Source organism: Eutrigla gurnardus, assembly GCF_963514095.1.
Source record: "Eutrigla gurnardus genome assembly, chromosome: 16".
In the NCBI taxonomy this organism is placed as follows: Eukaryota; Metazoa; Chordata; class Actinopteri; order Perciformes; family Triglidae; genus Eutrigla; species Eutrigla gurnardus.
The window spans coordinates 11149289-11206293 of NC_139927.1; the positions used below are offsets into that span (position 1 = coordinate 11149289).

A 57005-nucleotide genomic window follows, 5' to 3' on the forward strand; every position below is an offset into this window, starting at 1 on the left:
TGTAAGCACAAGAGACTGCTGACGAGGTGGTGACTGAATGCTGGCGTCCCAGATGATAGCAGTGAAACGAAGGCTCCTCCATCTGTTGTGGTCCCCGTTTAATTTAACAGCAGTAATCGACAGGAAGTTACAACATGTTTGAAGGTTAATTCTCGTTTAAATCTTAAACACTTAAACAAAAACTTTAATAACTATGAAGCCTGTGGCTCAGAGCTTAACATAATCAAAACACTCCAAACTCATTGTAGGCCATGGCAAAATAAATAACTTTCAACCATATATGCTTGATACATTTCTAGATAGATTTCTTTTTTTTTAATCATTAAAAAACGAAACTGGTTCATGAGATATAATTAAAAAAAAGTAAAGCTATTTTTGGCTAATAAAAAAGGACCTGAAAAATGCAGAATTGTTAATAGTAAACAAGTTTATTTACAAGTACATTTTCTTTTCACATACAGAATATTTGTTTTTGCCATGGAGAATAATATAAAAGTTATATGTACTACTCAACTCATATCAGCACACAGTAGTGTGTATAAACTGAGGACTTAAAATGTGGTGTACTTAAAAATCTTGAATGCATGATTTTAAAAAAAGGAGGGGTTGGAACCCACAGGTCAGCAGCACGTCCGTGGTGTTGACAGACACTCAAGTGAATCTGCAGGTTTGAGGTCTAGAAGAGGGGTGCACACTGTCTGGGGTCATCTGGTAACACGCTGATGGAGTCCTCTGCCTTTCCACACAGCATGCAGAGCATGGTGTACTCCTGGACAACACGGAACAGACTTTAAATACACATTCAAAACTACACAACTAACCATGAATACTGCTGAAAGAGAGCTGGAGATACTTTACCTGGTATTCATCAACAACGGAGAAAGTGTATTCATGCCTGGCGATGACATGGTCACAATTTTTGCAAACATCTGGAAAAGGAAATGAGACATTAGTGGATTATTTTTTTAAACATGCTGTAGATTAAATGTTGGGAGTATTACCACTGGCATGAGGAGTAAATATTATCTCAATTCTTTTAAAGGAGAAATTCAGACACCTTAATATGCTGCTACAAACAGCCCCGCCCTTCGTTGAAGGCTCAACACAAGATTTTAAAAATGGCCACAGGGATTTTGGACCTGTTCTAGCTAAAAGAGCATTAGTGAGATCAGGCACTGGCTGGTGAGGACTGGCTCACAGCTGATGATCCTAAATGTGTTGAAAGGGGAGATATCTGGGCTATGTGCAGGAGGCCAGACAAATTCTTCCACACCAAACTAGGGGAAAACATCTACATACCATGGCATGTTGAAACAGGACTTAGCATTTCCCCATTAACTGTTGCCACCAAGCACAGTATTATCTAAAATATCCCTGCATGCATCAGAAATAAGGTTACACCTTAGAAAGAACTGGTCAATTCTGGAAAACAGCATTGATCATTTATTGAACTATCTGAAGGTTGTTGTTGTTGTTGTTGTTGTTGTTGTTTTCTCCACTACAATGAAAAGTGGTTAGTCAAAATGCGTCAACAGCACAAGAAGGGTGACTTACGGTCGTACGTGACGATCTCCTCTCCATCTTCGTCCTCTGTGGTCTTGTTGGTGATCAGCACGAAGTCCCTCTGACTGCAGTTGGCGCAGCACCGGTAGTTCATCAGGTAGGAGCCGTTCTCCAGACAAGTGTTCCCCTAAGCAGGAAATATCACAAACCACATGTAAACGCTGGGCGTTTATAGCAGGGCATCGTCGTTTGAGGTGCCCGGTTAACCCAATTCCAATACATTATTAGTGTTACTCGCGGCTCGCCAACTATACATTTACTGGTTTACTGGTTATGTGCGTCAGGAATATTTAAGTTAACTTACCCGGTCCGGGTATTCTTTCTGCACACAGCCGTTACACATTTTAACTAGTATCTTTCAGTCAGTTGACGCAACTGTAAACCATATATGTATGTGCCGTTAACAGCTAACAACCCGCTTTCTTGTTGTCAAGAAAAATACATTCCTCTTCCGCACGGAACCCCACGGAAACGGCCCCCGCGGCTCATTAGAGCTGTAAAGCATGTTCGCGGGCGGACATCGTCGCAAACGCGCCGCGCTCGCGCTCATCCCCATCTTTTGTCGATCTACGGAGACCCGCGCGCCGCTCCAGCGTACGACGTACACTTTACGTGCCTTTTACGTAAGCAAACATGGCGCCCGAGCTGCATTCGCGTTGTGTTGCCATGTGAAATGTTTCCGGTAATTATGGTATATTTACAGTTTATACGTCATGTTTAACAATACAATCCGTTACCAGTTGTACTTAAATGCAGTAAACTTTGGCCCGCGGCGTGTGTGAGTTTAACCGGTTAACGTTAGTCTTGCTAACGCTGGCTACTTCTGAGTTAACCACGTTGTGGTGCTGTTAATGATTTCACACGCAGTGACTGCAGGTTCATGTTGTTTATAAATCGTACAGAATTCACCTTAATGCCGACATGACGTAATATCAACAGTGTGTATCCTGTCTGTGGTGATGTGATGCTGGTGAGACACTGCAGTTGGGGCTTTATATTTAAACGCTTGCATACGGTATGCTTGTTTCGCCTGTTCCTATTTTAGCCGTTCAGAAATGGCAAAGGCCCCGCGACATAAAAAGGGTAAAACCCCTGCGCCTACGAACAGCACGACTAAAACATCCACGCCGACGCAACACGTCTACTGTGTTGTGTGTCGCAGGTCTTGTACGAAACATGTAAGTGGTTCTAACTTTACTAAGACTGGCTAGTGTGGGGATTTTTTTCCCCACAATGAACAGCCCTTCCAGATGATCTATAACCTTTTAAAATGTGTCTCTCAACCACAGCAACTCCAAGAGCATGAGCATGGCATGCTGCATCACAAACAGCTGGAGTCAGTGTTGGGAGAGTGAGTGATGTTTCTCTTCTAATTGATCATTTTTCATGAGGATTGCAAAAAATGACACCAGTAAACAAACACATATAACACACTTGATCAGCCATTATGGTCGGAGGCTTTAGTATGATCTGGGAAAAGAGGGGTGACACCTACACGTTCTTCTGCAGTATTCCCTTCAGCTGGGTGTTGAATCTTAATACTTTCTGCTACCTGAAATAATATGTTCGTAGCACAGAGATCTTATTTTGTTTACACTAAGTTCTTGTCCAGATGCTTGCATTCAAGTCATATATTTCTTAAAGTAAGGTATAAAAACACATTATTTTGGTATTGTACTGGACCTCGGGTGTTGCACTACATTTAAGCAGCTACTCTGATGTGTACGCATATCTGACAAAAAAATGTGTTTGTTGTTATGTTAACAGGCAATCAATTCACGAATGTCAGGCGTGTAAGGCATCCTCCATGGGTTTAAAAGAGTATGCTCGGCACATCTCCACCCCTCAACACAAAGCCAAGTTCAAGATAATGATCGAAACAAAAATAAAGCCCATCCCTCTGTTAAAGACTTTGGGCGAAGAGGCCATGGGCCAAATCATGCAGAGACACAAGACCCTCAAAAGAGCGGAGTAATGATTTTACCAGTTTATCTGTTTGCATTTATTTATTTTTGCACAATGTACTATCTTTGAATAACTGCATTTTCCTCCATTACAGACAGAAAGCATGGAGAAAGGAAAAAAAGAAACAGATGGCAGCTGGTCAGACGTGTGTAGATAAGCTGCAGGAAAAAAAACTGAAAAAAGAAATGAAACTGGAAATATCCAAACAATGGGATATGAGGACACGGCAACGGGAAACCTACAAACAAGAAAGTACTGTTCGGGACCAGTTCACACAATCGGCTCAGCAGCTGGAGTATGATGACAACTTTTCTGTCAAAATTGAGAGCTCGCCAACAGCCAGACATGTTAGAAAACCATGCAACACCAAAGAAGGTATCACCAAAAAGCCAGGTCAACCATGCTATACCGCCAACCGCAATAACTACTATGACAAGCAGTACGATGCAGAATTCACCAGTGATCACCTTCCTCATAACGGAGCCATCATCTTTGGTCATGGCCAGAGTGAGAGTACGCCACCTCCCAAGCCAGGACCATCAACTTCAGCGCATCCTGCTCCAGCAATCGGATCCGCCAACGCGACTCCCGTACGGGATGTCGACGTCAGAACGATGCTGCGGCAAATCAGGAGAGCGCTTGGTGTGAGAGAGCCGTGTAGAGCTGACCGCGAGGCCCGCAAGCAGAACGGCGATGCGGGTCTCCGGGTGGCTGATCCTAGCACCACGCAACAAGCTGGAGCTGAGAAAGAGCAGCCGACGGGGGGCTCCTCTGAGAAGCGTGACAAGGAGGCTTCATTACGCGCCACCTCTGCTGCAGCTACTGTGCCATCCTCACAGGTCGACATCCCAGCTTCTACGCCCAATTCTGGCAGTTGTCCTTCCGATATTGCTCCTCATGGACCGAAGCAAAGAACACAAGGAACGACGAAGCAGTGGGAGAAGAGCTCAGTGCTTTTAAGTAACAGCGGGGAGCAAGAGTCTCAGGGGCCCCTCGACAGCCAATGTTTGAGCGCATCCTCGGAGCCCAACGTGAATATCGCCCGCAAGGTTCGAATTGCCCACAGATCAGCTAACGTTCAGGGTGGGAAAGAGGCCGAGTCTACAGCAACCATGAGTAAATTGTTCAGCTTATCAGGGGCCAAGAACAAGCCAAACTGGAGGGAGATGTATACTGAGATGAAAAGAAAGAAGCAGGAGACGGGCAAAGGCATGCCCAGGTAAACATTTTTCTTTATTTTAAACTACCAATTTTTTGGTCTTTGTCTGAATGTAAATGTTCCAGTTTTAAATCTGTTGTTTTAATTCTGTGTCGTAACAGGTTTGGAATTGAGTTGACAAACCCTCCATCTGGCAAAGAAAGCTCGACACAGGAGATTGACACGACTCTGTCGGAAGGATTCCACTGGGAGTCGATGGCAGACGGTCCTTCAGGTGCACGTCGGACCGAACTACGTCCTCCGCTCCAGAACACAACACGTGACGACTCCCGCGCAGAAACGCAGTCCGATCCTCGGACGCCGGAGCCTTTGGAGCAGCTTGATGCCGCGCAGGAACGCTACAGCAGACAGACGGCTGGAGCTGTCTTTGTGAAGGTGGAGGGGAACTTGGAGGATGTGTATGGAGACTCGGGAGCCAACAGTTCTGCCACCAAGAAGAAGCGTAAGACGGTGAGTAGTTAACGTTGGTGCTATGTGTAGTGCTAGCTGAAACATCCAGCTGATTCATTTTTATGTTGGTATTTCCTTATTGTGTGTTCTAACAGCATGGTGGCATTTCTGATAAGGAGCCAAGTGGAAAAAAGAAGAAAACAAAGCCAAACAAAGGTAATTGTGATTCAGTCGGTTGCTTTATTTTTAAGTTCCATAATATTTAATTTTAACATAGTCTTTTAGGCATTATCTTTTTATAGTAGATGTATAAATATATGCACATCACAAAAGAAAAGGGTAGGCCTCTGCACTGACCCGGGACCATGCATTTATTCAGACGTTATGATCCCAGTCAGGTCGTCACATCAACACAAAAAAGTTATGCAATAAAGATCATTGAGTTTTCCTGCCCAACAGACCAGGGCCCAATGGACCAGCTGTTGGCTGTGTCTCTGAGGGAGGATGAGCTGAGCCACTCATTGCAGGACTTGGACCAGACTCTAGTCCAGGCCCGCAGTACCTTGCAAGCTGCCTACACAGAAGTCCAGAGACTCATGCTAATGAGACAGCAGGTATGAAGACGCACGTTTGCTTGTTTTTTTCATATTCCTTGGGTGTCTTTTTATGAGTTTACATTAAATTGTTTTTCCTGCTTTAATAGATTACTGCTGAGGTCAACAGTCTGAGAACCCAGCGCATTGAAATCCTGCAAGGGATGCAAGGTACAGTACATTTACATTTTTACAAGAAATGACTTCATATGTAACAACAAAAAGTTTACCCTTTCCTTCCTTAACCTCTTTAAGGAGGATACACGGGAGCAGAGAAAGCCACCACCTCATCAGCAGGAGCTCTCGCTGCTGTGCAGCCAAGACACTCTCCCCTTCCTTTCCCCAGTGCCTTCCCCACTTCCTTCAGCCAGCAACCATCTCCTTCACACCGAACACCTTCCAATAGCCCCATTGCGTTGCCAACCATGTCAGTAAAGCAGGAAATCGTTCAACAATCAGTAGCTGGACAGGCCAGTCAATTGGCAAAAACAGTCTCCGGTAACTCTGATACACTTCAGCAACCCGTGCTTCCCTCCGATTTGCTCCCATCGCTCCTGCCCCCGTCACCATGCTTGGCTGCTCCTTCAACTGCTGTAACGGCTCTCAAACAACTTACACCAGAGTGCGCTACATCACCAAAAACAAATCTTTTAACTGAATCCTCCGCCAGGCCGGAGACGGTGACGTTAGCCGACAGTGATTCTGAGGAAGAGGTGAGAAGAAATCTCTGCATTGAAAAAATTAAAGAAAAATTGAAGGCCGCAACCAAGTCGGTCTCTACCGTCGACCCCAAAAGCGGTCAAAGTGCGTCTGCTGCACCACCAGACAAGGATGGAGGGAACGTCAGTGACGCCTCTGTCGAAATGATGGAGCCCTCCGACCTGGTTGTCATTGATATCGATGAGTCGGACAGTGAGGACGCTTCTAATGTTCCAGTCCACCAAGAGCCTCCTCAGCAGTCTGTCAATGTGGAGTTCACTGCTTCAAGCACACAGACGCGTCAGCAAAATGATGTTCAGAGGTGAGATTACATCTGGTGTTGAATCGTGAACATTATGAGCATTACTTGTGAGTGTGAATATGACCGACTTCTGTTTCTTGACCACTCAGAATAGTTCAGAAGACACCAGTGCCAGTGAAAGATGCCAGTGCTCCAGGTGAGGGTTGTTTCTCCTGCTTGCATTAAGCGTCACATGACCAGTTTGGATGCAATGATGGGACGCTAACACCGTGATTACTGTTTATTTCAGAGTGTGTTGACATTGTCGAGGATGAGGAGCCGTCCGTGGGAGCTTTTTTGAATCACAAAGGGCCCGTCCATGGCCTCCATATTCACGAGGGCCTGTTGTACACGTGTTCAGGGGACAACACGGCGCGGGCCTACAGTCTGAAGGTATGTTGATCACGCTCCAACATTTCAACCTTTTGATGTCATTTAAACCTGCTGACCTGTGGTGGCAACCTTAATATATAATCTATTACTACATTTTTATTTTATTTATTTATAAAACATAGCCTAGGCGTGTTTAAATCCAATAGACTTTTTGTCCAATTCGTTGAATATCTCCTCACAGTCTGCTAGCTTTCCATTCTGTGTGTTCACAGATATGCTCCAACCTTCAGATTGTTTTTCAAAAATTGTGAAAATCACATATATAAGGGTTAATACGACCTCTGCTGTTTCCTTCCTCGGACAATAAGTGAATATAATCAATTAAAACAATCCCTCTGTATCACACAGACTGATCGTTTTCTGCTTTTAACACATGAAATAATATATCATTATATATGAAAAATATATATGACTTTATATACCTCGTTTGCACACCAAGCAGTAAAGACAGCGGATCCATTCAATTATAATCTGTGAAATAATAACACCAATGATGTCTGTGTATCCAGAGCAGGGAGTGCCAAGCAGTGTTTGAGGGTCACACCAACAAAGTCAACTGTCTGCTGGTGTCCTCCTCCTCCAACGTGCCAGCACGCCTCTACACCGGATCAAGTGATCAGACTATCCGCTGTTTCAGCATAAAGGTACCAAACCGGCGCACACGCCATATTGTGATACTCATTTCCCCTTGTGATTTGTGTGTGGTGTGTCAACCCATACTAGACAGGCAATTGTTTATTTGGTTGATGTTAGCCATCTGTTTTTTCATCCAAGAAAGAGCAGCTTTACTGTTGTAGGTAGGCTTTTAGTGCAATACCCAGAAGTTGTAATTTACTTGTAGAATTGCTCATGGGTTTTTAACCATCTTACTTTAAATTACACACCCACTTCTGTAAGCATAGGATTGACTCCTGCCTTCTGTTTTGCATTTTTATGCCTCCGTTGTGTTTTCCCGTTGTCTGTCCATGATATCTCAGCAAGACCTGGAGGGAATTTGGCAGAAACGTCCATTTGAACTCAAGGTTGAACTGATTAGAATTAATCATTAATTAGTTTGAGGTTGGTTTTAATTTCTCTTTCTTTTCTCCTCTCACCTCTAGACCACCAAGTGTCTGGAGCAGGTCTCTCTATCGGACCGAGTGTTGTGTATGCACATTTCCTGGCATATCCTGTATGCTGGACTCGCCAATGGATCAGTGGCTAGCTGTGACTTAAAGGTAAGTGAAAGGATTATAATACAGGGGAAGTAGCTCACGATGTCAGTACCAGCGGTGTGTATTTATTATGCTTTCATGGTAAAACACGTGTGTTGTAACCTGAATAAGACGACCATCAAAACTAGGTTTATTTTAGTGAGTTTATGTAGTTTAAATGAAATCTCCCTCTCTCATATTTGTCTTCAACCTCATCCTGATCTCTCTTCGTTAGACGTTGAAGCACATGGATGTGTTCGAGTGCCATGGCCCGCGAGGTGTGAGCTGTCTGGGTACATCACAGGAGGGCGCCCGCCGAGTGCTGCTGGTCGGCTCCTACGACAGCAGCATCAGCGTACGAGACGCCAAGAGTGGCCTGCTGCTGCGCACGCTGGAGGGTCACACCAAGACTGTCCTCTGTATGAAGGTATGGAAGTTAATCCACTTCTGGAAACGTATAAATATTTTTTGTCCAGATGAGGAGAAATCCAGATGTTGACACTAGGAGATGCTTCTCAAACATCTAAAGCGACTAAACATGACATTTACATCTTGGAAATACTTTATTCCTTTTCAATAAATTGCTGTATTTGGACAGATTTTTGGTTTAAAAAGCTCAGTTCTTCTATTACATGAATTCTAAGAGATTATTACATCAGGTGCCAAACTTGCCGTTTGAATATATTTTCTAAAAACACATAGTAGTAGCACTAATGCTGCTTTTCCCCCCACAATCAAATATAGATTTTCAATTCCAAATGTTTTTTGTTTTGTTTCTGTACTATTAAAATATATATTAAACATTTAAATATCCATTGACAGCCCCTAAGCCCTGTACTGAATTATATTCCCTTTGGTTTCAGGTGGTGAATGACCTGGTCTTCACCGGCTCCAGTGACACATCTGTTCATGCCCACAATATCCACGTAAGTGTTGGGTGTGATTTATGATTGCTGCATCCGTGAGGGATGGGAATGTCAGTTACGTCGAGGCGTCCTTCCTTGCGGAAAGTATTACTGAGGCTTTAAAGAGTCCTAGGATTTTAAATAATATACGAGTATCGATGGGCAGGCACTTACAGTTTGCTTCGATGCCTTTTTAACGTCACAAATCTATTCATCTGAACTTTGCAGTACTTTTTTGCAGTAATTTATTTACCATTGTTATTTTTGTCGTCCATCTTTGATTTGCAGACGGGTGAGTTGGTTCGTATCTACAAGGGTCACGCACATGCCGTCACATCAATAGTCATTTTGGGGAAAGTGATGGTGACTGCCTGTCTGGATAAACTGGTCCGCGTATATGAGCTGCAGGTATTTATCATGCAATATTAGAATGAAGTGTGCTTCCAGAATGTATACATGTTGATTTATGTTGTGTATTTCAGCTTAATCTTGTGTCTCTCTTCTTGTGCATCAGGTGAATCATCTTAATATTACAGTTAATAGTTATATGAACTCTGTTTTTCTTTCCAGTCCCATGACCGCCTGCAGGTGTATGGGGGTCACAGTGACATGGTGATGTGCATGGCCGTACATAAGAGTGTGGTACGTGATCTGAAACCAGTCTTTTTTTTACATTTTGAATCAATTACACAACAGCGATTAATTCTGGAAAAGATGGATGGATATTGTTGAACTATGTATCTAACTATGTTTGTCCCACGCAGGTCTATACAGGCTGTTATGATGGCAGTGTTCAAGCTGTGAAGCTCAACTTGATGAAGAATTACCGCTGCTGGGTAACGACTCAATGTCACTATGAGAATGAAACTTTCAGAGTATAATAATATGATATACTGTCTATGATTTAGATGTAACCTGTGCCTTCAAGGTGATCCACCAACATGCTGCTTCTTGAAAATATGAAATGATGATATGATTTGTGATATCTTCTCCTTCTGTTCAGTGGCAGAATTGTTCTCTGATCTTCGGCCTCGTGGAGCATCTTCTGCAGCACCTCGTCAGAGATCACAGCAACCCCAACCAGGAGGCGGTCAAATGCCGCTGGAGAGGCTGCAAGGCATTTTTTGGCACACAGCAGTCTATTCGGCAGGTAATGAACCGACGCCATCTGATTTACAACAACATTCACATCGCTTCATTAGCGAAGTGTAAGAGTTTGGATGAGACGGGATGAGAACAGTTCCTCAGTCTCGCTTGTATCTTTCCTGCAGAAGCTGCCTGAACACATGCAGGGTCACGTGGACAACGACAGTAAAGTGCAGCCCTGACAACAGCTGTGGTGAGGTGAAGTAGCCGATGAGGCTCGAGTTGCATTCATTACAACTAATCGGCCTTTCAGGATTTTTGGTTTTATTCTCCATACATTTCCTATTATTGGTGTGTTTGTGACGCCGTCTGTTTGGATAATAATTGATGCAACAGAACCACAGATATTGTCTTTACTCCAAGCATTCTTCTTCCTTGTTAAAAACTTGTCACCTACAAGAACCACAATGTGACTCAACCACCAACAGTTTGGTCACATATCCGGGTGTGTTATGTTATTGCTGGCCAATGTAACCTTGGGCCGCTGGCGTCAAACAGCGATGAGGAGCTACAGAGGACTGACAAGCTCACTTTTTTCTATCTCTACACCAGTTTATCAGACTCCGTGACGCTCCACAAAACTGAAGGCTTTTTAAAATTGTTTCACATGTACTTTAGTGCTCCCTACCACCTATTAACAGATTATGATGTATACACGATGTGCATGTGTCAGAAATGTCTCCACAATCTCAGATATTAAGGATAGTTTTTGGCGTGTCAGAGCTCTGAGGATTAACAGGAGGGTGTTCAAATCCTTTCTCAAGGTGTTGAGAATTTTATTACTAAGATTGTCCTCAAGTCAGTGTGGAAGGGATATGCATATATGGCAAGGGCACAGTCAGAATAAATAGGCTTAACTTGCTGGTACACTGTATTATTCATACAGTGCAGTTTGGCAAGTAACTCCTAGGTTTTAAAACCACAGGCTAATATTTAGCAACCTGTACTTTCTGTATAAAGAATAAAATCTCTACCCGCCTGCTTTAAATCAGTTTTCTCTTTTTCGAGTCTGAAATGTTTTATTTTACACATTACAGTGATTTTGTATCCTGATTAACTTCCTTTTACACTTGAAAACGTATAAGTTAATTCCTTGTGTTGACTGAGGTTTGGTTATAAAAATAAGTAATGCACCATTGCAAAAAGTTAACCATCTTTTAATTTATAACTTAATTACTTACATTTACTTCTTCTGCAGAGCGTTATTCTCAGACATGTAGTTGTCCCTTGTATCGCTTTGAAAACTCTTGTTTTGTTCAATCAAAGTGATGAAAGTCCAGGAAGTAACGTCTTAGAATACTATTTTAAAATCACATTATGTTTTGTATGTTCATACTGTACAGTGTGTATTTGATTTGTGTTTAATACCTACTGTATGTGTACAGCAATAAAAAAAATACAAAATGTACTGTCTACACCCTATATTTTAAAGACAATATAGAGTACATTCAGTATTTATCTAAAGGATTTTAAAACCTGTGCACTGATACTCCTAGTTTGCACTATTAACCAAATATTCTTCACAACATGACTTCAGCAACAAAGGTCAGCGCTACTTCCCTGCTTTGTTCTCCACCCATTGGTGCTTCATGTCAAATACTGATGTATCATGATCATCGTCCTTGTGCAAATCTCTTCGAATTTGGATCAAATGTCCACTTGGGACTCAGTGATGAACTTAGTATGTTTTGGTGGCAGCATCGAGAGCATGCACACGCCAATGCTACCCAGAGAGACTAGAAATCCAAATAGCCTCGAGTTCTTCCCCGAGTTCAACAAGTCACTGGATGCAGGAAAAACAACCAATTCTGCAGCAAACTCAGTCAAACTAGCGTGCACTGAGGAATTTATTGCCTCAACATTAAATTTATATCAATACTGGTTGGACATCCACATAAAAGATGGTGCAACTTCCCTTTAAAAAAAATAAACAAATTCATTCCTCATCATAGTTTGAGTGATGGTAGAAATGTATAATTTCACATAAAAACTGGAGCAATCATTGAAAAAAAACCTTAATTTGTGACACGGAGACTTTGTTGTAATCACAAAATCTGTGCCGAAACAAGTCAGATGCTGCGGAGGATGAGTCATCAAACGTGAGCTCCGACTGTCTGCAGCTACATCAGTGGTCAAGAAGGTGCACTTAAGAATACATGGTCAGCTGAAGCCACTGGGGAGAGAGACAAAAGACACATGAGCATAAAGGGTTTCTGTTCGGAAGGATACTTACCAGAGTGGCCAGGAAACTACATGTTACATTGTAATGTAATCTAACAGCAGAACCTCACAGTGCAACCTCAAAAAATAATCATGTCAAGTTTGTGAGATATGGTTAAAAGCTAGCAAAGGGCACAGAATATCATGATGTACTAAAACGGTCTTACCTCCAGGACATTGAGTTTGATGATTCCATCTCCGTCTTTGTCAAAAGCATTAAAAGCTCCTGCAAAAGACACAACAATCAGCCGTCATCCATCTCTGAATAAAATCTTGGAACCGATGCCGGGCAAGGATGCATTTAGTGGAGTTACATGTGGCCCTGGAAGGATTTATCAATAAGTGTAAATTGTGTATTTGCATTGATTCAGTTAAAATCACTTCTTACGATTAATAGGTAAAAGAATGAGGTAAAGTAATGAGAAAGCTCAGCCGTGGCGTGTACTTACTGAACATGCCCTCTAGTCTCACAAAACAGCAGATGTAACTGTCAAAGTTGATGTTGAGGTGCTCGTCTGCGTAACGCATGGCTATGATGTCATAGAGCTGCTTGTTGAGGTGAAACCCTTCATGTGGAGAGGACACAGTTCATGGTCAACGGGTAATACCATGTTACAGAAGTTGGGACTAAGCTGGGAATTGCATGGTTTTATTATCATTTCCTTCTTGCTGCTCACCTGCGTCATTAACGGCGTTCCTCATCTCAAAACTGCTGATGGAGCCTGATTTGTCCTTATCGTATCGTTTGAAGATCAGCTGGAAACAGACGAGGAGATGGGCAATCAGACGTTTGTTAGACGAGCAGATGCTCTGCGGTTACGAGGTCCTACCTGCCACGCCTTAATCTTTTTCCACAAGTGTTTGAACTCCTGCAGGTTCAGCTTTCCCGTCCCATCAGTCTGAGGGAGTCACTTATAGAAAAACCAACGCAGCCAGTGAAGCCAGTTTAAATGTAGCATTTGATTTTTGTTGCAGTAGCGGTTCCTTACTTTGGTGTTTTTTTTATCAAAAAAAATATTATATATCAAGGAATTTTTCATTGTCCATTTTATTGTAATCAGTGATTTATTTTCGGCAACTCCACTGAGCAACTGAAGATGATTAATTGCCCGTTCATGCACCAACAGCCAACTGAAAGGATACATCCATCAAGGCGATCATACTCCGACATGTCTCAAGGCTGAACCCCTCTGTTTTGATTTCATTATCTGTGGAAAAAGAATCATTTTCAGCTCCACATGGTGGATCACATGACACCGACTGTGTAATGAGGATCGTAATCTTCCCAGTGTCCTCACGTTTGGCGAGTACGTTCCTCATGACCATCATGAGTTCGTTGGCACAGATCTGCATGTCCTGATGGAGGGAGGAACACGTTGTCGCATAGCGTTTTTAAACTCTGACATCCACACCTGCGCTGTGTAATCCTCGTCCTCTCGCCTCTCTGTACTCACCTCACCAGCAATCTGCTGGTAAATGGCTCTGAACTGTTTTTCCTCTTCGGTCTCCTCAGGTTCGGCTAATTTGTGCTGAAGGAACAAGATTAGTTTGGAACAACAAGGAAGAGAGATTAGTTTGAAGTGTGTGACAGCGTTAATTTTTAGGGGATTATCATATTCAGACAAGGCTCAGCTTGGCTTTAGCTTTTAGTAGGACTACTTTATCTTGTGTTTACTTTTTCTACAGTTTGATTACATTATTTTTTTGATAGATTAGTTAGCTTAAAGTGTAGACCCTGCCGTTTAGTTTAATGGTCACTGTTTTTGGTCTATTATTGTTTTTGTAAAATATTTTGATGTTGTTAAAATGGATGTCTTCGCCAAGTAGAATTATGAAATTTGGATTACCTCCATTGTTTCAAAGCAATGGAGTATTAAAGCACATTTGAGACTTTATAAGTGTTTATTTGGTGATAAGGAATATTAAAATATAAATATTCCCATCTTGTCAACTACATTTAGGAAGCATTTCCTTATAGCACCAGAGGAGAGGAGCTCATTAGAGAAAGACAAACACTGAGGCCTGACAGGAAAACAGGTGCCGTTGACCCACTTGTAGTCACTTGGCTTCAAAGCCAATTGTTTTATTCCCAGTGATGATATTTGACCTGGTCAAGAGATTACGTTTCACAGCCGTCAGTCTCCAGAAATGACAAAAGGTCAAAGGTCACTGCGAGCTAGTCGCTGCGTGCCTTTAACGTTTTGGCTCCTGCAACAGGAAGATTACCTTTGGTTTCTTCTTCTTTTCCCCCTGAATGCCACTGTGCTCAATTTCTTTGTTGGCTCGCGCTCTGTCTGACACAAATACAATAGGCTGGCATGTGGGTAACAGTTAGTAAGAGGAGAGACGGGTTATAAAAGACAAACAGAAACAGAAAAGAGAGAGTTAATTTGTAGTTACACCACCAGTTATAATAATAATAATTATAATATGATAACAGCGGACATGTGGTGGAGAGCAGCGGTGGGGAAAGCGGTTTAGAGTTTAAAAGCCATCTCACGATTGCAACAAGGAAGCATTACCTTTGCTTTCATTTTCGTGTCTTGCTGAGGGCCAATAAGACAAGGAAGGACAGAAGGATGAAATGAGATGAAAAGGAGGAAAATGCTTTTCGAGTCTGTTAGTTAGTCTTGGTGGAAAAAAACGATGAGTACAGTGTGAACTGGAAGAAGACAAAGAGATCTCAAGAACAAGGTTGATGAAATATGTATGTGACACAGTTGGAGTTTACAAAATGATGGGATTCAAACTGATATGGCAGTGTGAACGTATGTTGCAGTGGACATTTTGTTATAATACACAATAGGTATGTCGCAACAGAAAGCTAGTCCCTTTTAATCCTTTTAAATCAGCACTGAAATATCAGTCAGAATTATCAAAATATATTTTGATCCTGATACTTACCGAAATTTGATCAGACCCGATTGTGTTCTCCGCCTCCCTGTGAGGAAAACACACACATTAGGACACATTGGGACTGCAATTTTGCTGTTTACAATCCCTAAAATAACGTCAAGCTGCACCCAAAATAATGCGCGACCCTCGGTGATCCTTACTCAGACGTGCTCTGCTTCTCAGAGAAGACCCTGAGGATGAACTCTCCCTCTTGATGGGGCTCAAAGGTCGTGGGGATGATGACATACTCCCCTGGAGGCAGCTGGAAACGCTCCGTCACCTCCCGCAAATTAATGTAGGTCTTGCATTTAGCTTTGGAGGCGTTGTACAGGAAGAAGTCCTTCTGCAGGTGCTGATTCTGTCCACGCGTCTGTGGATGGACCAGGAATCAGTTAGTGGGGGGAAAAGGAAAGTAGGCGACACAGAAAACACTCAGCATTAAAGCAAAATGACATACTTCCACTCCTACATCCGACTACCATACCATTACTACCACACTTATAGGTCAACACTGTGAATATGCTGACTCCATCAAACTAACTTCCTTCTCCAACACGAGCATACCTCCTTCGGCACCTGCAGAGACAAAGAAGTCAAAGTTCAGCTTCGAGTGAATTGTACTTCATGAACTGTAGTTCATCCGGGGACTTTGGCTTCATGTGGTCTCTACCTCGTAGATAGAAAATCCAATTGTGAAGAATTTGGCCCCCTGATGGCGCTGCATCCTCCGGCCTTTCTGCATCAGAGCCACGACGACGGTACAGGCCGCCTTCCCGTCCTCCTGGTCGTCGTCCTCCTCGTACAGTTGCAGCCGATACTGAGGGTTCGTCCAGAATGTGTCTGTAAAACAACGAAACGTTAATCTGCAACAAAGGGACAGAGCCAGACTCTGATGAATATTGACATAAAAACTGATGGGCCTACTTGGGAAGTTCCTGCAGCCGCCAGCAGAGCTGCCTCTCACCCAGCGACCCTCGTTGACCGACACCGTCCAGCTCTGCCTTTCGTCACCATGAAGGGTGTCGGGGGTCAAGTTGCACATCTCCAGCTTTGTGAAGTTCCTTATGAAATCGTCGAAAGACATCCTGGAGGTGAAAAGAAGAAGTTCTTCACGGCTGAGGGTGATTTGTATTAGCCAGCCTCAGGTGAACTTGGACTCAGCTTGAGCTGAATGCTAATGTGCTAATGCTAGACACAATTAATATATACATAATGTTAACGTGCATTTTAATAACTAATAACTTGGCAGAAAAGTGTGTGCTACCATTAAAAGCAAAGAACCAGTCAGGACTATCGATTGAGTACACCATCTGAACAGAACTGTTGAGTCTTGGTGCAAATAAAAAATCTATATTTTATTTAATCAACGAGCCAAAATTAAAATTTTGACGAAGGAAATGTCACAGCGGTTTTACTCACCAGAACTCACTCTCCTCGACAGTCTGTTTTTTTAGGTTGTCCTTGTCGGCCGTGGAAATGCTCGACCATTCCTTTGAGCTGTGGAAAGAGCCAATTATATTACATCTCCACATAAAGAAAGAGTTAGCTGCACCCTGGTCATATGACAATACTTATTTTGCTCGAGTAATTACTTTTTAATAATATAAAAAGGCTACATGAAAGTTTTTTTACTTTGCACTCCACGGTCCCTTCCACAGCACCAAACCCCAGGGATTGCGCAAGCGAATCAAGCGAATTCTGGTGTCCTTGGCAACCTCGTCACACTGGAAACGACAAGCAATCTGTCAGCATCACTACAGACCATCTATCTGCATTCATAGTGAGTGGACGATTTACTGCACCTCCGAGAGGCCTATGATGGAGTAGGCATGACCTCTGACCAGCCCGTGTTCAGTCCGAGTCTCCAGTTCAGTGGCGGAAAAGATCTGACAGATATGGGAGAAGTCAGGAAGAAACACGGACTGGACTTTGAGGCAATACATGTTGCCAAAACAATATAATATACATACATACATACATACCTAAAGTTCATGGTTCAAATCTAGTTTTCTTGAAATGAAGTCAAAGATGTAAAAGTAGAGATCATAAAATCAATTGTACTTGAATTCAGCTTCTCATATTGAACCAGATTTATTTGCAGGAGGAAAAGAAATTTATCAATAATGCTGGTTATTGATAGGGTTATATTACAGTTACTCATATGACTCATATTTTCTTGCTTTGCGTCCTTAATGTTTTCATTTCTGCACGGTGTGTTTTCCCCTTTTTTGTGCACTTTCCCCTTCACTCACATCTATGGAGCAGCCCATCAGCGAGCCTCTCTCCAGGGCCTTCCTCATGATGTTATAGATCTCTTTGGGCGCCTCGGACAACTCGAAGAACTCTGTGACTCCTCCTGTGAAATCCTCCATGGCTTCCAAAGTGTTGCCCCCTTTAAGTGCCTCATACGATCCGTGCAACCTGAGAGAGAGGGGCCAATCATTCAGGTCAATCCGCTGACATGTCTGTTCTCTCCGAGGCCTGGATCTCGGTGTCTGAAGCCAATTATGGAAACATGAGGACGGAGGAGTGGTGTTGCTGTTAGTGTTGCTACTTTGCAAAACTATGCACGTTAGTAAGACGCTTAACTCAAAATTGGATCATAAAAACTGTTGTTTTTTTAAATAATCTGGGATTATCTTGATGCTTGTAGAGATGCCAGTGTGGGAAATATTTGGTAAATTTGCATTTAAAACACCTGAAACAATTAAATATACACAGGCGTTGTATTTTCTGCAATAACTCAAGACGAAATGACAAACTTTTGCAGCAGATGGACAGGAAATCTGATCTCAATCGACTTAATTAACATCACGGAGGTGACAATGTGTGCACTTTGCAGTGGACATTAACAGACTCTCACTTGGCATAAGCTTTTTCCAAAAGAGCGCTCCAGAACTCGTTCTTTCTGCAAGATTTGGTGAACACCAGTTGGTTCCTGCAGGTGGGGATGCGGTCGTCAACGACAACGTCAATCCATTCGCCATAACGCCAGAACTGAGTGGAAGAAGACAGATTGCATTGAAAATGTGTAGAAATATACATGAATTTGACATTATGCTATTTTGTGTTCATGATTGGTATAATTGTTACAACAATCTGTCACCTTTTACCTGGAAATGGAAGATGCCAGCGTAGTTGTCGGTGAAGCTCTGGTCTGGGGGAATCACTCTGTACAGCAGTTTCTCGTTCACGGTCAGACAGGCGATGGCAGCAAGCAGCCAGCAGTCACCTGTCAGCAGCAGATTCATGAGCTACGAAACCACTCCATCCAAACAAACAAGTCTGTGCAGTAGGCAGGTTGTCAAAGATTAAAGCCATGTTGCTACAGCGGTCAGTTGCCAACATCAGGAACTAATTTGGCTGATTCTCATTTCAACTGTCAGGAATATTTCTCCAATTAAAAAAATATGAATTTTGCGACCTTGTTAAAATGGCCAAAAAAAATTACTATCAGAGTCTAAAATAACTAACATATATTTTATTTTTAATTAATTTGCTTGGACTTGCTAGGCTATATACTGACTGTAGCCTCTGCCTCTCAGCTTTTATAGATAGAGAGAGATATAAAGTTGTGTGTCATCAGCATAACAGGGATATTGGACATTATGGGAACATTTAGAAGGAAAAAAAATTATTGGACCTAACTAGTGGAGCACTGCCATGCAGACTTTAACTGCAACTTTTTGCTGAAAGTCCTGTTGATATATTGTTTTCATGTATTATGTGTATCATAAAATGGTGATATAGAGGTGTAACGAATCAGTGAAAACCCCAAAGCATATTACCAGTAAGGCAGGCAGCATGTTGTTTTTAAGTGCTTCACTTATTTGAAAGCAGAAATGGTTTAAATGTTACCCAATTCTCCTTGACAGATGTCTGTCCTGTTGGCTCCATCTATGATGAACTGGGGGTTTTCACAAATTTCCTGTCAACAAAAAAAAGAAAAGATTTCTGAGCGTGTTGCACAATATCAAAGTTCAAATCTTATGAAATACCATGGAATCTGCATGTGATACTTTTTTTATATCAACCATAATCTTTCAAATATAGTTTGTATGTTGAGTCAGAGTACATTCTATATTTTTAAAGATATTATACTTTTGGCATTGGCAAACATTTGAACTCCACAACCATTTAAAATCCATATTTACAAATCTACGCCTGGCATGATTGACAATATGAGGATTTGACCCTGAAACTGAAAGCCAGCTGGAGAAATTTCTGGGCTGCGTTCGCTGCATATTTCTGAGGAAGCAGCTGCTGGAGGTCGGCTGGTCACGACCTACCCTCTGTAGTGATAATGCTGTGCTGAATGTAGAGAAGCCCTCAGCTCATAACTATGTATCCTAGCTATGTCATGGCAGTGATTGACTGTGTCTGTGTGGGAAATTACCAAGTTATCATCCATCTATATTATGTATTCAAGGGATATTATGGTTTATTGTTTTCAGCTGACTTCAGTAAGGTATGAATGTGTTCATGCTCGTACGGTAGAACACTGTTTTGGAGCTGGATTTCATGTTCAAAACATATTTAACAAATTATGCTTATTTCTTTCAGATTTATCTCTCTTTTTGTGCCTTTTTGTTGTGAAATATTGAATACTTTTACCTCTTTATGCCTGTAAAAAATATAAAAATGATGCAATCACAGAAGAAAAAAAAAAGCCACAATTTATGAAGAGGTGTCATAAGCCAAAAAGACTCGCAACCACTGCTGTTTTAAACCTTTTGAATCAGCCTAAAAATGCAAGATAATCAAGTAAAAAACAACTGAAATAAAACACTGAAATATTGAAAATAAAACACTTTCAAGCCGTAGAAAAAGAGGATAACGATATGCTAAACATGAGAAGTGTTCATTCGGGGGATTCACAGCGGTGTCTGTTCCCCTCATCACATGATTGACCATAATTAAAGGCTGAAAAAATGCAGCCTCATGTTCCGGATTTAGAGCGTGCACCGCCGCTGACCCCCCCGGATGGGATTCATGTATCACCAATCTCAGCTGAAAAAAAGAGACATTTATCAACAGCCATTAAAGCAATCAAGCTGCAGGTTCATGTTACACTGGATCGTGTTAACTGCAGAGCACAAATGTCAAAACAAAATAATTTCTATTTGTCATTGTGAGCAATTGAAAAAATATATAATTTAAAATATATAATTTAGGAGATGAATAGAAAAAATGTGTGTTAATATAATTATTATACATGTTCAAATCAATCATATACAACTTAGAGGGATTGCGTGTCATTTTTATACTGTTCACCACAGATTCATATTTTACAGAAAAGAATACAAATCACATTTTTAAAATATGATACATTGTTCACCTTAACAGATAGTATAAAGTAGAGTTAAAGAGCTCCACCTTAAATAAAGGAGTAGCTACGGCAATGCTACTCTTATAATACTATGATACATAATATTTCCTTGTGTATTTAATACTCAAATTCTGAAAGAACTCTTACTTGTGATATTAAAGTTAGCAAATTTAGCTGATAACAATTCTGTACTTGTGTGATTTTAGCGAGTACTTTTACATGGTAATATTGCTACTTAAGTGTTGATTTATTACTGTTTGGATCTGTCAGAGTGCAGAAGTGTACTGCGAGTCTGAGAGTTTACATGTAAAAGTAGCCCTAGTGGGACTTTTGGCAAAAAAAAATATAAAGCTGAATCACAACCATTTGGTTCCAAGGCCAGAGTGTTGTAAGGTTATTAAACGTGAAAGTGTATATCAGAAAAACACATAATTGTGAAGCCAACACTCAGTTGCCACTATGTTTCCCAGCACTGGCAGAGGGCGTCCTCCAGCGTGAGAGTCAGCTGCCTGTGATTGCAGAAGGTGATAACCCAGAGATATGCCTCCACAAACTTGCTGCCACTTGACACCACAGCCATGTGTTGTGAGGAAGCGATGAGATGCACAGGGATTTTAGGAAAGATGACCAAATAGACTGAAGTCTGGCACTCACCGAGGGACGTTTCCACTCAAACTTCATGGAGGGTTTGTGACTGTAGAAGAGTGACGAGTCATTTGCAGGGAACAGTGGGTCTTCAAACACCACCTTCTTCTTCACGTATTTGTCTCGCAGTTCCAAAAATCCCTTAAGACGCTTGGCATCCTTGACAGCCTCATTTCTGCTTAGAATCGCAGAGTAGATGGAGTTAGTCCCAGCAGAAGGGTAACTAGCTTGGTCATCGGGCCCGAATGACGTTTCCGTTTCGTAAAGCACTCTCACCTTTGTGTCTTCAACAAGAGGTGCTTTATATTTCTTGTCCCCCATCTTATCACAGTTCCTATTTCAAAGTCAGCCTATACAGTGCCACAAAAAAAGAACCTCATTTGCAGAAACAACATGAACTTGCAAAACAGCCCAAAGACACTTCCTGTGTGCTCCTTGATACGGATAATCACTTTTAGTTCCTTTATTTGCTGGAAATGCTGTTACCGCTCATGGACAGTCACAGTCAGCAGCCTCTTGCACCAGCGCACACACAGTGACTTTTGTGTCCCCCGCTGCAGCGTGGCTGCACCTAAATATAGGCCTCTTTTGCAGAGGGGAGGAGGCTCCTCAAAGCGAAAGTCTGAGAACAAATTGAACCCTGATACAAAATGTTCAGGTCACAGCGTACTGATCAAGGGGGGACTCTCCGAAATCTGTAATCAACCAAAGATATTAATACTTGAATAAGATATTTTTGAAGAAATGAAAATGTTAAAATGTAGGTCATGATGAGGCTGTTTAGTGGCGTGTGCATTGTGATGCCCCCTTTTAATTGTATGTGAATTCCTGTACTAAAAGACAATAATGCCTTTAGTGAGTGCTTACAGTTTACAACAAATCTGATATTTTCTCATTATATCAGCTCAGTTTATCTTATAATGATATAATAATAATAATAATAATAATAATAATAATAATAATAATAATAATAATAATATACTTGTAATGTGCATTTTAATATATAACTTTATATATAACTACTCCATACTACTCCAAACCATCTATAATATCAGCTATGTTGACACCTAGTGGTAAAACAACTACTTGCCCACTAAACCGACCATTCATCATCATGATTCAATATTCAGTTGGTCAGATTTTCTGTCAATCCATGACCATATCAAATAAGAGAAGTCAGGCTGTTGAGTGCAGGGTTGCCAGGTTTGAGATAAACCTGTACTTTTATTTCAGTATAGAGCAGAGTGAAAGGACCTCTCGACAAAAGTAGAATGTGTGATTTCTTCAAATCTAAAACATGAGGTGGATAAATCCCTGTATCACAATTCGAATTTGACTACCAGGAATATTTTTGTCATTCCACAAATTCAACTATTTCCCCCCATTAAATACAGTATGCACAACAGCTTTATTATATGCCCTTAGACACAAAAATAACAGGTACTAATAATACTACCTGTGTATCAAAGACCTGCTTTTTATATACCTTGCTATTTATAGACCATTGTGTACATAATGTAAACCATAATAATAAAGAGTGAAAGGTAATTTTTGACCTAGGATACAAGTACAACAACGTTTGCGTGAACATGGACCACGAGTACTTTAAGTACTCAGAAGAATTTGAGCATGTACTTCTCATTGGTGGTGGTTGGAAGCTCCAGATGAGGGACGTTGTGGGGAGTTTACTTTGTTAAATTAAATAATAAGCCTTTAAAATGTCATTTCTACATGGCCACGGCTGCTGTGTCCCAGTTGCACGACTGAGAGAACAAAAGTTGCTCCAGTGATTTGAGCAACGCTTCACCGCGGAAAGGGGGATGGGACAGACCGTATCTGGCAACCATACTCGGCTCACCGAGCTCGTCCTGCTGCATCTGGAAGTTGTCGCCATCATATTATTTGGCTAAATGTTAAGCTAGCTTTTGAGTCGGGCAGTCGTTGTTGGTCGAGGATATCAACGTAATGATATCATTAACCTCTGTTTGTTTCTTCTCTCATATGTGATGTAATTAATCGGTAAACGCGTCTGCGGCTGGCGCTGTTGTAAATATTGAGTAACGTTACTCACATTAGCAGCAGCTAATTTTTGGAGCACACTTTAGCTAAAATCTTGAGAAGCAGCAAGTCGCTAGCTAGCAGCGGACCGGCTAGCTAGTTCGCTGACTGCCAAGTGAAGCGTCGAGCGGCGTCCATTGCGTTAAAGTGAAGGAAGCAAAGGCTTTCGGACGTTATTACACGCTCCCCGGTTGCTGGCTCACGTTACGTTCGTTACGCACCGTAGCCAAGGAGCTAGCAGCGCAACCGAGCTAGCTACAACTCTGCTGTGAAACCGATGATTTTGAGCCAAAACAAGCTAACAAAATAAGAAGCTGGAATTGGTCTGCGACAGTTCGCTAAACTGAAGCTGGCATCGTCACATTTCCCGTCTTTAAAACGTTTGTGCTACTTCTACTCTACTATTTGTGATGAAGTTTGTTGTGGCCTTTCCTGTAGTGCTAATTAAGCTAACTTATTTTGCAGAGTCTCAAAGATTCGCCTGCTACAACTATGTTAGCCTGCCACGGCAACGAAAGTACATACCGTTGCTCAAGTTCATTTTGAAATGTGATATAGTTGGTCGGTTTTGTATTTTACTTCCTCGACGGGCAGTGTTTGGGACTCTGATGTTGATGTTGTATTTTGGCACTCCTGTGTGTCTCACAGCTGGCTGCTGGGCCTGACAACCGAGAAGATGTCTGAGGGAGATAACAAGCAGGCCTCAGACACTGCCCAGGAAGTGAAGGCAGAGTCCATTGCTGCTGCACCCACAGGTCAGACCGTGTCGTCTGTGTCACCCCCTGTATCCATGGTGACCCAGCCTCCAGCTACTGCTGCCACAGAGGATGAGGAAGAAGAGAGTGAGGATGAGTCTGAGATTTTGGAGGAAAGCCCATGTGGACGTTGGCAGAAACGCAGAGAAGAGGTAGCATGGGGCAAGAGGCCATATGTCTGCAGAGGGGTCAAGTTTACCTTCACTAAGGTATAAAAAAAAAAAGCCTGATGCATGGTTTTCTTTTCTTTCTTGAAGGTGAATCAGCGCAATGTCCCTGGGATCGACAATGCGTACTTGGCCATGGACACTGAGGAAGGAGTTGAGGTGGTGTGGAATGAGGTCATGTTCTCAGAAAGGAAGAATTTCAAACTGCAGGAGGTGGGTGCAGTTCTACGGTTGATAGTTATTGGTGTCTGAAGCATTTATATCCGCACAGAGTTAAATGTTTTGATATATAAGGGTCATGTTTTATTGCGTTAGGTTTCATTCGTTGCTGTGACCTCAATAACAATGTAATTTCCCTCTGTTGGCTCTAAGCTCCTTAAGTTGTCAGACTTGTTGCTGCCAGCAGCATAGCAAAGTACAAACTGTGGCTGGGTATTTGCAAAAACAATTTTTGGAAATTCTAAGCGGAGGGGGAAAGCAAACCGGTCGAAGTTAGATTTAAGCCTCTTGTTTGCTTAAACCTTTTGGAATTTTAGTTATTTAACTAGGTTGGTTTTGCATTATTCTGAATCGGTTTATATTTCACCAATCTTATCTTAATTGCAGAAATGGCTGTTGCTTTCTCAAATAAAAACATGAGAATGAGTATGTTTGTGTTAGAAAGCTATGGTGGTTTTACCTTATACTGACCACGACTCTGACCTGCTGACCAAGAGAAGCCCAGACCATTTAAAATGAATGTTTTTGAGACATAAAGAGCCCATTTGAGCTGTACTGTTAAAATGTTTAACATATGATAACATGAATGGAAAATATAACATCCATTTTTCTTGTTTTTTTCCTCCACAGGAAAAAGTCAAAGCAGTTTTTGACAATTTGATCCAACTGGAGCATTTGAACATCGTGAAGTTTCACAAGTACTGGGCGGATGTCAAAGAAAACAGAGCAAGGGTAGCTATTCATCTATAAATCGCCCTTTTATGAAATCATATAAAGATTCTTTAGTATAATGGCTTTTATTGTGATCAGATTAATTTTCTTCTTTTTTTTTTGGCTGCAGGTCATTTTCATCACTGAGTACATGTCCTCGGGAAGTCTCAAACAGTTTTTGAAAAAGACCAAGAAAAACCACAAGACCATGAATGAGAAGGTGTGACCATTTTCAAGCTTTAGAACAAATGATAAAAGAAACCTATTTAGATTGTTTTGGTTTTAAAAAAAAAACATATTTTGCATGAACTTTTATTTTCTGTAATCTTATTTTCTGACAGGCCTGGAAGCGCTGGTGCACACAAATACTCTCTGCTCTCAGGTCAGTAGAGCTACTTGGTGTTAAAGACTAAATTGTGGTATGGGTCATTTACACAAGTCACAGTCTAAAAGTAAAGATATTTTTTACTACAACTGCTATGTTAAAATGGGCCATCCAATTAAAAAACAATCCTATTTGTCTTGAAAGGAACATTTTGGAATTCACCAACTGCAAACAAAAAGCTATCTGTTCCCTGGTGTGATGGCATTTGTTTTATTGACGTTCCCATCGTTCGCTTGTTCCCAGCTACCTGCACTCATGTGAACCTCCCATCATTCATGGCAACTTGACCTGTGACACCATCTTCATCCAGCACAACGGCCTCATCAAGATTGGCTCAGGTAGAGATCATTTAATGCAAGAGAGTTCTTTCAGATCAGGTTTAATCCCAATGCCTTCAGTATTTTTTTTTTTACTAAGGTCTTAAATTGGTGGTGTTATTATTAAGGCTCTTCTCCACTATTTCAGTTGCCCCAGATACCATCAATAACCATGTGAAAACCTGTCGGGAAGAGCAGAAGAGCCTTCATTTCTTTGCACCAGAATATGGAGGTATGAGTTTGTTGTTAAAAGTCTTTCTTGCATTTCATATCCATTCTCCCATTCTCCAGTCACCTACATTCATCTGTCCAAAGATCCTGTAATTTGTTAATATCATTGTGTTGTGTGGTAGTTTCTGGATATTGATCAGCTTATTTCTGCTTTCAGCTGTTGCAAATGTTACCACAGCTGTGGATATCTATTCCTTTGGAATGTGTGCCTTAGAGGTGAGAGGATACCTTGTTCTACTCTGAGCTGGTAGTGCCTGTTGACGAGCGTAATCACTCTTTCTTTTGTTTATGGAAAATGTACTTGATTGGTAATGCACTGATGAAAAAAAAAAAAAGTGAATAGAAACATGAATCGCCTCCAATCAACACCCTTCTTTGTCCGGTCCCTTCCTCAGATGGCTGTGTTGGAAATCCAGAGTAATGGAGATTCGTCTTATGTGTCCCAAGAAGCCATAAACAGTGCCATTCAGTCCCTAGAGGACCCATTGCAACGGGTGAGGAAGGGAGAGGCAAGCAGTTAAAGCCTGTGTGTTGGTTAGGATAAATGCATAACCTTAACATTTTATCCCACAATGTTTTCTCAGGAATTTATCCAAAAGTGTCTGGAGGTCGACCCAAGTAAGCGACCCACAGCTAAGGAGCTGTTGTTTCACCAGGCTTTGTTTGAGGTGCCCTTACTCAAGCTGCTGGCTGCACACTGCATCGTCAGCCACCAACGTGAGTGGAAGCACCCACACACAAAGTTCTTCACTGATATTTACAGTACAGTAGAGAGGAAGGATCTCAGCCAGCCGTGATTGGTTGTTCGTCATCACATGACATGTCATGTGTGCTGTGGCTTCCCAACAGTTGAACTATATTTATCTCAGGGCGATGGTGGTGCCATCTCTTTTGAGCGTGCCTTCCATGCTTCTACAATAGATCAGTTTGTCGAGAGTTATGTAATTTCTTATAAAGATTACATTTGTCATATGCCAAAGACTGATGACTTATTTATTTTCTTTACTTGTGTAGGGCTCTGATATAAAGTCCCAAAACCCACCATGCGTTCACAACAATACAGAAAAATAACCATCATGGGTGAATGCTCTTATCTGATTGCTGTCTTGTTTATGTGTAGATATGATTCCAGAAAATGCTTTAGAAGAGATGACAAAGAACATGGACCCCAACTTGGTGATTGTTGAGGCCAAGGAGGGAGTTCAGATGAAGTAAGTCTTAAGTAAAACCACACAACACTGTCTCATCGAAGTAATGGGATGGAAAAGCATGTGGAGGGAGGGAAATCTTTGGTAGTGTTTCTGTCATATCATCACACTTTAACCAATATATTTATATATTGTATATATTTCTTATCACAAACCACTGTTTGTCTGAGCTTTTGGCTATAACATTATTCTGATCTAGATGTAATGTTGCCTGTAATGTTTTTCCTGTTCCTAAAGGATGCATTAGAGTTTTGTGATATAACACCTAAACTTACCGGTTCTAAATTAAAACTTGTCAATGTTGGCTGAGTATTAAGCATGAGTATTTTTTCTTTCTGCTTCAGGCTCTCTCAGTTTCCTGCCCTTGAGCTGGACAAGTTCCTGGAAGATGTACGGTAAGAAACAATTATACAACAGCAGTGAGAGTGCTTGCAGCACATTGATTTGATGACTCGGGCTTAGTCGCCTGGTTCCGCTATTAAAATTAGGTGGGAAAAGTCCAAATATGATCACTTATGACTACAAAATCATAGTCCACAAACCAGTTGACAATTATTACATCCACTTTTTTACAGTCCATGGTAAAACCATAGCTTTTTGTGTTCACAGCTGCACAGCACGAAATAATTTGCACTTGTCCTGAAAGTATGCCTTTTTTCCCCCCTTTGATGAATCAGGAATGGGATTTATCCTCTGACTGCGTTTGGGGTGCCATGTCCTCAACAACCTCAGCAGGAGACGGTGAAGTCGCCTATCGTGCCCCCCTCAGTAAAAACTCCAACTCCTGAACCTGCAGAGCTCGAGACCAGGAAGGCAAGAACTGATATGCAGATGCACACTGACGTTAGATCTCTGTCAAGTGATATGAACAGATCCTAATCATGATTTGTTTGATTTGTATTTATTGCTTAGTTTGTACCACCTCATCATTTTCCCATCATACTCGACATGTTGTCTCATATTAAGCTGTTTTCATTCACAGGTCCTTCACATGCAGTGCAATATTGAGCCTGTTGATGAGGGCACCAAGCATCATGTAAGTTTCAATGCTGCCCGTCTGATGAGTGATAATCTTTCTGCTTCTCTGTATTGTATTGTGCGTTTATATTTTGCTAAATCATTTTATTTTGCTTTCAGCTGACTTTGCTGTTGAAACTTGAAGATAAGTTGAACAGGCACTTAAGCTGTGATTTGTTACCAAGTGAGTATTTCATGACATTCATCGACATTAAGTCTTTATTTGTTTGTGTTAAAATTGAAGAAGAAATGAAGATTAACATGCACGACCTGGATATTTTGGTTCATGGTTGAGACCTCAACCCTTAGACCACCACAGCATCCTCGGTTTTAGTAACCAGGTGCACTTACTAGCGTGTAACACTTCATCACCTTCACCATGCGTGACTGTCTGATTGCCTTGTATTTCTGTTCAGATGAGAACGTGCATGAGCTGGCTGTGGAGCTCGTTCAGCTGGGATTCATCAGTGAGGTGAGTGGAGTTCATCACCGTGACCCCGCTGACCTGAAGGTTCATGCTATTAGTAGTATAACCACAACCTCTGAGATACATTTCTAACCTCGCTGTCTCTGCATTTCAGGGTGATCAGCCACGACTTGCATCTGTTCTTGAAGAGGCCTTTTCAAAGTTCTACAGCCGGAATGATTCTCTCAATCCAGTGACTGTTTCCTCGTAGCGGAGGACTCACTAGGCCTTCTTCCAGCCCTCCTCATCCTCTACAACAGGACTAGCTTTTTGCTCCATCTCTGAGTTGCAGGAAAGCTTTGCGAGGACAGAGGAGGAAGCCTTGGTCTGGTTGCAGATCCTGCAGCCTGTTGTCGTATCTTCTGGTGGGAAAAACTGCCACTAAGTGGTTGTCGCTTTCTATCTTCTTTTTTTCCCTCTCCCACCCAATACAGCCATCTGCTTCTCTTTTTAAAAGAGACAATTCTAGTCACAACTTAGAGGAAAATACAAATGTTTTCACTTTTTGGCTTATTTCTTTCATTTCTCAACTAGTGAAGAAAGAGTTAAGCAACATGAAACTTGATCAACAGTATTTTCCTCAAGTCAGTATTAAATCTGTATTTTAAATATTTTTACTGTTAAATAGTTGTCTGTATAAAAACAAAACTTTGCATACTGAAGTGTATGTATTATAGTGTCGTAAGGTTTAGTCTGGTCCTTTAAAATTTCTCTTGAGCAGCGAGTGAGGCATCTTCCTACCTTTATCGGTTTTCAACGATTCTTGAATGCATCAAGCTAGTCATGCAATGGATGCAATGTTTATTTCAATTCTGCAATTATATTGGAAATAGTCATGAAACATGCAGTTGCAACACAATTTGAAGAGCTGTAGCTAAAATATGAAAAGAAACCCAACTATTTATTTGTGTATTTTTCTTGAGTGTGTACAGTAATTCACTTCCAGAACTATGGCCGATGGTTGTTTGAATGTATGCTTTGATTTGCTCTCTTTCCTTAAATTGCTGTTATTTTCTATGAAAGAGGGTGTCGTCACTTGATTGTTGTGCAACTACACAACTAGCTTCTGTAATCCAAGTGGCTCATTGCTGCACATGTCAATTAGGTCCAGGCCAATAAAAAAGTTGTAATTGGTGACATTTTACCCAGGAGAGGTTGGTTAGATTCATGTGAAGATGCTTTTTCTTCGGGTTCCAGCAGGTTTGGTGACTGCATGTATGCTTTCTATGTCTAAATGGAAACCGATGCATGCAACAAGCTTCTGGAGTTGATTCTGTGGTAATTTAAACAGCTATGGTGATACAGTTAAGTCATTTATCATACAGAGGAAGTTGTGTCAGCGTAGGCCTGTCAACATTTAGACTGTGTGACTCTAAATCAGTTTCCTTCATGGTTGAGGTATTCTGCGTGACACCAGATATAAAACTTTGCCCGTGCCATGTCGATATTTACTTATTGGCTCAGACCACTCTTATACGTTAACTGTTTGGGGATCTCTCTGTTACTTTGCACTGCTGTACACTTTTCTATTCTGTTGGAAATGTCCTGTTCTTCGCAAAAAAAAGGAGGAATTTAGGTAAATTGGAAAGGTGTTGTTAAAAATGACAGTGGTCCAGTCTACTATGCTGCGACGCTACCTTCTGACAGGGTCTGTAGATACTTCGAGATACAAGTGTGGAACTGCCTTGCATGCTTGTAACCATCTTGTACACTGTGTGCTGGACACTGTGCTCTGTTTCCCCAATGCATTTATCCCCTTTTTCACTTCCTGAAATAAATATTTACACTTCAGCATTTTGTTTGGTGTCATAACCTTTCAAATTCAAAGGAAGTATATGTGTGTAGAAAGTGAATAAGAGAATAATAATGCTTTCTGTCATGAACTTCAATACGGTGGTTCCCAATGTTGACACCCTAGTGTCATAAATATGTCTATCCTATTATTAAAATGACTCAGTGGATGCGATAAGGCACGTCATAAAAATGTTTAAAGATGAGAAAATTATGGTTGCAAAAAGATTCTTACCTTTTATCTACACGTCTTAAAGGGTAAACAAAGTTTCTCAGTGTTGGTTCCAGCAGAAGGGTTGGAATGATTTCCTCAGTTTGTAACAAAAAAAATATATTTTATCTTCAGAATGTTCAGAAGATAAAGCTGTTGTGAACAATGGGTTCAATGTTTACTTTGGTGACTACCGAGTGAAAGATTAACCCATAATCTGTGTTAATGTTAACTTTTCTCACAGGACACAGGATACACTCAGTTCCTGCCACTCCAAAACAGATGGGGCAGTGGAGCATAATCATCTTTTCTCATGAACTTTAGAGAAAGGACACAGTATAGTATAAGTCCTAGTACAGAATGTCATAAAATGTTTAAAAAGTCATAGAATTGCATGTCGAAAAATGCCATTGATATTCATAGTATGGTATGTGTCGAAAAGACTAGTAGCATGTCAAAAAAAAATTAAAAAGTCAGATTAGTATGTCGAAAAAAGTCATAGTATGGCATGTCGCCAAAAAAAAAACCCATTAAAAAGTCATACTGTAGTGTGCCGAGAAAAGTCATAGTATAGCATGTCAAATGTTTTTTTTTTTTATATAAAAAAAAAAAGTAATAGTATGCAAAAAAAAAAAAAGTAATAGTATAACAAGTCGACAAAAGTCATAGAAAAGCATGTTGAAAAAAATATGAAAAAGTTGTAGGAAAAAAGTTTCATAATGTGCTTCCCCTTGTGGGGAAACAAAACATTTTGGTGTAATAATAATGTTCACACAGACACACAATTGAGACCAAATTTCATTGCTTAAATTATTTATACAAAAAAAAAAAAAAACTTCCTGCTGTATCAGGAGCGTGATCCCTACCCTCAGAGCATCACTGTTGGAATTCATTATTTGTTCAAAATGTTAAGAAACTGTAGCCCTTGTACAAGTATATTAATGTACATACTTAAAGTCACAATGTGTGCTCAAATAACAGTTGAAGAAAACACATTTCATGCTGACAAACACATTGCCGTACAAAATTACAGCAGTATAATAAAAGGTACAGCGAGACTAAAAAATATTTTCGATATAAAACACTCTATAAACGCACTCTAAATAAAAAGCTACCAAAATGGCGACATCCAGTTCATGAGTGTTTTTCAGCTGCATGGGTGTTTTCAATTCTGTACATTGTGAGTAAAAAAAAAAAAAAGAGGAAAACCCTACAAAAACAGTACATAGCACTTCAATTCAAACACATTACTCTTTCACGTTAAATTTGTGTTTTACTTCCCAGTTTGAAAGTAATGTATATAGGCACAGTAATTAAACTCATGAACCACGTTTGGTCAACGCCATCCCTTGTTATTCACAACTCCACTTTAACTCACGGACAAGGTGAAATCCTGGCAAACATTCGGTTCATTTTTCCTCTCTTTCCAGAGGTTTACCATGGTGGAGCAGAGCGCTACTAAATGTAGCCATTAGCTGTCAGCTGAACAAAGAGGGATAAATTGCATCTCGGACTGTTAAACATCACTGCACATCAAGTGACACCCGTTAAATTGAAACGTCCACAAACTCTGAAGGGGGTCTCATTCCAAAAACACATTTTATAATTAAAAGAGTGTTAATTCGATCTTAATTCCAGCACTATTCAAATCATCTTAATCCACTATTTACAGGCACACACTTCCCTTAAACATTTAGCATTTGTTGATGTTGTCAGTTAGTAATTCCATTGATGTTTAGAGAAAAATTGTAAATAGAATATTGTTTGAACCTGATATTTTAGGTTCAAAGCAAGTAAATCAATTTAACTAATTGGGGGGTTTGGATATATTTCAACACTTTTTCTCATCTCTCTATATTCATATTGAGACATTTGTTGAGTTGTATTGAACAGTGCATTTTGACACGTCACAGTACGAAAAGCACAGGTAATGAAATTAATGATGAAATTAGCTTCCGCAAGTAAATAAGTCATTATTTTGAGATACCAATTCATCATTTTGAGAATGTTTCTCATTACATTTTAGGATACTAAGTTATTATTTTGAGATAGTTTCTCATTATAATTACTTACAGGATATTTGGTGGAAACAGGCTCCCATACTCTTGTTTTTAATATATACTAAAAATATTTTGACACAAAGGGATAATCAAAATTGTAAACGCTACCGAAATATTTAGGATGCTTTAGTCAATATCCCCGCAGGTCAAGATCATTTCTCATATTAGTCCCTACCTTACAACTTTGTAAATATAATACTTTGATAATGACATAAATAATGCTGAGTGATAGTTTCACTGCTATGCCAGGAAAATATATTGTGCAGTTAATTGGTCTTTTAAAGCCACAGTAGTTAGTGGGTCTGTAGGGTCGCACTGATTAATCTCCTTGTGTTTTGAACTTAGATATCCCGAAATCATTAATTTAGACAAAGTTACAGGGTCTGAATGAAATAAATGTTGTGCTTTCCTCTGTTGCATCCCAACTAGATGGTTTATGCCGTATCTTTACATAAAACTTGTGCCTACACTAGCTCTGCATATCCGATTTCTTAATGTGGAGAGAAACTCTTCATCGCTGTAAAGTTAGCACCATCAGTGCAGCAAAAGGCATTCGACTTGTGGAGGTTCATTCGCGTTCCACTCGAGGCTGGAAGTAGGTGACTCCACGGTGTCATTTAGCTCTGCAGTATAAGTCCACTAGGCCTCTTTCCATCATGTTTTATGACGGAGGGCTCTGAGGATCAGAAAAAGGCGACGACATCCTTTATTTCTTCAGACACTGGTACATCAGTGCTCGTGGATTCAACATGTAGCGCTCAGAGTTGAGTAACTTGGTGAGATACTGCGGCACCGGAGGCCGAGGAGCCATGTAGGATACGCCGGGACTGACGGCCATCACCTCCGCAATCTTCTGCTTCATCTCCTTTATCTCCCGGTCCTGCCTCATCACTTTATCTGTCGGACAAACAAAGGGAGAATGTGATGATGATCTATCTGAACAAAACCTGTAAATATCGTAAAGGTGTGTTTGCCACAGAGCTTATTTACTGCAATAATTAAAAAAACAATGGAAAAATCCTATTAGCTTCGTGGTGAGGGAACTACAAAAATATGTCATCCCTGCAGCCAAGAGTAATATGGCTTTCAGTCCAAATAAAATGTGCAACAACGTTCTAATTATTACGTTTGTGTAACGCCACCTATAAGCAAATGGCTATAACATTTTGCAGGAGTTGCAAAAAACTCAATCGAATCACGTGTTCCTTCGTTTATAGTCCACTTTCCCTCAAAATAAATTTCTACGCTGTTGCCAACTTTTGAGACATCACGTTAACAGACACATTGTTAGTAGAGCAGTAAGTTGAAGAAGTCACACACCACAGGCACTAAGAATACATGTGAAATGCTAAGTTGCACAAGGAGCGAAGGGTAAGAGCTGCGAACCTTGAGCGATTTCCAGCTGACGGCGGGCGTCTCCCAGAGCCGAGAACAGGTCCAGCTTGATGCGAGTCTCGGCACTCAGGTTGTACTCCAGATGTTGGGCCTTCTCCTGCATGGCTGACAGAGTGGACAGCAGCATGTCTGTCTCTTGCTCCACACAGCGGTACTTTCCCAGAGCCTGAGTCCAAAAAACACAGTGACAGTGAGAACACATGTACTTCAAAACGTTCCAAAAAAATCCAAAACATCGATCAACCGTGTGCGAGGACCGCCTAAGGGATCCAGTGCTTTGGTTTCGTAAGTATTATTTGCCTTTTTTAAAATGTCATAGTCGTGACTATGTTGCCTTCAGGAACACGTGTGACTTAGGAAACCAATGCACCGCGGAGAGAAAACTATTTCCATGATGAATTGGCCAGCCATTCAAATCAATAAAAAGGAAACTGCACATTATATCAGTGATTCTTTCTGCGTTAACACTGACTTTAAACATTTTGAAGGAGGTGACCTGTACTCCGAAACTTTTTTACTCAAGCGATGCAATGTTTTTATGAGCTGGCTTTTTGTTTCAGCATGCGTCATGGAGAGTATGTCACTAAAATCAAATCAAATACCACACATTACAACAATGTACACACCTGATGTCAAGACAACAAAAACAACCATACACTATAACCGCATACTGTTATGATGACAGAGTGCAAAATGTTGACTGCAGGCCACAAATAATAGATTAGAAAAAAACAAAACATTAATGGCCCGATGAAGAATTGAGTTTTCTAATAGATTGTACGAACACAAAGAATTACAGACACAAATCAGAACTCAAACAGCAAAATGACTACATGACCAAACTGAAGACAACCAAGTATTTGGACCACAGACATTTAAACTCACAAGACCATTCCCAAGTAGAGTAAAAAGATACCTCAACATCATTCTCTAGATCTATCACACGACTCTCTTTCACTTGACACTCCAGCTGTAGTTGTTTGTACTCTGTCTCTAGATCTTTAACTCTTTTCCTTAACATTTGGGTTTCACAGTGTTCCTGCCTGGTGTAGGAGATGGAAGAAATAACAAGTTTTGAGTGGTAAAGAGAGGGGTTTCATTGGAAATGAAGACTGTTTTAAACAGAAAGAAACATGACATTTCATCAGCATTGGTCTTTTTTTAGAATATGCACATGTAATAAAGATGGTTACATGAAATGCAAAGAAATCTATTAACAATCTGTAAAAAAGTGTCATTCACAGAATGGTTTTGGGAAATACACTTATTTTCTTTCTTGTCAAGACTTAGATGAGACAATTGATACGCAGGCTTGGGGAGTGGCAGATTTCATGGAGCGGTGGTATGTAATTAGGATACAGGTAACTGTATTCTGTTACAGTAATAACAGCACATGTAGGTTAATTTAATTTAACTTATAAGGGTAGTGCTGCTGCTGCAGGTTGAAAAGCCAGCAACACAAATGCACCAAATGATTGGAGTCCTTGGATGATGACATCATTTCTACAGCTGGAAGGCAGAACTTGCACTCTACTGTGATGTTGTTCCACTTTTGTCTATTTTCATGTTTGGCATTGAGGTAATCCAAAAGTAACGGAATGAAAATGACTTTAGTATTGTAATACTTAGATTAGTTTACTGATTACACCTGAACGGGTAACTTGGGCGTGGTATCCTTATTGATATGAAATTAAATCATCAAGGGCTTGAGGGCATTTTGAGCCCGTTAAACCCACTTGCTGTAAGTTCCCATTTCTGCAGACTTCGCCTAAGGGAATTACCCACAAATCATAGCGTTGTGACATTAAACGTGGGGTGACTTTAAATAAAAAGGTAAACAAAGAGGACGGCAAATGTGCAGATACATTAACATAAAGGATTTCATTTGTATCATTAAACACCTAAAGTCAATAAATAATGTTGCTACCTGGTAGGACCAACAGTGAGTGAGCTTTAGAAGTACCTGTAGGCATATTTTCCTACTATTGGAGAGAGCCAGGCTGCCGTTTCACTGTTTACAGTCTGCTGTTGGCTCCAGCTCCATAGTGAACACACTATGGAACACACTAGCGAAATCCATCTCTTCATCTAACTCTCAGCAAGAAATAAAAATAAGTAATAATTCAAACTATTTCTCAAAATGTTTGATCGTAGACTCACAGCAGCAATTATTCATATTCAGCAGCATACAAATACAGATTCAGCTTTACGTTCCAGGCAAAAAAGCCTGGTGTGATTTACCTGTTTGTTAGACTCCGCGCTGTGCTGGCTGCTTCCTCCTGTTTCTGAGCCTGAAGCTCAGCCAACTGTTTCTCAACAGAGAGTCTGGCCTCTGTCTCTGCTCTGGTCTTCTTCTCCAGCATCGCACTGCTCTGTTTGTCCCTCTGCTTGGTTTTAGTCAGACACAGAATCCTGAAGGGGAAACCATTCATCCAGCTTGACATCGTATCAAAAATAAGATTAAACATGTGGGTTACAGAATCCTGGTTGTTTGCTTTAAAAACCGGAGCTTGTCTCATCAGAAGTGATTTTTTTTTTTGTTGGTATTTTCTATATTAAGCTGCTGTTGTGCGTTTCTGAATCATTTCTGCACTCCCTAAATGTTAAATAGAGCTGGAAGTGGCTGATATACTTTAAAATAAACCTATCTAAAGCCCATACATAGTGATGTCATATGATATTAATTCCATTTTATAAAGGTCCATCCATCCTTTTGAGGCTAAAAGGATTTCTGCAGACACTTATCCCTCTCTTACTTATGATTAAAAGATTGATGCAACGTGTACAACCGCCCACAGGTGGAGCCAAAGGCAAGCTCTCTGCAGTTAATCTGGTGGATGACTCACTTGCTCTGGAGAAGCATGTTGGACTGTCTGAGCAGGGAAACCTCTGGTCTCAGGCTCCTCTCGCTGTTTGTTAAGTTGCAGATGTGGCTTCGCAGCTCCTGCTCGCTCTGCCTGCTCACCTGCAGCTCGCCCTTCAGCCTTCTCAGCTCCTGCTCCAACCTGAGAGAACAAACGGTGGAGTTACAGATACTAGATGTGATTTCACGTTCACGCGCCTAACTGAAGTTAAAGGCGGCATACTTGGTCATCTGCTCGGCGTGGTGATTCTGAGCTGCTATGGCACTCTTCTCTGTTGCGTCCCGGTTGGGGCTGACTGTTTTAGAGTTGGATCTCTGCTTCTTCTCGGTCCTCCCTGCAGGTGGTGAAGGAGTGTTTGTGCTGCTTCTGCGGGCCTTTGGCGACGAGCTTTTAGCCGCCCGCGTGGCTTTGCTTCCTTGCTCGTCTTGAGGTAGAATTTCTGGGGTTGCGGAGGATTCTGGTCCTCCGGCTCCAAAGTGGAGCGGATCTCTGGACTCACTGGGTTTGGATGATAACGGCCGCCTGTTTGCTTCAGCTGACCTCACCTCCTGTGTTCCCTTCTCTGTCGCTCTTTCCTCACTGCGGATCTGAAGGCAATCCACAGTGTGCGCCTCATCGTGGGCCACCACGCCGCCATCCTGACACTGATACTGAGTCGATTCGGGCTTTATCTTCCATTTAGCGCCTGCAAGTACAGGCACAAACAAAGTCAACAAAAACTCTCTTATATAATCTCAATGTTGCAGCCAGGATATCACAGAGTTTGTTTTTATTTTGATATCATCAAGATATAAAAAGAAACGGTGGTTGTCTCTTTACTGCCACTTGAATTAATGAAGATGTCATCATTTTCACTTTTCATGAATAAAATGAACATTTTGTAAGAAATCCCTCATTTGCTGAAGGGATTTCCTCAGTTGTCACTGCCTGAAGAGTTTTGAATGATGTATGGTTGTTTTAATCGAATTGTAGAACATTTCGAGTATTTAACTGAATTAATAATAATAAAATTACATTTTTGCATTTATAATTGTTGCCCCAAAGACCCGGATTCTGGTTTGCCTTTCCCACTGTTCATTTGGAATAGACAGTATAGGACAAAAAGAGTGGCGAACCTCTGATCTCAAAAACTAGGAACATCCTGCAGATTGTAAGAATGGTAGATTCAAGTGCGTATGGGTGCAGAAGACTTACCACTGCTGCCATCTGTGCCGGTCTTGGGGTAAACATGCAGACCCGGTGGGAGCGAGTGCTGCAGGAGGTGCATGTGGAAGTCATTCTCACTCTGCACAGCTTTCTGTATGCGAAGCTTGAAGATGTTGGTGAAGTAGCAGGTGGCATCAAACCCCAGATACACTACAGGATATCCAATGCTGAATGTGAACACAAAAGGGGGAAAACACAATGAGAATATGTGTGCCACATTTAAAAGATCTAAACACGTCTTGGCTAAAACTATTCTATAATTAATGGTTAGTCTATTCATACATTCATACATTCATGCATTTTTTTTTACTTATTTCATTGTTTCTTTATCACAACTCAGTTTTACATACGAATTTGTGAAAATTCTTTGGGACAGAAGGGTGACTCAACATACCAGTGTGCAGCAAAGAGGTGAGACAGGTTGGCATGAGAGGTTTTAAGGTCTTTGAGTCTCAGTGAAGCCTCTGTGTACACAAGCAGAATCCACAGAGACACCGTCGATATACAGATGCCTTTCTCTGCAGAAAAATATGAAAGAATCCGATGTGAAGAAATTTGTTCAAATAAAATCACTGCTGATTCAATTCAATTGTGAGTTTTTCCCTAAAAAGCTGCATGTCACCTATAAACAAAGCTTCATTTTCAATGAGAGGAACAGAGCGTGGTATATTTCCACGTGTGGTTAAAAGAATAAAACTAACGATAGTCCAACTCACCTGTGTGCCATATGTAATTGAATAACACATAGGTGCTTGCCACAAAGAACAGCCAGTGCAAAGGCACAAAAATTAAACAAAAGATGTCCAGAGTGAAGGCAGCGCAAACAAAAACCACACAAATAACCTGCAAAGTAAAAAAATAAACAACAAATTATTCATTTGTGCACTGTGTTCATTGTGTGGGACTATCAGCGTCTTGGCAGAGTAGGGATTCTCACCAGGCCGTGGCAGTGGAAAGTGGTGTAAACACTCCCGAAGAAGAGCCAGCATGGCCACAAGTACTCCAGTCTGAACTCAAGGATGAAATCCGCCAGCAGCACCAGTGTCCACATCACCATAAACTTCAGGAAGGTATATGCACTGCAAACAGATGAAGTCCATCTCTATTAATACATAAAACATGAGGGGGCAGATTTCTAATAGTCTGTATTTCTAATATTCTTGGCTCTGATTCTTACAGCTAAAGACATTTCAGATACAGCGAGGCCTCTTAAGCCGAAGCAAAATAACACACACACACACACAGAAGCCAAAACAAGACAATACAAATTGTCTGCACGTTGCTAAACCTGTAATTGAGCAGCTGCGACTAGAAATTGCAGTCCGTCGTTTTAAGTAGAGACACTACAGAACAATGAGCGTTCCCTCTTTCAGTTCACGAGGCGACTACGAGCCAAACGGGAGCTGGGGCTTCCTCCTTTGTTCTGCCTGTCCGTAGACTGCTATCACATCACCCCTTCTTTGTTTGGTAACCATGGCAATATTTCATCTGGAGGAGAGAGGCAGCACCATAGAGTCTTCCCATTGCTCACGCAAGTTTTAAATCTCCCCTTCAATGTCGCTGATGTGAAATGTATTTGCGTTTATACTCAATAAAATATGAAATATGCAACAATTATAAAAAAAACAACAATGTTTTATCTGAGAGTGAGGAGGTACAAAATTGAACTAGCACACACTAGCGCTAAATCCATCACAAAAGTTAAAATTCGCCATAAAATTTTCCTGAAAGAGTGTATTTTAATTGATCTCACGTTTTGTTTTTTGTTTTAAATAACTGCCAAATAGGCATGTTAATCTTTAAGAGTGAAGAGGGTGATAAATGGAGGACTACAGCATCTTAAATTCCTCAAAGAAGTTCAAATATATATTGCCAATAGAGAGTATTTCCAATAGAGAGTATTTGAATATATCTTTATTAAATGTTTCTATCATAACTGCCAAATACATAAATCATTCCATTTATAGTGTCGCTTATATGAAACAATGCACAATTAAAAACAAGGGGTTTCTTCCTCCTCGGGCGGTATTTTCTCGTCTAGACGGTTTCAAATTATGCTCTTTTATAGGCAAAATCAGCTGCTTTCCATCAGTCAAAATACAGTTGGTAACCAACAAACACAACGCGTAGATTTTACGCATAATTTGGCCTGATCGCAGTAGACCGCGTTTAAAAAAAAAAAAAATAACAATCAAAAAGCAGATGTGGCGAGCCCGAGGAGGAGAGGGCCAGGCGTCAACTTGCTTGATTTCTGTCTTTCCGTAAACATTATGGAAGTAAGTCTGCACCGCATTGCCCCGTCTGCGTGGCGAAACCCGCAACAGAGCGCGTTCATCTCCCCCCCGGACTGCTTCCACGCGAAGCCGCGAGACGCGAGGCGATGCGGGACGTGCGGGCAGACAGGTGAGCGCGCGGACGACGGGCGAAATTTCACACAAAGACGAGGCGCCACAACAAAAGCGGCGTCTCGCGGCGCTAACGTTAGCTACCTTTCAGACAGCTTCTCCGTTATCTTCAGTTTTTTCATTTTCCGTAGCCTGCCCGCGTCCACGTAGCGTTTCTTCATCGTATGGCTTCTACTCCCTCCGTGCTGTTTGCTGTGGTTCTCACACCGCGGCGGCGGGAGACGGGGACGGGCAGAAATAAAAGGAGACCCTTCGTGGTGGAGGAAGATGCTCGGTTCAACCTGCGTTGATGATGATGGCTGGGAGAACTGGTACAGGCTCCCAACGGTTCTGCGCATGCTCAGTGCGTGTTGTACCTACAAGTGTTCATCGCAGGAGGGGAGCAGAACAACATGCTGCATCTAATATATGTATTAATACAAATAATATACTATTGGAGGCGTGATGATATTGCCAGGCCTGTAATTGATGCAGCAGTAAAACATCGTGCTACTAATTATATATATTTTATATGCTGCCAACTATAAATCCCAACATACTTTATATACTAGGGGTTGACCGATATGACCTTTTCAGAGCCCATACTGATTATTACTAATCTAGGAGACCGATATTTGTCTGCAGTAATAAAAAAAAATGATGTGTCATTTGATGTGTCTTTTTTTTTTACACATCTATAGTCAGAGAAAGAACAACACAAGATAAACGTGTTAGATAGATATTAGACCGTGACAAGAATGGGAGAAACACCGTGGAATAACAACAGTATGTTGTAGTAAACTTACACTGACAAACATGGTATGTGTTATAAGAATTTTGTATAACCACATGATTAAAGTGTCTTCTGTTTGTGTTAGAGCTTTAGGGGTCTCAGTATTTTTACGACTTTAGCATCCACGGTGACCTCTGAGGTCCCATGTCTTAGGAGGCCCCATGCCTTAAAGCATATATTGAACTGTCCATGACTTTGGTACATATGCGCTGAACTGTTAATGACTTTAGTATTTCCACTAATGACCTGCACAGGGCCTAAAGCTATCCTGCAGAACAGCTAGCCGTTATCAGGGGCCCTGTGCACATGATGTCTTGTATTACATGTTTGCAATGACGCGTTATCTCCTGTGCCTTTAAAAGACTCAAGTCAAAACATTGATTTGAGCACTTTCTCTGTAGCATCCTCATACGTTGTTGCACTGTAACTGCTCCTCTTGGCCAAGATTAAAAGTCAGACTTCGATTTTACTTTTGTCTCCGATCTCCTCCTTGGGTGAATTTATTCATTTACGGGAAAATTCTTTTAACAGTATGAGTGTTGAATCAGTAGATCAGTGGTGTGATGTGTGAATGGATGCATGTAAATTCAATCATTCCCTCACTTTATGTCACTTTATGTCTCCTGGACCCCCTTTTGAGAATCACATACACTGTACATATCACAGCAAGTTACGACAATTTTATTTATACAGCTCAATATCCCGAATCACAAATTTGCCTGAAGGGACTTTACAATCCGTACAGCATAGAACGCTGTCTGTTGGTCGATTCAGATAATGAAAAAATCCCCCAACAATAACACCCTCTCGTCTCGGGATGGACAAATACAACCTACTTAGTGTATAATGTAATCTATTACATTAATCATTCATTATTTATTCCAGCACTCTTTGCACTATTGTTGTTTGCAATTTCCATGTTACTTATTTATTTTATCCCTTTATTTTACCTTATTCTTTTGCCTATACCCCTACATTCTGTCCGATACAGACTGACAGACCTGAAAATTGCTGAAACTTAAACTGTGATTTTCTGAAAATCATGCTGAAACCTCAGATTTAGCCCAATAAGGCTCAAGTTATCTGAGCAATTTACATTTTTAATACATCTTGTACATTAAAGCGTGACAAATGTCTGTGGCCCCAAAGAAAAGTGGGTTTAGCTGATTTTGCGACGTTTTTGCATAGTTTACTATGGGGAACCTTTGAGCAGTCCAACAGTGAGTCAAATCTCTGAGAAAATCATGGATCACCATTCCTGATCTTCCATACATCCATCCATTTTCTACCGCTTATCCTGTATTCAGGGTCACGGGGGGGCTGGAGCCGATCCCAGCTGTCATTGGGCGAAGGCAGGGTACACCCTGGACAGGACACCAGTCTATCACAGGGCCGACATGTAGAGACAGACAACCATTCACACTCACATTCACACTGTTGTGGAAAAATGAATCTGCCCAATAAAGATCAACAACCAGGATCAGCTTTTTCTCCGAGGTTTATTCCACTAAGTATTCTCATCTGCAGAGGAGGTTCACCCCTGCCTTCTGATGCAAAGGTTCAGAATCAGCAGGAACGACCCTGAGTCCAACAACAGTCTCCCTTTTAAGGAGGAGGAACCAAAGGACGGATCATGTCCTATCTTACAAAGACAAGATGTACAGGCAAGGTCAAGATTTACAGAACACAGGTAAAGGACAAGTAAAAATGTCACATTAAATCACTATTTCGCCCCCTTCACAATATATTTTACCAAAAGGAAGGGAAAGGGAATTCAATAAAGTCTCTATACACCTACGTCATAGTCCTGAAATGATCTTATGTCAATGTGGCACTCATGTTCATATCATCTACAAACAGGCATTCATTTTCGTCATAGCATAACAGTCAGATGAGGAGATGCGGATCGACGTCTGGCCTGACAAATATTCTGATTATAAAGTACAAACATCCAAAATTCCCATTACAACACCTACGGGCAATTTAGAGTCACCCATTCCTGATCTTTCTGCACATTTTCATGGATTTTTTGCGTCGGTCCGGCCAAAAAATATACAGAAGACGAGGAATAACCATTTTTGATATAATAATTAAATGCATAGAGAATAATAACTAGTGTTTACTTTGTGTGTTGCACATCCTTAATGAAGGAACATTCAGATTACACATAGTAAGACACAAAAACAGGTTCTAAACAGGCTACAAACATGTAGTGACTTATGCAGGACATCAACTTGAGAAACAGGCGTTTCAACCGTTGGTGGTTCCCAGAGGATATTTGTGTGCTGGGTATTCATTATTGTTTGTATAGATGACGTACACAGTATATTTTTGCATATTATACATATACCTGAGGTAGTTGTAAAACATTATACATGTTCAGACAACAGATTCAGAGGCTTATTCCTGCAAGAATCCAAAAACAACACAAAACAAAATACTAAACAAGCTGTACTCAACCTGTAAAACAATAGATGCAGAACAAAAACTACTCCATGGCTGTGTTAAAATAAGTTTTTAAAAAGTAAATGAGAATTTCTGGAAATAAATGAGTGTAGGATATGTATACAATGGTTTATTGTTTGTCTGGCTGACAGTATATATTTGCATATTGTACATGTTCAGACAGCAGATAGTAGCTGTTTGTGGTCACCTGGGCCCAGTAGTTCAAAACTTTTAATCTCAATCAGATCTATTTTTTGTAATCCAGGATCAGTCAACTCAGCCAGATTTTGTCCCAGTATTTGAAAGCAATTCCGGATAGGATCACTCTGATCCAGATTCAGACTTTTCAAGATTACTAGATCCTGAATATCAGTGCTTTAATCCTACGAATAAACCATCTAGTGGATGTGAAAAATAATACAAGGAAGACAAGAGACCACATTGCAGAGACATCTTTAAGGTCTAATTATATTTTTAAATACATAAAGGACATCAAATCATAATAGAGTTGTAATTAAAAGAAATACTCCCATTAGGGCAGTGATTCACATTATCTTTGTAGATAAAAAAAAAATCACAAGATACCTCTCTAACCCACAGTATGCTGGAATGTCTTAAGTGTCCACTTATTTATTTATTATTTTTCACTCATTAGTATTATTCAGCTTTCTGGGCCCCAATAGGGGGGTGGGGGGGGTTTCTTTCTTTTTTCTTGTCTTTAGCACTGTCATATTTTTTTTTGTGGTGTTGTCAAGGAATGTTTGTGTTTCTCTTTAATAAAGATAAAGTTTAAAAAAATCACACACCCCCTCCCTCCTCTCGATATCGGTGTTCATTTTTCGTGATTCTATATTATTTTCCCCAAATTCGGCAGAATGCTAAATTCGTTTTTTAGAACTACCCAAAATCCAAGTTTGATCCGATCAGATAGGGATGAAAAGTTTTGGGCCCTGAGGATAGTTGGTGTACAGCATGTTTACATAAGCTTGTGTGGGTTTTTTTTTTTTTTAGCATATCTTGATTTGCATATTTGTTGTTTGTTCATGTCCAACGTTTGGGTGGCTGGGAAAAGAATATCCTCTTGAGGACAACAGAGTTCAAGTTGAATTTAAAAGTTGAATGGACGGGACATTAAGATAATAAAATATTTAACCTTTATTTAACCAGGTAAAGCTTATTGAGATATATAATCTCTTTTGCAAAAGCAACCTGGCCAAGAGGAGAGATACAGATATAAATAACTATCAAAGATAGATTAAAGAAGTGTTACATCACATTTAAAAACAGTGACAGCCCAATACTTTCGAGTTTCTTGGTTTTAAGAATTTCGACAAAACTATTAAGAGGGATCAGGTCCAACATTTATAATTCATCTCGTAGGGAGTTCCATGCAGAGGGAGCAGCATAACGAAATCCCTTTTTCCCCAGTTCTGTGAAGACACGAGGGACAGTTAAAGTAAATAAGCCAGTGGATCGTAGGCTATAACGTCTATGATTCCTAACAAGATGAATTCCAAGATAAGATGGGACCAAACCAAGTACAGCCTTATAAATAAAAGTCAACCAATGAGTGAATCTTCTAACAGACAGGGATGACCATTCAGCTTTTTTGTACAAAGTGCAATGATGGGTCAGATTCTTGCATCCAGTGACGAACCTCAGAGCACAATGATACTCAGTATCCAGAGAACGTAAACATGAGTCTGGTGCATATACAGTACATCACCATAGTCTAGCAGTGGAAGAAAAGTTGTTGACACTAGGCGTTTCCTGGCTCCACAAGAGAAGCAAGATCTATTCCTAAAGTAAAAGCCCAATTTTACCTTAAGTTTAGAAACTAAACTTGAAATATGGTACCTGAAAGTTAGACGTTCATCAACATGAACAAGTCTTTCGAAGACCTTTGCTAAAATGCACAGCTTCGAAATCGGCCTGTTGTTGTTTACAATTGAGGGATCTCCCCCTTTCAGCAGGGGAAGAACGAAGGCAGACGGCTTGGAACCTTACGAATAGGTTCGCATCTATTCCGGTGTTAATTTTTCCAGATTCCATTTTATTTTTCCCAAATTCGGCAGAATACTAAATTCGTTTTTTTGTTTAGAACTACCCAAAATTTAAGTCTGATCCGATCAGATAGGGATTAAAAGTTTTGGACCCTGAGGATAGTTGGTGTACACAGCATATGTTTACATGGGGGTGGGGTTAGCATATCTTGATTTGCATATTTGTTGTTTGTTCATGTTCAACGTTTGGGTGGCTGGGAAAAACAATATCCTCTTGAGGACAACAGAGTTCAAATTGAATTTAAAAGTTGAATGGACGGGACATTAAGATAATAAAACACTATTGGTCAACAATAGAGTTAATTAAACTCTAGATAGAGTCGAATTTGTTTTATTTCACTATCGTTTGACAAATAGTTGGCGTTAAATTAGAGTTTCAAAACAAAGTGACATAAAACCAAATCTCTAAAAGTCGCTGCTGTAATGTTGACTCTGAACCTGTTACCTCACTCTGACTCTGATAATAATAACCATTCCTGGAGAAAATTGACAAAATCCTGCATCGGAACATAAACGGCATAATACATGCACTTTTACTGCATACTGTATAGAGCAAAGAAATGAACATGCTGTGATTTGCATTGGCTCAATTACTTTTCTACCCTTTGATAAGCAATATTCTAACGATAGTGACAGAACATACATTGTTCCATACTGTTCCATGTTTTAAAAACTGGTTTAACTGTTTTTGTGTGTGCAGGTTTTAAAGTAATTGCGTTATAACTAAACGTGGTCTTGTTATTTTGAAAGTAACTTTTAATAATATGCTACAGCTATTTTTCACCTCCAAGTGTTAATAGTGGGGTAACTCTTATATAGTTAAAAATAAACCTGCAAAAGAGTTGATATCTAACACTACATACTAGTGTATGTATTGGTATGCTGGTTTTGCAGTGAGGGAATGGACCCAAATACTCACAAGCCAAGCAGACATCTGATCCAGAGGCTCAAAAGACACCTTCAAGATCCAGTCCCATCAAGCCCGGAAACCAGACTATTATGGGATTATTAAGCACAACAGTAGGACAGGCTCATATGCTATGTAATATATTTTTAAAAGTCATAAATTATGCTGATGTCACAGGGTTGACACACACTAATATGTTCGAGTATCTTTTTAGAAGCCTTAAAGATTTATATGATCCTGAACCTAATTTAGCCCTTTTGTGAGGGAATTTTCTCTAGTTTTCTCTATACCTGAAATATTAATTCATGTCATCTTATGAATAGGTTTGCATTTATTCTGAGTTATTAAGTGTCTACTTCTGTCATTGACATTCTTGCAGATGAATTTGTTTTGTTACCTTCAGGACGCAGATATATCATACATGTCTGTAAGGCAAACAGCGTCTCTTTATTTATCCCTTTGGCTCTTAAATGTAGACTTTTAAACTCTTGAAATGTTCTAAACTCATTAATTCCACTCAATGCTCTGTGGTGTATCTATTTCTTTGTTTGATGCATTTGTGTATGAGACAACCTGCTGCCCCTCGTGGAATTAAAAAAGTTGTTTGAATTTAATTTCTTGAATTTTTCTGTCACTTCACACATGCCCAACTGTTTTCCAGTTTTTCCAGGATGCTTAGGAAGCTGTTGTTCCTATAAACACAATTATTGTGAAATGCCAGAGCAAATTAAGCAATTTACAACTATACAGATAAAAGAAACGTTACTATCATCCATGTAAACACTATGTAGTAAAGTACACTGAGGAGTGAAATTTGTTTTTCTCCCGAACCCTGATGAAAAACAAACACTCAGACTACGCTCGAGGTGCGAGAATACAAACAAGATAAAGATCAACACCCATGGTGTGTGCTCATTTGTCACGAGTCTGTGTGGTCCTGTATATAAGTGATACCTGTGGCTCTCACAGGTTAACCGTCTTGGTCTTAACCATGGCAACCTACAACTTCACCATCCTGTGCACTTTGTGCATCTTCGCTGCTGTCCTGATTCCTAGCACCTCGGCGTGGTTCGTAAGTGAAATGAAGAGTCCTCTCTGATCTTAATGCTATCTTTAAAAAAAAATGTTCTTTATTTTTGCATCCAATGTGCATTAAACTAATCATTATTTCTCTCTCCTCTCCGAAAACCACGCCTGCAGTGGGGTGAGTGTAATAAATATTATTATTCCTATTATTATAGACATTAACACTTCACACATTTACACTTGTTTTTGGTTGTTCATTGTGTTTATTTAGGAGGATCCAAGAAAAGTAAAAGTAAAGGTCAAAATGTTCAAACATCTCACGGAGTGCAAAATGAGATTGTGAACAAGCATAATGAACTGAGAAGATCAGTGCGACCTTCTGCCAGCAACATGCTGAAAATGGTAACATCCTGATAATGCATTACAATGATTTCATAATTTCAAAAGCTAAGTGTGATTATTTGTCTGAGCATGGATTATGATCTCTTGATCTAGCTTGTAAAGTGCTTGATTTGGTATTACACATGCTCCCTTGTGCAGCACATCAGTAAAAGATCAAATGATTTTCCAGACAAGCACACAGGAAGTATTTTCTGATGTATAGTGCTGTGATCTACATTTGCTACTGCCCCCCCACAGAGATGGAGCAAGGCTTCTGCTGCCAAGGCTCAAGAATGGGCCAATACCTGCGCCGAGAAGCACAGCTCTAAAAAGTTTAGAAAGATCGGTTGTAAGTTACACTTTACAAAATCAAATCAAATGTCTGACGTGATGTGTAATTTTGTCATTGTGCTGTATGATTTTGCCTGAATAAATGTTTTATGTAGCACGTCGTACCAGATGAAATGAGTAGAGTGAGTGTCTGACATTTAATACAAATCTCAGTATAGATTCAATGTGAAAGCCATGGCGGTGGCTCTCAACCCAATCATGTTATCATCTAACCACTTCAAAAGTGATTTCATGAATGCTGAGTAGAGGGACCGATAGGTAGAAGAGTAGTACAGTAATTTTATTTAGCGCACATTCAAAGTGGATTTCTTTTCTCCTGTTTAACTGTAGCCACCAGATGTGGAGAGAACCTGTACATGAGCAGCAACAAGGACTCCTGGGATAAAGCTATTCAGGCATGGTATGATGAGGTGAACCACTATAGCTTCGGAAAGGGATCTACCAATGGAGAAGACGTCGGTCACTACACACAGGTGCATATACTGTATATCTCAGTTTATACAGCACTTGTTCATCCTGACTAGCTTCCATACAAATGGGCCAACACAGAATGGGTTAAAAGAGACTCCTGATGATTTTTATTTGATCTCTTGTTCTCTGCACAGGTTGTGTGGTACAGTTCCTACAAGGTCGGCTGTGCTTTGGCCCACTGTCCCCATGCTAAATATAACTACTTCTACGTCTGCCAGTACTGCCCAGCGTAAGTACAAAACGAGTTTCTCGTTTTCAATGGAAAGTCAAGCATATTTTCTCAATCTGAGTTAAATGAGAACCACTGACTGGAATGGATCCAAGATCAAGTTTCATTGTGTAAAATTGTATTTATTCATGAGTTAAGTAAGAAAAGGAAATAAACCTTTTCTTTTTCTGAAAGAAGTGTTTTTGCACATTTCAGACCACGGTTGCCTTCCCTTAGTCTACAAGTAATGTTGAAATCTTCCTTAGAATACTTAAGTGAATAAAAGAAAAGGCACTGTGATGTTCTGCAAGAGGTAAAACTGCAGTGAGGATCTAATGTATCCTACACGTCTCTGAATAGTCACTTAACAGTGCTTCGCAGAGCATATATATGCGTTATGTTAGCACTGATATTCCAGTTTATGTCTGTTAATATTTTATGCTTTGACCTACATCACAGTGGAAACATTCGGAACAAGAACCCCTACAAGATAGGAAGACCCTGTGGTGACTGCCCCAACAACTGTGAAGACAGACTGTGTAGTAAGTGGCAAATCCTCCCATTTTGGTGACTGAGAAGGACTAGTTGGATTTTGGGTGACACTCTAATACATTTAAGTGCAAATTCTAATAATAATTACTGAAAACATACTGTCCCTTTAAAGAAAACACATTTTAAGTATCAAAAGACGAAATAAATCATCCCTTTTTCGTTTATTCATGATCATCAGCCATGATAACCTGCTAACCTTTATATCTCAGTATAGATTTTAAGATAGTAAGGAGATCATCCAGCTTCCTGATATTGATTACCATCAGTTTTACTTGTGTCTTTCTCCTGGATCTCAATGTAATGAACAAGACAGAAAAACTCCCACCAGCAAGATAATCTCTGTTCATCTCAGAGACAAAGACATTATAGCAGTCCAATCTGGAGAGTGAGCTCTCTTGAGTTTGTTTTTATTGATGCATCCATTCTATTTTTTCTGCCTGTGACCTGCAGCCAACCCCTGTCCCTACACCGAATCCGTCGACAACTGTGCTGATCTGAAGTCGCAGTGGGGCTGTGGAAACTCACAGGTGGCCTCCTGGTGTCCCGCCACCTGCAAGTGCAAGAATGAAATTCATTAAATGCCTTGTATACACACACATGTCTGTAATACATGTCGACAATGGGCTATGACTCATCAGTCAGTTTCAATAAAATATATAAGCATTATTGAAGCTTGTGTCCCTCTGCTGATTACTGAATAGGTCAAATAGTCCGAAGTTTTAAACCAGTTATTAGAAAGGAAATTTACTTTGGCACGGCACTTTCTGGACAAACAACGCCTGCAGGGGCAGGTAACCTTTAACTCTATGTAAGGTGTAAATTCACAAAGAGGAAGGAGAACACTTTTAACAGGGTGGATTTGGCAGAAGTGTAGAAGGAAATTCATTTCACATAGATTTCCTATAGCTAAGCCAAGAAACAACCACAGTTAGCAACCACACCTGTTTGCTGTGGTTAAAAATAAACACTACTAATAGTGTAGAAATCACTTTTGTGATTTGCCAGGTTTCATTAGTATTGGTGAACTCTTCAAATTTGTAACCGATTAATGTCCTTCGACCAATGAGAACAGTCGGTGAAGCACCGAAAACATTGTCAGGTGACTTTTGGGTAGGCTTCCTGTGGAATTAAGGCTGCATGAATTTCACAGGAAGCTGAAAAGGTAACTTCCTGTTAGATAAGATGGCAACCTGACGTTAAACACATTGCTTCCCATTTCAAAGGACATGTAATAAATTCCAAATGAAGGAAATGTAATTAATGACATTCACTCTGTACACAGTAATACCAATGTTAACTACAGTCTATATTTTAGAAATAAATACAGGGAAGATAACTAGCATATTTTGCATATATTTTATTAATTTGTCTTAGTCATAATTATATTGCTGCGATGGTATTCTTAAATATATTTTTTTTGGGGCCTCAATTATTGACAGAAAGGCCTCAGAAATTGACAGAAAGGCATGGCTAAAATTATATTAACCAAAAGCACTTAAAGTCTTAAAGTATGGAGTACTTTTTACTATTAATATAGTACACTGTTAAGGACTTTACACACCGGTGGCGGATGTTTTGTGCAATAACTTCAAACTGTTGTTCTTATAATAAATACTTTCATTACATGCTCATAGATTTTTTTTGTTTTCACAAAAATGTTATATTTATTTAGGGGTGTAGTAAATGACACAGTCAGCTCCACCGCTGCTCTGACAGCTTGATGAGTAGCAGCGGTGGGCGGGGCTTAGTAAAGCGTGAATTTGAAATGCTACTTTGTGTTTGACAGCTGACATTATGTGTTTTAATGCTATATTTACAGTAATATTACTGTTTACGTGTAGGGACAATTGAGTGGGTAACTAGTTGACAAAATAAAAAATTCAACATATACAGGGCATGGCATTTCATAAGGTGACATGGGATGACTTATCAGATGTTTTTGGACAGAGAACACAGCGGTCCACCCAGAGGAGGACGTGGAGCAGGAGGTGCAAGGGCAAAACAGACCGAGGAGCGTAGACTCCTACTGCAGCTCCACAGTCTATACTGCGCCCAAAAGGAAGAGCAGGGATTATTTTTTAGAGAAGTATTTGGAGAGGAAAGAGGAAAGGGAGCAGCGGCGTGCCATGGAGCGTGAGGAGCGAGATGACATCCATTTGTTTCTCATGAATCTGGCTCCATGAGCCAAATGCTGCACTGTGTTTTACTGTACATATTTCTATTATATATATATATATATATATATATATATGAAGGTAGCCTGTTTCTCCTTTTGTATTTGTTTTGCCTGCCAAGCTTACCCTTTCCATAGCTTTACATATTTAATCAATATTATGAACGACATATACAATTTAAACATTTAGTCTGCACAGTGGAGCATTAAAAGGGATCATATTGCATGCGACGTGGCCAGTAGGTGAGGTGAGATACTGGGGGAAATGTATCCTGCATCCTCAGTGCCTCAGGGGATGGATCGCCTAATTGATGGGTGAGCATTGGAATTCAACAATTATTGGAAAAGTTCTTTAAGAAAAGACAAACAAATGCTCTTTTATTTGAAAATGCCCTTTTGTAGAACGGCAGCATCCATTCCAGCGCTTTGGCTGAGCACAACAAAATAGTACCTGAGCGGGAACACTTTTTTTTTTCAGCTCATATTTAAAGGGAATACCTCTGAGGCTGAGGCAGTGTGCCTCTCCTCGGGGGGTCAACCACACATGTTCCGGCTACACAGCAGGCTCCTGGTTCAAATAAGGCTGTGTTTGTGTGTGTTAGACTCCTTCAGTCTCCATCTGAGAGGCACAGGCTCAGCTGGTCAGAATTCTGCTTAGGTTTTTTTCCCCCTTCCTCAAGTCTGTTATGAGTCTGCACTTACAGAAGAGGTTGTTTTCATTTTGGCTCATTAAATAATCCGCTCTAACATCACCATTAGATTTCCTATCGCCACGTTGTCACACGCACAGCTATTGTGTGGAAATTAGCTCCCTTTCGTGTGACGGCAAACTCCTTTTCATTGAAAATAAACATCAGGGCAGAATTTCTGTAATCGTGTCCGCATGCCAAAAGTTCTCACTCTTCACACCACAGCATGTAGGAGTCACACAAAAAGCCAGAGCCCTTTTGTTTCTGCCCTGCAATCCCCACGAGGTTAACTAGGAACACAGAGGAGAGCGCCACCTGAAGTGAGCGGACAGGGGAGCTGGAAGGGAGTGTTATTCCCCCCCAGCAGAAGGGAGATAAGGGGATGAGTTTTTCCTCTGCCAAGTGCGTCTAATGATAGCGGAGGTCTTTTGGCTTGGCTGAGCTCGATAAGCCCAGCTCTGCCATCCTGTGGGGCTTATCAACTCCAGCAGCGAGCCTCAACAGTTGGTCCCAGCGCCAGAAAATGTTTATTACTTTGGCGTCAGTTTGTCGTCCAAGACAGTAGATTGTGCAATATAGGGAAGATATTGACTATGCTCATGTTCTGCATTGTTGTAGATTTTTATAGAAATCAACATTGGGACCTGGTTAATACCGCAGGTTTCTGCAGGAAAATTCCAGTTCCAGTTTGTCTTTTTGATGCTTTATGCTTTAAGTATTGTTATTAGTGGATACAAATATTCCTCTTTAGAAGCCTGACTTTCTACCGGGTTTTCTTTCACCAAATGTGATACAGGGAAGAAAAACAAATCTAATTCCAGGTATTATCATGAGCTTCATGAGCTAGGCGGTCTATACAAAGTAAATAATGATAAGTGGGGTAAATGCCAAGAAAACCTCACCTCGAGACTGAGTAAGCACAAAGGTTTTGGAGCTTTTAATTCCTTTAGGATAAGTGGCACTGCAAACACACATCTGCACGCACACGAACTGTACGTTTGCAAAAGATTTTAGGCATTTTGTATTTTAGTGCAAAATATTGGCAAATGTTTATTTTACGGAGAGGCATTTTTCATAGTCTTTAATTTTCCAAATATCTATCACTATTCGCAAAGGGAAATAATACATATTTAAATACTACACCTATTAACAAACTGATTTAAGTAACACCCATTTGTATAGCTTCAACCTTGATACACATATTAATTGATGAGTGTTAATGAACGGAAGAATATGCTCTGTCGGGAGCTCAACGTCTCCGAGTCTATGGCTCTGTTTGACAAGTTCGACGCAGACAAGAATGGATACATCGACATCCAAATTCACTTTGTTGAAATCAGATATGTTAACACATCTTACTACAGCTCCACCAGACAGCTGTTGCATGTCGAGTGACAGAGGATGTTTGTGCAGAGGTTACGTTTCCTTTGCTATATATTTGAATGAAATTGGAAAAGAAGGGGATAAAAGTGTGATTTAAAAAAAAACAATGAAAGAGGGGAAATGAGAGAAAGGAAAATACGTTGGCGGAAGCACAAAAAGACATTTTCAGAGGAAGGACACTATAAGATCAGGGACATCCGTTTGTCCAGACTAAATACAGTTCATTTAGTTTGAAGCGTTATCTCCCCACATCACAAATCCCTCTGGATTAGAAACAGGACGCTGAAAAAAAGAGCTCACTCCACTTGAATCTGACCAAAGACATCAGGGCTCAGTAAGGCAAACCGTATTTGATAACTGTGTTCAACTGACTGATTAAATACTCCGTGACACTATATAGTCGAGTTTGTTTTAAACTGGAGAGCTGTGGGAGGGTTTAGCCCAGAACCACAACGAATCAGAAAGTGTTTCTGCATCATCATGCATAGATTGGTTGACGAAAAGAAAAGCAGAGTTGACACAAAGTCCTACTAGGTCTCGTCACTAAAAAAAAAATGCATTTTGTTTAATTTAACTTTGCAATTTTCCTAAAAATATAGCAACTCTGGTTACTCTGAACATATCTACACCAAAGCATCATACTTATGTATTAATCCTGTAATGTGATATACAATATAATAAGTTCTTTCTATGAAAACCCTTTGGCTTATTCTCTAGTCTGGTGTCATGTGGGTATAAAACACGTTATTTTCCTGTTCTTAAAAAGCCTGTAAAGATAAAATTGGTATTGGATGTAATGACAAATGCAGAATTGTCTAATGTTGATGTTTTTGTGATAGGTTGTATGAAAAATATATATATATTCCAGCTACCCATTCCAGCACGACATACTGTCAGCCATCTTTGATTTTACATGGTTTAAGTTGATTCTAATGGAATAGATCATGTTCTAGTTTCCAACTTCTGACATTGGAATTTTTTTACCTTAGAAGTCGCTAACAAGATTGCCTAAAATCAGGTAAGTTTGTATCGTCAACACCGCCCTCCTCCCTTATTTCATGAATGCCTGTGTAACTAAAATGTGACCCTCCAGGGTATTTATGCTGTATAACGGTCTCATACTCATTGAAATGTCCCCTGCGGGAAGTGAACTCCTACATACCGAGTGCTATAGGAACATTCAGACCTCGCTCTAATAAAAGCAGAGTGCTGTAGTTTGCGGGTTTCCTTCCTTTCATTGAGTGCTTTAAGACGCAGTCAAACTTGCTACGATCATCAGCTCACCTCCTAAGCTTTCATCACAAATACAGGAACTTGATGACCATCAAAACAAAGCCTAATTAAAAACAGATCTCCTCTGCCACCTGCCAATGCACTAACTCATGACTTTCATGAATAGACCTGAAGGAAGGAGGACTGTAGCCATGGCAAACGCTACCGTCTAATTGGTATGTGGTAGCCGCTCTAGTAACCACATACTTCCCAATACTATCCTGAGAAGTTCATAACCTGTGGGCTGGCTGCACAGTATGGGACGTGTGCCTTCTCTAGTGCCTGTTAAGTGTGGTTATTGTTTCGTGAGCTGGCGCAATGGCTTCGAGTTCAACCAGTGGCCAAAGACTGAGCTATCCCAGCACACCCAGCTAAATACAACAGACCTGGATCACGTCAGCCATTAGCAGATGGCTGTTGTTCTTTCTCCATGCCACTGCCTTTTACAAAGCTATTCTCACTCGATTGTCCTCCAGCGAATGTACATTAAGCAAACATCCCCCATTCCCCAGACAGCAGTGGAGGAAATGGTTAAAGTGGGTGTGGGAATATCCCAAACACAATGTCATGCAAAACATTCATTCAAACACAACCGTAACTGCGAAGAAAATAAAAACAAGGGCGAAAACCTAGAGACTAGCCCCCCCCCCCCAAAAAAAAGAAGCATCCATCATGTGATTACATTGATTGTGAGTTGAGGGTTTGTTTAAACAAAAAACATGGATGGACAAATCATGGATCGATACAATTTTTAAACAAGTTGGAAGGAAAACAAACTCAAACAATTGTGTGTGTTTACTTTTATATTTTAGCTTTACAAAGTGCCACTTTCTAATAAGCTACATAACTTTATAAAAGGGTTTAAAGTTACAATAAATAAAGTTTTTTTTAGATGCTCACTATTTATTTATTTATTAATTTTTATTTAGTCTATATTTAGTTTATTTGTATTTATCCCTTTTTCAGTTATAATGCTGTTATACATCTTGATGATTGTTAATAAATGCTAAATAGATAGATAGATAGATAGATAGATAGATAGATAGATAGATAGATAGATAGATAGATAGATAGATAGATAGATAGATAGATAGATAGATAGATAGATAGATAGATAGACAGTGTAAACAGAGGACATTTAACTTCGCTCTCTGGAATTTAATATCTCCAAGGACATTTTTTATAACCCATCAGATTTATGTAACATTCCAATCTATTTTCCAGCAGCAGAATTGATATTGTCACATTGATTGATTAAAGGAGCAGTGTGAAGGATTTAGTGGCCTCTAGTTGTGAGGTTGCAGACTGCATCCGACTGAATACCCTTCCACTCTCTCCTCCCTTTTCCAAGAGTGACGTGAAACATGAAAATACTCTTGCTAGAGCCTGT

General features: G+C 40.3%; 6 protein-coding genes across 10 annotated transcripts; 3 read left to right on the plus strand and 3 right to left on the minus strand.

Annotated features, from left to right (window-relative positions):
* Positions 1-409: 409 nt before the first annotated feature.
* churc1 (churchill domain containing 1) lies at positions 410-2024 on the minus strand. The gene is made up of 4 exons (XM_084030892.1): positions 1868-2024; positions 1555-1690; positions 859-929; positions 410-769 (listed from the first exon to the last, which is right to left on the minus strand). The coding sequence occupies exons 1-4, from the start codon at positions 1904-1906 to the stop codon at positions 677-679; spliced, it is 339 nt and encodes a 112-aa protein (XP_083887018.1). The 5' UTR covers positions 1907-2024; the 3' UTR covers positions 410-676.
* A 139-nt stretch (positions 2025-2163) lies between these two features.
* On the plus strand, positions 2164-12040 carry znf106b (zinc finger protein 106b). Its single transcript, XM_084030130.1, has 21 exons — positions 2164-2245; positions 2609-2741; positions 2853-2914; positions 3331-3534; positions 3623-4747; positions 4849-5197; positions 5293-5353; positions 5597-5751; positions 5841-5901; positions 5986-6751; positions 6841-6887; positions 6981-7123; positions 7633-7767; positions 8224-8340; positions 8552-8743; positions 9180-9242; positions 9510-9629; positions 9792-9863; positions 9986-10057; positions 10225-10371; positions 10493-12040. The coding sequence occupies exons 2-21, from the start codon at positions 2619-2621 to the stop codon at positions 10547-10549; spliced, it is 4071 nt and encodes a 1356-aa protein (XP_083886256.1). The 5' UTR covers positions 2164-2245; positions 2609-2618; the 3' UTR covers positions 10550-12040.
* Positions 12041-12173: 133 nt separating this feature from the next.
* capn3b (calpain 3b) lies at positions 12174-21986 on the minus strand. Of its 3 annotated transcripts, XM_084030138.1 has the most exons (23): positions 21466-21986; positions 19341-19410; positions 18596-18714; positions 18346-18479; positions 17735-17903; positions 17285-17368; positions 17115-17206; positions 16902-16979; positions 16407-16567; positions 16153-16322; positions 16047-16058; positions 15644-15852; positions 15492-15528; positions 15110-15133; positions 14814-14900; positions 14042-14116; positions 13886-13943; positions 13731-13795; positions 13418-13486; positions 13265-13343; positions 13037-13153; positions 12755-12813; positions 12174-12540 (listed from the first exon to the last, which is right to left on the minus strand). In XM_084030138.1, the coding sequence occupies exons 1-23, from the start codon at positions 21775-21777 to the stop codon at positions 12514-12516; spliced, it is 2307 nt and encodes a 768-aa protein (XP_083886264.1). In that variant the 5' UTR covers positions 21778-21986; the 3' UTR covers positions 12174-12513. The 3 variants fall into 3 exon arrangements, with proteins under 3 accessions (XP_083886264.1, XP_083886265.1, XP_083886263.1); XM_084030139.1 differs by lacking the exon at positions 15110-15133; XM_084030137.1 differs by having other exon boundaries at positions 13731-13943.
* A 1324-nt stretch (positions 21987-23310) lies between these two features.
* Positions 23311-30781, plus strand: nrbp1 (nuclear receptor binding protein 1). 3 transcript variants are annotated; one of them, XM_084030091.1, is made up of 18 exons: positions 23311-23418; positions 24163-24421; positions 24527-24649; positions 25286-25387; positions 25497-25586; positions 25708-25748; positions 25995-26089; positions 26217-26300; positions 26457-26515; positions 26695-26793; positions 26884-27016; positions 27420-27510; positions 27852-27902; positions 28185-28320; positions 28490-28543; positions 28645-28708; positions 28941-28996; positions 29106-30781. In XM_084030091.1, the coding sequence occupies exons 2-18, from the start codon at positions 24191-24193 to the stop codon at positions 29199-29201; spliced, it is 1605 nt and encodes a 534-aa protein (XP_083886217.1). In that variant the 5' UTR covers positions 23311-23418; positions 24163-24190; the 3' UTR covers positions 29202-30781. The 3 variants fall into 3 exon arrangements, with proteins under 3 accessions (XP_083886217.1, XP_083886215.1, XP_083886216.1); XM_084030089.1 differs by lacking the exon at positions 23311-23418 and adding an exon at positions 23438-23894; XM_084030090.1 differs by lacking the exon at positions 23311-23418 and adding an exon at positions 23438-23847.
* Positions 30782-31615: 834 nt separating this feature from the next.
* On the minus strand, positions 31616-41196 carry LOC311026527 (macoilin). The gene is made up of 11 exons (XM_084030141.1): positions 41007-41196; positions 39455-39596; positions 39234-39360; positions 38912-39035; positions 38506-38684; positions 37534-37996; positions 37294-37452; positions 36689-36859; positions 35364-35490; positions 34439-34613; positions 31616-33949 (listed from the first exon to the last, which is right to left on the minus strand). The coding sequence occupies exons 1-11, from the start codon at positions 41081-41083 to the stop codon at positions 33759-33761; spliced, it is 1935 nt and encodes a 644-aa protein (XP_083886267.1). The 5' UTR covers positions 41084-41196; the 3' UTR covers positions 31616-33758.
* Positions 41197-48100: 6904 nt separating this feature from the next.
* On the plus strand, positions 48101-50676 carry LOC311026782 (cysteine-rich venom protein-like; the record flags this gene model as incomplete). Its single annotated transcript, XM_084030481.1, has 7 exons — positions 48101-48185; positions 48407-48537; positions 48775-48865; positions 49198-49340; positions 49473-49567; positions 50006-50088; positions 50549-50676. 7 exons carry the CDS (start codon positions 48101-48103, stop codon positions 50674-50676), a joined length of 756 nt encoding a protein of 251 aa, XP_083886607.1.
* Positions 50677-57005: the final 6329 nt, after the last annotated feature.

Excerpts from the sequence above, each read along its gene's own strand:
- churc1 (XM_084030892.1), bottom strand. The coding sequence starts at position 1,906 with ATGTGTAACGGCTGTGTGCAGAAAGAATACCCGGACCGG. Across the intron at positions 1,691-1,867 it reads AGAAAGAATACCCGGACCGG|GGGAACACTTGTCTGGAGAA; the intron begins GTAAGTTAACTT and ends TTTCCTGCTTAG. Across the intron at positions 770-858 it reads CCGTTGTTGATGAATACCAG|GAGTACACCATGCTCTGCAT; the intron begins GTAAAGTATCTC and ends CGTGTTGTCCAG.
- znf106b (XM_084030130.1), top strand. The coding sequence starts at position 2,619 with ATGGCAAAGGCCCCGCGACATAAAAAGGGTAAAACCCCTGCGCCTACG. Across the intron at positions 5,902-5,985 it reads AATCCTGCAAGGGATGCAAG|GAGGATACACGGGAGCAGAG; the intron begins GTACAGTACATT and ends AACCTCTTTAAG. Across the intron at positions 9,864-9,985 it reads TGGCCGTACATAAGAGTGTG|GTCTATACAGGCTGTTATGA; the intron begins GTACGTGATCTG and ends TGTCCCACGCAG.
- capn3b (XM_084030137.1), bottom strand. The coding sequence starts at position 21,777 with ATGGGGGACAAGAAATATAAAGCACCTCTTGTTGAAGACACAAAGGTG. Across the intron at positions 13,944-14,041 it reads ACCAGCAGATTGCTGGTGAG|GACATGCAGATCTGTGCCAA; the intron begins GTGAGTACAGAG and ends TCCCTCCATCAG. Across the intron at positions 13,154-13,264 it reads GAACGCCGTTAATGACGCAG|GGTTTCACCTCAACAAGCAG; the intron begins GTGAGCAGCAAG and ends CTCCACATGAAG.
- nrbp1 (XM_084030091.1), top strand. The coding sequence starts at position 24,191 with ATGTCTGAGGGAGATAACAAGCAGGCCTCAGACACTGCCCAGGAAGTG. Across the intron at positions 26,794-26,883 it reads TAGAGGACCCATTGCAACGG|GAATTTATCCAAAAGTGTCT; the intron begins GTGAGGAAGGGA and ends ATGTTTTCTCAG. Across the intron at positions 27,903-28,184 it reads AAGTTCCTGGAAGATGTACG|GAATGGGATTTATCCTCTGA; the intron begins GTAAGAAACAAT and ends TTGATGAATCAG.
- LOC311026527 (XM_084030141.1), bottom strand. The coding sequence starts at position 41,083 with ATGAAGAAACGCTACGTGGACGCGGGCAGGCTACGGAAAATGAAAAAA. Across the intron at positions 37,453-37,533 it reads CACGCCGAGCAGATGACCAA|GTTGGAGCAGGAGCTGAGAA; the intron begins GTATGCCGCCTT and ends TTGTTCTCTCAG. Across the intron at positions 36,860-37,293 it reads AACATGCTTCTCCAGAGCAA|GATTCTGTGTCTGACTAAAA; the intron begins GTGAGTCATCCA and ends TTTCCCCTTCAG.